At 38.5% G+C, this 72,089-nt stretch overlaps 2 protein-coding genes, 1 non-coding gene and 2 pseudogenes across 3 annotated transcripts; 2 read left to right on the forward strand and 3 right to left on the reverse strand.

The window, feature by feature from the left end:
• Window positions 1–16,117: 16,117 nt before the first annotated feature.
• Window positions 16,118–17,056, reverse strand: LOC121751967. Its single transcript, XM_042146843.1, has one exon. It carries the CDS (start codon window positions 17,054–17,056, stop codon window positions 16,118–16,120), a length of 939 nt encoding a protein of 312 aa, XP_042002777.1.
• A 6,640-nt stretch (window positions 17,057–23,696) lies between these two features.
• LOC121797341 (glutathione S-transferase F11-like) lies at window positions 23,697–25,754 on the reverse strand. Its single transcript, XM_042196101.1, has 3 exons — window positions 25,556–25,754; window positions 24,428–24,476; window positions 23,697–24,337 (listed from the first exon to the last, which is right to left on the reverse strand). Exons 1-3 carry the CDS (start codon window positions 25,700–25,702, stop codon window positions 23,889–23,891), a joined length of 645 nt encoding a protein of 214 aa, XP_042052035.1. The 5' UTR covers window positions 25,703–25,754; the 3' UTR covers window positions 23,697–23,888.
• A 4,380-nt stretch (window positions 25,755–30,134) lies between these two features.
• On the forward strand, window positions 30,135–30,228 carry LOC121758123 (annotated as a pseudogene).
• A 216-nt stretch (window positions 30,229–30,444) lies between these two features.
• LOC121758116 lies at window positions 30,445–30,550 on the forward strand. The gene has a single exon (XR_006041338.1). It is a non-coding gene; the product is annotated as a small nucleolar RNA Z103 (small nucleolar RNA).
• Window positions 30,551–31,252: 702 nt separating this feature from the next.
• On the reverse strand, window positions 31,253–34,443 carry LOC121745433 (annotated as a pseudogene).
• Window positions 34,444–72,089: the final 37,646 nt, after the last annotated feature.

Below are 72,089 nucleotides of genomic sequence, written 5' to 3' on the forward strand. Positions count from 1 at the left end.
TTAGCTTAATACTAATTAAATTGAACCCACAATTTAATACAAGCTTATATTGGAATATTACAAGCAGCCACTACAGAAGTAATATTGCACTGCCATTCCAAATCCGAAATTACAAGTATTCCGGGTTTCCTTTTATTTGTTCAATTCATTTCCCGCGCTTAAGATAGAAACATCCATTAATTAATCAATGTCTGCTATGGACTTAATTAATTAACATATTTTAATTTCCAAGAGTGGACTGAGCAAGAAACTCTTATTTATTATTCATATAATAATCAAACTCCAACTAGCTAGGTTCCGAATAATAAAACCTTATTTCGAGCTCCTCTTATGGATGTTATCAAAAGAGACTCTCCTCGCGCACGATTCAATATAATAGCAATCCTAGCACTGCCAGATAATGATCACCACTACCCAATATACCTGGATCCTTGGGTGACGAAAAATCCGCATCTTCGGTAACTCAAAGTAATAGATACTCAATATCGTATGCTCAATGCTAACGTACATTGATTAAGAAATTAATTATCAAGACCTCGTCTTTCAGTAGATAGCATAAAGACTTGTCTTGCTGTTAGATCCATTCAGTGCTATACCACACCAACGCCATCATATTTCAATAAGGCTTAGAAATAATCCGACTGACATTGCAACCTTTCACGATAGGTAGTCTAGGCCTATCTAGGTTGTGAAATTCTTATTTTTCTTTGTTCAGGACTGACCGCGTACCTTAAATTGAGCGCAGCCCACAACCGGTCTACTAAAACAAAGACTTAGACTTTGTTATGTTCACTTATACATTTAAATATGTAATAAACATCCATTAAATGTAAAACATAACAACATTACGACATAAATAATCTGTTGCATTTATTGGAAAATAATAATTAGAGTTTTACAGTATTCAATCACTCGAAAGGTGATTTTTAGTATACAAACCTTAACAATCATCCACTTATACTCAAAACAGCTTTCGAGTATACAAAATAGTAGTGCACACGTCTAAATTTCTCCCACTTATACTGAAAGCGAGTTGAGGTCTTGAATGAGTCGAACTCCCATCCCTTCAACGTGGATCTCGAACGGTTTCACCGCCAATGCCTTTGTAAAAGGATCTGCCAGGTTGTTCTCTGACGCAATCTTGACCACTTGTATGTCTCCTCTCTGCACTATATCCCTGATGATATGATACTTCCGCTCTATGTGTTTGCTCGCTTTGTGAGCTCTTGGTTCCTTCGAATTCACCACAGCACCAGAATTGTCACAATAAACGGTGATGCTCTTGGGCAGATTCGTAACCACACCTAAATCCATAAGAAAGTTCTTGAACCATACTGCCTCTTTTGCATCCTCCGAAACGGCTACATACTCGGCTTCCATGGTCGAGTCCGCGATGCATTTCTGCTTCACACTCTTCCAAATTACGGCTCCACCTCCTAAGGTGAACACATATCCTGAAGTCGATTTTCTCGAGTCCTGATCAGCTTGAAAGTCTGAGTCAGTATATCCCAAAGGACAGAGCTCGACTGCATTGTAAACTAGAGCATAGTCTTTAGTCCGTTTAAGGTACTTGAGTATGTTCTTTACGACAGTCCAATGTCCTTGGCTCGGATTCGACTGATATCTTGCCACCATGCCAACAACAAAGCAAATATCAAGCCTCGTACAAAGCATAGCATACATGAGACTTCCAACTGCCGAAAAATATGGAATCCTTCTCATTGCTTGTATCTCAGGCGGCGTTTTCGGGCACATCTCTTGAGATAGATGGATGCCATGTCTAAAAGGTAAGAAACCTTTCTTGGCGTCCTGCATGCTAAAATGACTAAGTAATGTGTTGATGTAAGGTTCTTGAGATAAGCACAACATCTTCTTTTCTCGATTTCGAAGAACCTTGATCCCGAGGATGTGTCCAGCGTCTCCTATATCCTTCATCTCGAACTGGTTTGACAACCAAGTTCGCACTGATGACAACATCTTTTTATTGTTTCCAATTAGAAGAATGTCATCTACATACAAAACTAAGAACACTACATTCCCCTTCTCAACTTTCTTATATACGCAGCTTTCATTTAGGCACCTTTCGAATCCAAACGTGCGAACAGTTTGATCGAAACTCTGGTTCCACGATCTAGATGCTTGCTTAAGGCCATAAATGGCCTTCTTAAGCTTCCAAACCATGTGTTCTTTTCCCTTTATGGCATATCCTTCGGGTTGTTCCATTTAGATGGTCTCCACAAGACCGCCGTTTAGAAAAACAGTCTTAACGTCCATCTGCCACACATCCCAACCCATATAAGCTGCTATAGACAACAGTATCCAGATCGATTTGAGCATGACCACTGGGGAGAAAGTTTCGTCGTAATCGACACCTTCTTTTTGGGTATACCCCTTAGCCACTAGTCTTGCCTTGAAGACTTTAACTCGTCCATCGGGTCCACGTTTACGTTTATATATCCACTTGCTCCCAATGGCAGTACAGTCTTCGGGTAGGACGGACAAATCGTAGACGTCTTTATCTATCATAGATTGTAGTTCCGAACCCATTGCTTTCACCCATTCGCAATGATCGACATCTGCCAGCGCCTCCGTAAAGTTCCAGGGATCTAACACATTGCTGTCCGAGGAGTGATCCATGGATTCCCCCAAACCAATGTATCTGTCGGGCTCATGCGAGACCCTCCCACTGCGGCGCGACTCTACAACGCTTGGTGTAGAAGTTGAAGTTTCGGGTATTGTTTGTACACTTGGTACTTGTTCTTGGTTAATGGAACTTGTAATAGAAGTTAGCTCTTCAAGAGCCACTTCACTGCTGGGTTTATGATTCATTACATAGTCTTCCTCTAAGAATGTGGCGTGAGTGCTCACAATAACTTTCTTATCTCGAAGACTAAAGAATTCATAACCTTTCGTCCCTTTGCGGTACCCTATAAACATACATACCTCCGTCCTAGATCCTAGCTTAGTTGGATCATTTTCCAATACATGAGCCGGGCAACCCCAAATCTTGAGATGTGCTAGATTGGGCTTGCGCCCCGTCCACAACTCATAAGGAGTAGTACGTACGGATTTTGACGGTAAATTGTCTAATATATGGCTTGCCGATAGCAAGGCATATCCCCAAAACGAAGTAGATAGCCATGCATAACTCAGCACTAAGTTATTCGCCTCTACAATCAGATCGATATCATCGATCGGACCATGTTTAATAAGGTCATGTTCCTTCTTTCAGCCACGCCGTTCTGCTGGGGCGTGCCCGGCGCTGTCAGTTGGGATTGAATTCTTGATTCCGATAAGTAGTCCAAAAACTCAGCATTGAGTTATTCGCCTCTACGATCAGATCGCATACATTTGATACTCTTACCATGATACTTCTCCACTTGAGCCTTAAAGTCCTTGAACTTGTTAAAAGACTCTGACTTGTGGCTCATCAAATAGACGTATCCAATTTTCGAGAAGTCATCAATGAAAGTGATGAAGTATCGAAAACCAACTTGGAAGGCCTCGAGAGGGGCGCGAATTCAGACCAAGTTATATTGAAGATAACCGAACCGATTGGATCAGTTAGCAAATGTCGTTGCCACTTGATCGATTCGGACTCGCTCTCACTCGTTTCCTACCAATGTAATTTGTAAACTCCCAATTTTGCACTACTTTAACAGTAAAGTGGCAAGTTCGGGGTCGATCTCACAGAGAAGTTGGTGTGTCGAGTGTGAGAGTAGTGAACAGGGTGGTTGGCTGCTGCCACGCTTTAACTTGGGAGTTTTTAACTACTATTTTTACTCTAGACATAATTAAATTTTGCTAACTTGATCAAAGGAACTTTAACTACTGGGTCAAGTGAATTGCAGATGACAGTGGAAAAGTAAATGTGCGGATTAAAATAAAACAACTTCGATTAAAATTAAACTAAGTACAGCGTAAATTTGAAACTAAGCTAATACTTCAGGAAATAAGAAAGCAAGTAAAATCGAGAAGAATCTCGGCGGGAAATTTAGAAATACGCCGATAGATAACAAGTATTATGCAGCGCTTCTTTGATTGCCCTTTCTAACTACGCATTACTTTATCTAAGCTAAGCTATTCTAGAGAACTGGACTAAGCTAGAGAACTAAACTAAGCTAAACTAGACGGAAAGTAAAGGATCGGTTCTCTTTTTCATGTGGTGGCACATCCTCTGTTTATAAGCTCGACTCGGCCTCCAGCTGGATAACGATCTTGACAGGAAATATTCACTCATGTTGAGAATGAGCGACTCATGGATTGCTACGTGCTCTTCTTCTAGAATCGACGATGTTTTTCAGTAACAAATCCGTGGCTTAGCTCCGTCCTTACGTCTCATGTATCATCACGTGTCCCCTTCTAGAACGTTGTCCTTGATAACAGATTGTTGTGCACCATCCAGCTCATAGCCTCGCATGTCCTTTTCTGATACCCAGTGGTCCCCTCCTTAACTGCTTGACTACTCCCCTTGATCAACTTCCCCGATTTTTGGCCTTTTATTGCCTTTTGTACTTGCTTGATCAGTTCGGCCTTGCTGCCTTGGTCAAGTGGCATTTCTGCACAATTAACACTTGTTTTGCGCGATAAACCGATCAAGTAGTACACATTTTACCCTTAAACCGATGCATGAAATAAGCCTTATCAAACTGCTCACACTTAAAATATACTTGTCCTCATGTATATAAAAAAAAAGAAAAGAAAAAGATAAGGCAAATTTCAGGCATGGTTTACTCATTTCACAAGTAAAAGCACAAGTAAAAGAAGACGAAAAGAAAAACAAGACTCAAAACCAAAAACACATATTTACATGTATGCATTAGACCGAATAAATTTCCAACAATCATACCCGAGGTTGAGGTCAATCCATTTTCCAATAGCTTATGTTTCTTCTTTTTCGCGTTTGCTTGATCAATGTGTCAGTTTGTCAAGATTGCTCAATCTAAACCACTGTTGGATTCACTCAGTCGCTCATTTCTCATCAGAGATGTTAGGACTGTTCACTCGGTATTGCCACAATTTTAATACCTTGAATCGGACCACACAAGATAGTTCCTTAAGGTCTTTATTTTTGGTTGTAACGGGGCTTAAGGGTAGTAACGTATTAGGGTAGGGTCCTAGGGGTTCTAAGTTTAGAATAAAAAATTTTAAATTGTAAAAAGAAAAATCACATGAGTCAAAAGATCAAAGTTATGACTAGACTTGCTGGATCAAGTTGGGATATTTATTTTTCTACTAGATACTTACTTTGGTCTAAAAAAATGTCCTTTAGCCTTTTAAATTTTTGGCTTATTTCCTAACTTTCGATTTCCCGGGTCAGGTTACAACTTTTTCCCGCCCTTTTCTTTTTTCTCAAATTTTTCTCAACTTTTTTTTGACTTGGTCAACCTGATCCTCTAACTTGATCAACCCGGCTACCCTTTATTTCGACTATTCTATTGCTATCCCCTTTTGTTTCCCTTGAAAAACTTCATCTCTTTGACCCTCTTTCCTCATGTGATATGAAACTTGAGTTCGTTTTAAGGATTCAAAGAACGGGTAAGAGTGTATGGGCTCAAAGTGGTTAACTAAGGGGTGCCAGATTAACGAGGTGGGTTCGTGGAACGAAGGAAAAGAAACGGCTCAAATGGCTAAGTCCTAGTGCCTTTAGTCCTTACTACTTGTGCAATTTTCATCTCAATATTAAAAGTCACCATCTCGTAAAATTTTCTTTTGTAAAAATAGTAGAAAGTGTTCTACTTTTCACTTATAACTCACATATAGAGACGCTTCACAGTTGGTTTAGAAATTGAGCGTTTCCATCATACTTGCGTCGTTCAAATTGATTAAGTTTTTGCAATCAAGTTTTTGCATGTGAGCATACTGAATCCTTTTTTCTAACTCTTCCAAGAAGTAATCAAGTCTTCAATTTATCCAATTTCATGCATATTGCCTATTTCATTAATAACTAGAATTTGTTATTTTTTGAAAAAATTTAGCATGTATAATTCTACTGTAACTAACCCGTCCCCCCTCCCCACTGCATATGAACTCGTCCTCGAGGGACTGGATGCAGTAGAAAAAGGGTTAGGCACAGGCAACTACACAATAATACAAGGGAAACTTCTCACACTTAGACCAGACACTGGGCTAAGTGTGAGACAGTGCCAACAATCAAAACATGCTGACAAATATAGAAAAACAATAACAAAAGACACATAAGGCAGACAAACAAAGAAAAAATGGCATGCATACTTCTCACACTTAGACCCAACACAGGTCTAAGTGTGATGCGGAATAGAATGACAGTTATACATACCAAAAACAAATTAAAACTAAAATTGTTTTGAAATTAACGTGAACTGAGATGGGGGGTTGTACTTAGGGTTTCCTGTGAGTCTGACTTGGGGATGCTGAAGTTTCTCGGTCGCTACCGTCGGTGCCGGCACTAGAGGATGATGAAGGAGTGGGAAATTGCTCGATCAACGTCTTTGCTAATAGTGGTGATGAGTGCTGGTGGAGAAAGTGTTCTAGGTGAGGGTTCGGAACTTGGAGCGGTGTGGAGGGAGTAAAAGGAATGCACTGTAGTCGCTTTTAGTTAAAAGTGAAATCCGGCTCTGAGATCTGCCTATTGTACTGATATCACGACTGTTGGCATCTCTGACGGTTGAGATCTCTGCGACTATTCATGTACGGGCGCTCCTTTTCAGAGTGCCAGCTGGCTTAGCTTCCCTGATACGCTTTCTCCTTCTCCTTGGGACGTTCCTTCATTGCGACAGTTGGCGCAGCCTGACACTTCTCCAATGACTGCATATTTCCTATCACCACATGTCCCTGATCAATTGAATCACTGTGGCCATTGGTTAGCCTTCGTTGCACCGATCAAGTGGTAAGTTAAATCCAGATGCAAACTCAATAATTCCACTTGATCAGTTTCTTGCCTCCACTTCCGACTTTTAATTTTCTAAGACATAAAAAAAACTAACTCTTCGAAACACTATTTACACTAACTACAAGGATTTGACCGAGTTCCCCTAGGACGTCACTTGATCAGTTTAATAGTTTTAGAATATGCTGCTTGATCAAGCGGACTACGCAGGAGTTCCCGATCACTCCTTCTACCTGGTCACTGGCTGAGATTGGGCAGGGTTGGTGGAACTTCTTCCACCATGCCTGCTTTGGCCTTGTCTCTGTAGGAGTCAACCCGATGACCCTTTCCTACGAAGGAGAGCGGATTGGGGGGATCTCCTTTGTGCATGTTTGCTTCAAGTGTGTATGTCGCCATGGTGGTATTAGAGTTCGCCGATTCCGATATTAGTTTGATTTGACACTGGGACGGTAACCCTTCATGTTCACTGATGGGCTCTTCCTTCCTCGAGAAGGGGTCGGTCCCTCCTTTTTCCACCGTGGCTGGATGCATGTACCGATTTGGGTTCATATCCATCAGGTCTGCTGTTTTCCACGTGACTCCTTCTTAGGGCTGGCAAGTCGTGCGGATTGGGTCGTTATCGGGTCAACCTGATAATGACCCAACCCAATAAGGCCTAACCTGAACCCGACCTGTTAAGGAAACTGTAAATCCGAACACGAACCCGACCTGCTACCTTCAAATCCGAACACGACCCGCACCCGACACGAACCCGTTATCGACACGATATAATATGGGTTGACACGAGACGATAACAACCCAAACCTGATATTACACGATTAAAACCTAATATTACACGATTAAACCTTAATTTTTAACCTAATTTACACAATTAAAATTCGTTTTATACTATTTAAACCTAATTTATAAGAAATTAAAACATTAAAGTAATATATATTTTTTAAATAATAATAAAAATAATAATATTATTTCTTAATGGGTTACCCGTATCCGACCCGCATCCGACCCGAACCCAACCCGAAATTATCGGGTTCTTAATGGGTCAACCCGATAAGGAAACAGATCCAATAAGACTTGACTCCAACCCAATAATTTCGTGCGGATTCGTGTCGGATTATCGTGTCGTGTCAAAAATTGCCAGCCCTACTCCTTCTCCACTCGGTCTCAGTTTTTTCATCAATTGTCCTCCGTGTTCTTGCAGATCTGGCTTGTGATATGTCAGGTTGGACAAATCCTTGGGAGTAACTGGCGACCCAGGTAAAGGTAATAGTTGCCTCATAGGCGAGGGACTCGCTTCCAGCTTTTTTCTCAGTGGAAAGGCTTGGTCAGGTGGTTTCTTGATTCTTCCTGGTTGAGTGATCTCTTCTGTCTTGGCGGGTCGTGTTGGCTTGCACAAATCCATAATTGTTTTTTCAATGGCTTCATCATCCATTTTCTCAGTCATCGTTGCTTCGAACCAGTCAGCTGCTTCCCCCTTAAGCTTTTCATTATCGGTAGAATAAAATGATGGTTTAATGAAGAGTTCAGCTTCCAGACTCTTTTGTTCAAAAGGCCTGACGGTATCTACCGATTGTATGCTTCCGCTGTCCCGTGGCTCCCTTGCAGCTTCATTAATGTCAAATGTAAGTCGTTCTCCATTAAACTCTAAATTCATCGTACCATGGCGGACATCAATGATTGTGCTGGCGGTAGATAGGAAAGGTCTTCCCAAGAGAATTCCAACGGACTCCTCCGCTCCTGGCTCCGTCATCTTTATGACAAAGAAGTCAGCGAGGTACACAAATTTGTTCACTTTGACGATTTCATTCTCTAGAATTCTCTCGGGGTAAATGCAAGACCCATTCGCTAGCTGTATCACCATATCGGTTTCGACTAGCTTTGCTTCCCCCAGCTTTTCATACATAGAATATGGCATAACATTGATGGAAGCCCCTAGGTCACACATTGCTTGCTCCATTAGAACGTCTCTGATGGAGATTGGAAGCGTAAACACCCCTGGGTCAGCTTTCTTGGGTGGAAGATCACTAGGTTGGATCACTCCAGTCACATTTTCTGTTTCGTCCATCTTCCTCTTCCCAGCAACCTGTTTACGGGTGCTGGACTCTTTTCCTTGTGTGAATTGATCAAGGGTGCTGGACTCAAGGCTTCCGTTATGATTAGGTCTAGGTGCTGGAAAACTCGCAGATGAGCTTTGACAAACTGTTTCCGATTTTAGAGAGACTGTATTGACATTTTCTCGCCCTATAGGTTGTTGCACTGTGGCCGGGAGCTTTCCTTCATTCCCTCTCAGCTGACCCAGTGACATGGCGACCTGAGATAACTGCTTTGTAAGCATCTAGAGTGCAGCCCTCTGTTCTTTCTGAGTCTCTTGTATTTCTCGCATCGTATCTTGGGGCTGATGCGGGATCATCACATCTCCTGGACCTTCAAATTGTTGTTTGTTATATCTCTGATTAAATCGACCTCCTCCATGGCCTTGCTGATATTAGCCGAAAGGTCCATACTGCTCTGGCTGGTTCTGGGGAAGATGATTCTGTTGGTTCCCTCTTTGGTACTGTGGGACATAGTTCACAATTTGATTATTTGACTGTCTTCCCTGGTTGCTAAACTGAGGGCCTTGGTGTTGGTACCCCCATTCTCCTTCCTGTTGTCGACTTGACCAGTTAGACTGTCATTCACTTGATCAGTTCCCTTGCGGTCCATTCGACCATCCTGCCTGACCTCCCTGCATTCTGTTCCCTCCAGTGTATGATCTATCCTGGACCCAAACAGGCCAGTTGGGCTGCCCTTCGGAGGGTTGTACTTGCTGGGTTGATAACTGAAGCGGTTGGCTTTGATTCTGATAAGTCCACCTGAAATTTGGGTGGTTCCTCCATGGAGCATCTCTCTGCTTCCCTTGGATCCAGTTGCCATTTGTGTTCCAGTGGCCAATGGCATTCACTTGGGCCTGCGGTTCTACCTCAGGGGGGAATTCGCAGTAATAATAATGTTGTTCTTCTGGTGGGGACGGTTGCGGCACATACTGTGTCTCCTTCGGTGCAGGTGGTGGTGGCGGTCTGGCTTTCTCCACTGCTTCCAGCAGCTTCTTCTCCATTTGCTCGAATCGAGCCTCCAATTTTTCATCATTGCGCGCCTCTGCTGCGTGCACAACTCCTCTCCTATACTGCCCTCGAGATGTCTCATACAACCGCTTGACTTCGATCAGCCTCTCCAGTATATTCTTTGCTTGGCTAAATGCGGGTTTTGAGAAATCCCCTTGAGCTGCGAGGTTGAGGTCGTTCTTGCTGTCTACTGTGAGTCCGCCATAAAAGATCGAGTAGATCTCTCGCTCCCCCAGCTTGTGGTTAGGGCATGCTTGAAGCAGCCCTTGGAATCTGTCCCAGTACTGGCCGAGGGGCTCATCGTACTCCTTTCTGGCTTCTGTAATCTCCCTTTTCAGGGCACTCGTCTTCGATGCTGGAAAGAAACGATCGAGAAATATCATGCGGAACTCGGCCCATGTCCTGATGGATCCTTCTGGCAGCCTTGACAGCCAGACACCCGCTTCGCCCTTCAAAACGAAGGGAATAACTTTGAGCCTTTATTCTTCGGATGTGGATCCAGCTGGCACGGGCTGAATATCACAGTATTGGCAGAACTTCTCCAGAAAAGCGTATGGACACTCCTTCAAAAGACCGTAGAAGTGGGACAAAACGACCAGCAATCCTGACTTAATCGTGATGGTCCGCATCCCAGGAGTAGCGGCGATGGTATGTGTGGGCTCCCTGTCATCATGAGCGTTTAGAGAACCGATTCCCGAGTCGTTGTCGGCGAGGGCCATCTCTGCTTCTGTTCATTCTGGAGGTGGTGGTTGTGTGTTCTGTTCAGCGGCTGCTGCTGCTTCTAATGCTGCTCTGTAACGAGTGGTGACATCATCAGCTTCCTAGACTCTCCAATGAGCGTTAGCGCCTCTGTATATAAGAGGGTGATTCCAGTGGCCGCTGCGGTGGTACCTTCTCATCAACAACAGGAAAAACAAATGAGAAAAGAAAGAAATAAAATTATATACACCTACACACTACGCACAAACATAAAATAACACCATGCTTCCCCGGCAACGGCGCCATTTTGGAAGGCCTCGAGAGGGGCGCGAATTCGGACCAAGTTGTATTGAAGATAACCGAACCGATTGGATCAGTTAGCAAATGTCGTTGCCACTTGATCGATTCGAACTCGCTCTCGCTCGTTTCCTACCAATGTAATTTGTAAACTCCCAATTTTGCACTACTTTAACAGTAAAGCGGCAAGTTCAAGGTCGATCCCACAGAGAAGTTGGTGTGTCGATTGTGTGAGTAGTGAACAGGGGGGTTGGCTGCTACCACGCTTTAACTTGGGAGTTTTTAACTATTGTTTTTACTCTAGACAGAATTAAATTTTGCTAACTTGATCAAAGGAACTTTAACTACTTGGTCAAGTGAATTGCAGATGACAGCGGAAAAGTAAATGTGCGGATTAAAATAAAACAACTTGAATTAAAATTAAACTAAGTACAGTGTAAATTTGAAACTAAGCTAATACTTCAGAAAATAAGAAAGCAAGAAAAACCGAGAAGAATCTCGGCGGGAAATTTAGGAATACGCCGACAGATAACAAGTATTATGCAGCGCTTCTTTGATTGCCCTTTCTAACTACGCATTACTTTATCTAAGCTAAGCTATTCTAGAGAACTGGACTAAGCTAGAGAACTAAACTAAGCTAAACTAGACGGAAAGTAAAGGATCGGCTCTCTTTATCTGCGTTGGTCGGCATCACTGGAGGTCGCAGAGTTTGTTTTGCTTCCATTCTATGTAAGTTTGGCCCTCGAGTTTGTTTTCTTTAAGAATTGCAGAAAGAGGATTGAATGACATATTAACGATTTGATTTGCACTGAAAAACAGAGTATTTACCATTTGTCATAAACTTATGTAAGAAGTTTGATTAGATTAACCATAAAACTTTTCAAAATCTTACAACTGTAAAATTAAAATTTTGTATCCTCTAGAGGAGGTCAATACGATTTAAAATCTTACAATTTTAATGGTCACAATCATCGACGAATAGTCCAGAGACCACAGAGTGGCATGGCCGCCTAATGTTGCCTAAGCAAGACCACCGAATTTAGCATTAAAGAGTCTCATTCCTACAACACACTCCCATAACAATGCTCATGTGCTGCTAACAAGATAAGCTATCTCATAAATCATGTGTGAACTTCTGAATCTCGTAGTTTCTTAGGATTATTGTCCCACAGAGCAGGTGGCGATAATATTAGAAACCACATTCTAGTTCATACTATTTATATTTGAGAAGTCCTCCCTTACGAACTCGCTATTTCTTAGGATTATTGTCCCCACAGAGTAGGTGGCGATAATATTAGAAAAAAACTTCATAAATTGCAGAACAATCGATGGAGACCATATACAAACGTTGAGTTCGTAATTACAGCTTAGATATTTTGTGTTATGGTTTTTATTTAATTATCCTTAGCCTTGAGGTAGATTAATGCTTGATTAAATTCTGTTGCTATTTAATATGCTGGATAATTAAATCTTTTGTTCATAATTGGGGTCTTCCTTTAGGAAAATAATGTTCTAGTATTTAATTCTTATTCATGTCTACTATAAGATATATCTAAAATAATTAAGTTATTTAATTCTTAATAAGACATGAAAAATTTGATTCAAATTATTTTCATGTTCAAGATTAGGAAGATTAGACTTATTATTTAATGTATACTTACATATCTATCCTAATTAGGTTTCTAGATATATAAATATTAGGAAACTATTAAATTATTCTCATCTATATCATCAAGGAATAATATTATTTATTTCCATAGATATAGATAATAATAAAAATATTCCTAAAATCTAGGTAAATCTTCCAAAAAGATTTAATTTTCATTAAATAATAATATTTCAATGATATCTTTTAATTAAAAAATTAAATAATCATTAAAATAATCTTTCATCTTTATCTCATCGCACGAGGTTCGCACGAACGATGAACGACGAAAATCTGACGAGTTCGTCGTCGGATCACGACGCATACAGCGTCTCGGCCAGCAGCGCACAAGTGCGCGCATACTCTCGGCCTCCTGGCTTGACCACCGCCTCGTCGGTGTCTCGGCAGCTCTCGGCCAGCGAGACGCGCATAGGCGCCTCAGCTCTCGGCCAGCCGCTGAATCCGTCTCAGTGTCCAGGCTCATCGGGTGCCGCGTCTCTCAGCCAGCAGCGTGCACGAAGGTGGCACTGCAATCAGCCAGGCGTGAAGACTCATCTCAGCCAGGCTCGATCCTTCGCTCCCTCTGACTCAGCCAGCGTCGCGCCCGGGGTGCGTTGCTCTCGGCCTAGTCCGGAGCTGATGATCGGATCCTTCCACCTAGGATTGGGGTTCGGCGTCTCAGTGTCCTGGTGTGTTCTCGGTTGAACCACCACACCGCGCCATCCTCCACGCATCGATCTTGGTGTGCAAGCCGCCTAGGGTTAGGTCTCGGTCGGCGACGCGCACGAGCCCACGCTCGTCTGCTCGTTGCCCCGTGACCCTCGGTCCCTCGGCTCTCACTGATTCGACCACCCTACCTCGATCGCGCGTGGTGCGATCCGTCTCGGCGCGAGCGCCGACGGATCGCACGTGTCGTACAATCGAAAAATTCAAGTTGTTTGATTCGATTGTTCTTGAGTTCAACATGCATAATAATAAACAAAAACTAACAAGAACATGCTTCGAAATCAAATAACACATGCATACATGAATTTTGCGAAATTTAAATCCAAATAATCAGAGACAAAGACTAGCTCTGATACCAATTGAAGGGGTTGGCAGCAGAAGAGTGCATAACAATCGATCACATGAATTTGATCTATTTAGCAAATTATTTAGATAAATTCTATTCGCGTAATTATCACACATATCATGCTCACAACTTGAATCATAATCATGCTTTAGAACAAACAATCCCTAAAACATGCATACTACGGAGTTAGTCAATTTACCTCGTTGATTCACTAAAGAATCGAAGATAGCTTGCGTCTTCTCCACGTGAAGATCTTCAGAACTCGACCTCGGATCTTCTGACTGGTGTGCCAGACTGTAGACTGATATTTGTGTGGGCAAATCTCACCAGAGTACTAGGACTTAAATAACGAAGACAGAAACCTACTCATGAAAAGAGGGAATTTCGATCCTCTCTCAATAATGAGGTGGACGAAAATTATGCTATTGAAAAGTGTATTTTTTGTCTCCTTTATTCTCCTATTTATATTAAGTCACATATTGGGCCCAGTCATGGATCTAAGGAAGAATTTGCACATGGTCTCACCCAATTAGCTTTATACTAATTAAATTGAACCCACAATTTAATACAAGCTTATATTGAAATATTATAAGCAGCCACTACAGAAGTAATATTGCACTACCTTTCCAAATCCGAAATTACAAGTATTCCAGGTTTCCTTTTATTTGTTCAGTTCATTTTCCGCGCTTAAGATAGAAACATCCATTAATTAATCAATGTCTGCTAAGGACTTAATTAATTAACAAATTTTAATTTCCAAGAGTGGACTGAGCAAGAAACTCTTATTTATTATTCATAGAGTAATCAAACTCCAACTAACTAGGTTCCGAATAATAAAACCTTGTTTCGAGCTCCTCTTATGGATGTTATCAAAAGAGACTCTCCTCGCGCACGATTCAATATAATAGCAATCCTAGCACTGCCAAATAATGATCACCACTACCCAATATACCTGGATCGTTGGGTGACGAAAAATCCGCATCTTCGGTAACTCAAAGTAATAGATACTCAATATCGTATGCTCAATGCTAACGTACATTGATTAAGAAATTAATTATCAAGACCTCGTCTTTCAGTAGATAGCATAAAGACTTGTCTTGCTGTTAGATCCATTCAGTGCTATACCACACCAACGTCATCATATTTCACTAAGGCTTAGAAATAATCAGACTAACATTGCAACCTTTCACGATAGGTAGTCTAGGCCTATCTAGGTTGTGAAATTCTTATTTTTCTTTGTTCAGGACTTACCGCGTACCTTAAATTGAGCGCAGCCCACAACCGGTCTACTAAAACAAAGACTTAGACTTTGTTATGTTCACTTATACATTTAAATATGCAATAAGCATCTATTAAATGTAAAACATAACAACATTACGACAAAAATAATCTGTTGCATTTATTGAAAAATAATAATTAGAGTATTACAGTATTCAATCAGTCGAAAGGTGATTTCTAGTATACAAACCCTACCAGAAGCATCAGACTGTTTTCGAACTTCTCGAAGTTGTCCCTGAAGTTGTTCTCAATGAAGAAAGTGTAGTTCTCCTTCTTGAACTTTGTTTCCAAAAGACCCATGACGTCGATCTTATGTGTTCTCACGAAATCGACGATTGCAGCTTGGGTGGGGAGTTGCTGCAATCCCCTTACATTCCACGTTGCAATAATCATTGGTCACCCTCGGGATTGTCTTCTAGACCATCCTCCCAGTGGGTAGGGATATCATCCGTCTTCTTTGGCCAGGACCTGGATCTGGACTTTGATTTCCTTGTTCGACTGTGTTCCCTGCCTCTGTCGGCATGGCTCAGTCAGGTTTCGGGACGGGCTCGTCGGGTATCGGTATAGGTCGAATGGCCTTGGCGGTCGTCTTTTGCCTTTGCTAAGCAATCGGTCTCGGCCTCTGACACCAATGTGTCCTCAAGAGCAACGTCTATCGGTGGCTGGGTATTCGAGACTCCTTTAGGTTGTTTCTTTTGTTTCTTCTTGGTCCCAGCCCCCACTTTGCCGTTAGAAGCGTTCTGATCAAGTTTCTCCGTCGGGGCCTCCACTTCCACTACTTCAAATTATGCTTCATTTCCGTTGCCAGTGTCGTCCTGAGGGTCAACACCAACACATTTGCCTCCGTCATCTTTAGGTTCTACCCCTTCATCGTTGTTTTCAGTCTGGGCCATCTCCCATTGGATCCTCGGGTCACGGCTACGGCTTCTGTGTCGTCTATCCACATTGACAAAGGGGGTCGGCTACTCCAACTGTGCATTCCCCGGTATGGCTGCCAAGATAGGCGGTAGAACGGCTGCGAGAATATCATTTGCAAGGTTCTGATGGGCAGCCGTCGGAGCCTCCGCAGTCTTGATCGGGCCGGAGCTGGTCTCCTTGGCTAAAGGTGCAAACTTGTTCGGGGAAACCGGGATCTTAGAGAGGGCGGGCTTTCCTCTCTAATCGTCCAGCGTCTTGTCTCTAGGCCTCTGTGACTTCATATTCATCGGGTAAATTGTACCCGTTGGCTTCCATTGTTGTTGAGGACGCGATCTGGATCGTTCCTGTGGCCCAGACCTGCCGGACGGTCCCGCACCTAGAGCCCCGATGGCTGGCGTACCAGTTTCTGGTTGTTGGTTCAGGTGGATCCTTTTGGGCGGTTGCTGAACTCGGTTTCTCGGGACACTCGTTTCCCAGCCTCGGCTCTTTGATCGGTGGGAGGACCCGGTACCGTGCGCCTGTTTCCATTCCTCATCTCTGCCCCGGCACTCATCCGCGAAATGTCCATACATTTTGCAAGCATTGCAGAATTTAGGAAAGAACTCATACTCCACTTTTTGCTCAACAAAGTCCCCATTAGGCAACTGGATTGTGAGTGACTCCTTGGGCCTCCTCGCTGTGTCGATTATGACTTTTATGCGTGGACCATCCAGAGACTCACGTCTAAGTGTGCTGAAGTCCGTTGAGAGTGGTGTGCCGAAGCATGATGCAATTTTACTCACCGCTGTGAGATTCCAGAGTTCCAGCGGTAGATCAACTAGTCTCAGCCAAATTGGAACCATGACCTCAGGCTCCATATCAGGGTCAAACTTTTTTGGCATTGGCTGGAGCACCAGCGGGATACCGAAGATATCGAACGGCCCCTGTTGTCGGATCTTCTCCATTGCTTCCTCACTTCCGAATTGAAAGCAGAGCCACCCCTTCCGGTGGAAGGTGACTCGGGATTTATGCTTCCATCTCCTCATGAGGTCGAAAATAGCCTCCTTTCCGGGGTACCGCCCTGTGAACCTGCCAAGTAAACATGCATCCCATCCCCGAGGGACGGGGGTAATATCAGGCTCATCAAGTATAAGAAGATCGGTTTTAAGAAGACTTGTTGAGATAGAATGGAGATCCATGGAGTGAATTAGATGTTGGGCTCATACATTAGATAAATATCTAATTAAATCAATTAACCCATGATTTAATATATTATCCAATGGAATATTATTTTGTTCCACTAAAGAATAATAATGCACTCCTATCTAAATCAACAAATTACGAAGAACTTGGGTTCCATTTTATTTTATAATATTTTTCGCGTTTAAGATTATCTTAATCCATCAATTTAATTCTTTGCCTGCTATGTGCCTTGATATAAATTAATTCTCCAAAGAGTTTTTCTAGTTTGAAAATTTATTTATTATTCATGGAATAAAAAACTGCGCAGATTTCTGAATAATAAATTCATTTCTCAAACACCTCTTGGGGATGAAATCATACCACACTGGGCACGTGAATTTTATGAAATAATATTCCAATATTTTCATGTTATTCAACTACTACCACCCAAGATATCATGTTTGAGTTGCGAAAAACTCTCCCATATTGATAAGTCAAAGTGGCGTCTGATTAAATAAACAATATTATTATTTTCATAGACTAGGAAATACTAAAATTTCTGAAATATATTCTTTCAGTAGATAGAAATAAAGAATGTATTTCGTATTAGATCCTTTCTGCGCTTTACCACACTAGTGTTACTAATCTCTTCTTAGGTAAGAGAGAATTATCTCAAACACTACAACCATAACAATAGGTAGCCAAGGCCTATCTAGGTTGTGAACTCATTTTTTTCTTACTAGATCTGATCAAGTCCCCTACTGGAGAACCCATGAAAAATCATCAGATTCCCCTACTTTAACCTTCTTAGTACGAAGCCTTAGACTTGTTTATTATATTTCAATAATAAACCATTATATTATATTATTTATTCTCATAATTAGGTAAACAAGTGGATGTGGCGTTTCTTGTATACATGCACAAGCTGACTGTACAAAGGCATGTACGCTCGAAGCATCTTTTAGTATACAAACCCAAGCACCATGTAGTGAATTATGAGGCTGAAAAAGGCGGTCATTCTAGTAACAGTCGCTGGACGAGTAACCTGTATCAAGCGGTACACGAGGAGAAGAATTCTCGTGAAAGCGACTGTGAAAACCATGGATAGGATGGCGATTTAGATCCCTCTTGAAAGGTGGTTTAGAACCCTGTTGGTGCCAATGTCGTTGTGGCTGATCGAATTCACCTTCCTCAAATTCATGGTGATCATAAGCATGATCAGATTCAGGTTTGTGTGAGGGTTCCAAACATGTGACCCTACGATCAGTAGCATCTATGCGTGACTCCAATTTGGATAAACCAGCTAAGAGACGATCTAATTTGGTGTGAACTGGATCTGAAGTTGCGTTGTGGAAGAGATCGGATGAATAGTTGCCATCGGGACGTCATGAATGCGAGGTGAAGGCCCTATGAGTTCCTTGCGACTGACTCCCGACTGACGGCGAGATGGACCGATCGATGGTTCTGATGGATGTGAATCGGAGGGTATACCCCACTGAGATCCCGGTTGTCCCTGGTTAGCCATGAGTTCGGAATGAAAGCAACAGATGATACGACGTTGGTTGTATCTGAGACTAGGATCGACGGCGATGGAGCTCGGCGATCAAATTCAAGTTGCGTGCGGAGGGTTTTCTCCGTCAGGCAGTTAGTGTTAGGGTTTTGTATACTAGAAATCACCTTTCGAGTGATTGGATACTGTAAAACTCTAATGGTTATTTTCCAATAAATGCAACAGATTATTTTTGTCATAATATTGTTATGTTTTACATTTAATGGTTGTTTATTGCATATTTAAATGTATGAGCAAACGTAACAAAGTCTAAGTCTTTGTTTTAGTAGACCGGTTGTGGGCATCATCCAATTTAAGGTAACACGGTCAGTTCTAAACAAAGAAAAATAAGAATTTCACAACCTAGATAGGCCTAGACTACCTATCTCGAAAGGTTGCAATGTCAGTCCGATTATTTCTAAACCTTATTGAAATAAGATGACGTTGGTGTGGTATAGCACTGAATGGATCTAACAGCAAGACAAGTCTTTATGCTATCTACTGAAAGACGAGGTCTTGATAATTAATTTCTTAATCAATGTACGTTAGCATTGAGCATACGATATTGAGTATCTATTACTTTGAGTTACCGAAGATGCGGATTTTTCGTCACCCAACGATCCAGGTATATTGGGTAGTGGTGATCATTATCTGGCAGTGCTAGGATTGCTATTATATTGAATCGTGCGCGAGGAGAGTCTCTTTTGATAACATCCATAAGAGGAGCTCGAAACAAGGTTTTATTATTCGGAACCTAGCTAGTTGGAGTTTGATTATTATATGAATAATAAATAAGAGTTTCTTGCTCAGCCCACTCTTGGAAATTAAAATATGTTAATTAATTAAGTCCATAGCAGACATTGATTAATTAATGGATGTTTCTATCTTAAGCGCGGGAAATGAATTGAACAAATAAAAGGAAACCCGGAATACTTGTAATTTCGGATTTGGAAGGCAGTGCAATATTACTTCTGTAGTGGCTACTCGTAATATTCCAATATAAGCTTATATTAAATTGTGGGTTCAATTTAATTAGTAAAAAGCTAATTGGGTGAGGCATGTTCCAAATTCTTCCTTAGATCCCTGACTGGGCCCAATGTGTGACTTAATATAAATATGAGAATAAAGGAGACAGAAAAACACAACAATTATTGTCAAAATTTTCGTCCCCCCCTCTAAAGAGAGATCTCGAAAATTGTGCTTCCTCCGTGAGCAGTTTCTGTCTTCCATTATTCGAGTCCTAGTACGTTGGTGAGATTTTCCCACACAAATATCAGCATATAGTCCAGGACACCAGTCAGAAGATCCGAGGTCTTGTATTGAAGATCTTCACGTTGAGACGGAGCAAGCCATCATTCGGTAGTAAGCATGTTTTAGGAATTTTATGTGCTAAAGCATGTTTTAATTCAAGTTATGAGCATGATACATGTGACAATTACGCGAATATATTTTGTCTAAATAATCTGCTAAATAGATCAAATTCATGTGATCCGTTGTGAACGCACGCTTCCGCTGCCAGCCCCCTTCAGTTGGTATCAGAGCCAGCCTTTGGCTCTGATTATATGGATTTAAATTTCGTGAAATTCATGTATGCATGTGTTATTTGATTACGAAGCATGTTCTTGGTGTTTTTGTTTAATTTTATGCATGATGAACTCAAGAACTATCGAATCAAAGAACTTGAATTGCTCGAACGCACCACGTGCGATCGAGGTAGGGATGTCGAGACAGTGGGAGCCGGGAGCCGTGATTACGGGGTGACGCGCAGACGAGTGGGGACTCGTGCGCGCCGCCGGCCGAGACCACACGCACCAGACGGAACCCGGGTCAAGTTCGACGCGGCGGTGACTGGCGCGGAGTGGTGGCTCGTCCGAGAGCCACCGAGACACCGCGAGACACCAGGCCGAACCCTAGGCGGAAGGTCCGAGTTGGCCGAGAGCGGCCGCGCCACCGCGCGCGCCGCTGGCCGAGAGCTCGCGCCAGCCGTCGAGACACCTGGCCGAGACAGATGCGCGGTATCGCGCACCGTGTGCCGAGGCAGTGGGAGCGTCGTGCCTAGGACAGGCCGCGACGGGGGACGAGCCACTAGCCGAGAGGAGCCGCGCCACCGCGCAAGCTCCTGGCCGAGGACCGCGTCACCCGACGTGCCGAGATGGCCGAGGAGCGTCGGCACCCGACGGTCGATACGACCGAGACGGGCGCTCGCAGCTGTCGAGACACGACGACACCCGAAGGCTCGACGGGCCGAGACGCTGGCACTCCACCTGCGCGCCGGTGTCCGAGACGCTGCGTGTGTCGTGATTCGATGACGAACTCGTCGGATTTTCGTCGTTCATCGTTCGTGCGAACCTCGTACGATGAGATAACGATGAAAGAATATTTTGATGATTATTTAATTATTTTATTAAATGATATCATTAAAATATTATTATATAATGGTAATAAAATCTTTTTTGGAAGATTTACCTAGATTTTAGGAATATTTTTATTATTATCTATATCTTTGGAAATAAATAATATTATTTTATTCCTAGATGATATAGATGAGAATAATTTAATAGTTTCCTATTATTTATCTAGATTTAAGGAATGTTTTTATTATTTTCTATATCTATGGAAATAAATAATAATATTTTGATTCCTAGATGATATGGATAAGAATAATTTAATAGTTTCCTAATATTTATATATCTAAGATCCTAAGAAGGATAGATATGTATGAATACATTAAATAATGAAATATCTCTTCCTAATCTTGAACATGGAATTAATTTGAATTTAATTTTTCATGTCTTGTTAAGAATTAAATAATTCATTTATTTTAGTCAAATCTTATAGTAGACATGAATAAGAATTATATTCTATAATAATTATTCCCTAAAGGAAGATACCAATTAATAAAAGATTTAATTATCCGGTAGATTAAATACCAACAGAATTTAATTAAGCCTTAAACTGTCTCAAGGCTAAGGATAATTAAAGTAAAACCATAACCCAAAATATCTAAGCTATAATTACGAACTCAACGTTTGTATATGGTCTCCATCAATTGGTCTGCAATTTATGAAGCCTTTTTCTAATATTATCGCCACATGCTCTGCGGGGACAATAATCCTAAGAAAATAGCAAGTTCATGAGGCGGACTTCTCAAATATAAATAGTATGAACTAGAATGTAGTTTCCAATATTATCGCCACCTGCTCTGTGGGGACAATAATCCTAAGAAACTACGAGATTCAGAAGTTCACACAGAATTTATGAGATAGCTTGATCTTGTTAGCAGCACATAAGCATTGTTATGGGAGTGTGTTGTAGAAACAAGATTCTGTAATGCTAAAGAGATGGTCTTGCTTAGGCAACATTAGGCGGCCATGCCACTCTGTGGTCTCTGGACTATTCGTCGGTGTTGTGACCAGTAAAATTGTAAGATTTTAATGCGTATTGACTTCCTCTGGATGGTACAAAATTTAAATTTTACAGTTGTAAGATTTTGAAAAGTTTTATGGTTAATCTAATCAAACTTCTTACATAAGTTTATGACAATAGTAAAATACTCTGTTTTGCAGTGCAAATCAAATCGTCAATATGTCGTTTAATCCTCTTTCCGCAATTCTCAAAGAAAATAAACTCGAGGGCCAAAATTACATAGAATGGAAACAAAATTTGGACATCGTTCTCACAGCAATGAGTACATCTTTGTGCTCACCACCCCGCGACCTCCAGTGCCGCCGGCTAACGTTACGGCAGGAGTCAGAGATGCACACATACGGTGGCATAAGGCGAATGAGATGGCTAAGTGCTACATGTTGGCTTCTATGTCTTCGGTACTCAAGCATCAGCATTCAGCCATGGAAACAGCCGCCGAGATTATGCAGAATCTCAAAAATCTTTTTGGTACTCAGAATCGAACGGCTAAGTTTCAAGCCTTTCGGAGTATCATGTCGAAGACAATGAAGGAATGCTCGTCTGTGAGGGACCACGTCCTCGAGATGATGGGCCACCTCAACCAAATTGAGGTCTTGGGAGGGACGATCGATCCCGAGTCCCAGGTGACTATTATCCTTCAAAGTCTTCCCCCTAGCTTCCAACAGTTCAAGCTCAACTTCGAGATGAACAAAAGGAATTACACCTTGGCAGAGCTGTTGACTGAACTTCAGTAGGCAGAGGACCTTATGGTCCAGGCTAAGGCGACCATGATGATTTCGGCGCCTCGTTCCTCTGGCTTAAAGCCTAGCAAAGGAAAAAGGCAGGCACCGAACTCAGGACCGGCCAAGATAGCTAAGGGAAAGAAGAAGAGGGCTAACAAGAAGCCTACGGGGAAGTGTTTCAAGTGTGGAGAGAAGGGGCATTGGAAGCCAGACTGTCCTAAACGGGGCAAGGCTACAGGTATGCACCAGGCTCTAGTTGTCGAGTCTTGTTTGACTTCGACATCTATTTGCACTTGGTTTATTGACACAGGAGCCACTGATCATATTTGTTTTGATCCTGACTTAATGCAGGTGACAAGACGGCTACATGATCGTGAGATCGAAGTCCAGCTGAGCGACGCTACCAAAGTGGCGGCCGTTGCAGTGGGAGACATTTATTTGCGTTTTAGTAGTGATAGATTTTTTATTTTGAAGAATGTTTTGTTGATACCTTCTTTTAGAAGAAATTTAATTTCAGTTTCTAAATTGGTTTATGATGGATATTCGATTTCTTTTAATGACAACTGTGTTATTAAGAAAGATGGTTCTTATATCTATCGTGGTATCATGGAAAACAATATGTACACAATCACTTCTACACAGTTTAATAATCGCAAATCAGAACTCAATACAACATCGACAATTTCAAAGAAACGAAAGGAACCTTCAAGTTCAATGAACGAAACGTACTTGTGGCACCTTAGACTTGGTCATGCCAATGAAAGGAGGATCCATTCTCTTGTTCAACAAGATCTTATCAAAGGTCTAGAGGAGGAACCTTTTCATAAGTGTGAGTCATGCTTAGAAGGCAAGATGACCAAGAGGCCTTTTAAGGCTAAGGGCAATAGGGCCAAGGAAGTACTTGAGCTCGTTCATTCCGATGTATGTGGACCAATGTCAACTGAGGCAAGAGGTGGTTTTCGATACTTCATCACATTTATTGATGACTTCTCGAAAATTGGATATGTCTACTTGATGCGTCACAAGTCAGAGTCTTTTGACAAGTTTAAAGACTTTAAGACTCTTGTGGAGAAGTATCATGGGAAGATTACTTTGAAATGAAATACTACCAAACAACGAGCCGACGACGCGGAATAGGAATGGAGGACCCAATTATTTTGGGAGGTCCATGACCTTTAGCCATGATGGACGGCTGGAAATATCTAGCCACCAATTGTGGAGATTTTTCCTCCGTTTGATCAAATCCTCCATACCTCCTTCCTCCATAAGGAACCTCGTGTTTGGAAGGTGGGTCAGATCTGCTATGGTGAACCTCTCCCCACCCAAATATTTGCTCTTGGACAGCCTCTCCTCGTACACGTCGAGCACTTTCTCCAATTTACCCTTGCAATCTCGGACTAATTCCATGTCGCCCACTTGACCCTGTTGGGGTAAAACCACAAGCTGGAGGACCATTGTGTAAATCATTGGATTGTAGTTGTTGACTTTTACTTCCATCCATTGGTCCACCAAGGCTCTATCTTCTAATGTTTCACCCAATAGATTTGTGCCACCTTGGCTTGCGCTTTTTGCTGAGTAGTACCTGATTATTGCCCTAGATTCTGTTCTCCAGGTGAAATTATTGTGTCATTTAGTAATTTGCTAGTTTATATGTGGGACAATTTGTAAGAAAGAAGAATATAGTGAATTACCAAAAAGCTTGAAATCTCCATCCTCTATGGAAGGGACTTGTCCAAAGGGCTGCAAAAAATGCGATTAACTATTGTTATATAACCGCCGTCCTATTACAAATAGTTTTTCTTTTGAATTTTAACGTTTAGTAATATCATTTCAATTTTTTTCTATTACTTTATTTTTTTCTTTATTAATTCACAAGACAATATTACATAAAAGTTTGTGCTGAAAAGTAAATGTTTCATTTAGGGATGTTAGTATAGCTCGCAACTCGTGGACTCGCCCGAATAGCCCGTTAAATTTAAAAGATTAGGGCTGGAAATTTGTAGTACGATAAAATTATAACCTGATTAACTCGCAACCCGAATAGGGCTAACTAGGAAACCCAATGGGCTAGCCCGGAAACCCGATAAAATTTCTATTATTCTATTTATTTGACTCCTAATTGACACTTAATTGATTATTTTTATAATATAAATAACTAAAAAAATAACCTTCATTTCTGTATTAATATACATATTTTATGCTATGTTTTTTTTCAATGTAGATAAATAAATAAAAACTTTGAATTCACTAAAACAATATTATAAATTTCTAAACATGCTTTAAAAATTCTAAAAATATGTTTATGTTTTAGTTTATTTATAAAAACCGTAAAATTAATATTTGATCATGTTTGAGTCTAAGCATATATCTCAAATATATCATAAATAAATGTTTCACATCCTATAAGAAACTAATTTTCATCTTTATGTATTGGAGTGATCGTATGTTTATTTTATCGGCAGTAACCCGATTACTCCAGTGGTCTAGCCTGAAACTCGAACCTTTAGAGTTAGGGTTGAACTTTTATAGCCCGATTAGTCTGCATCTGATTGACCCACAATCCGAGTAGGGTTGGTCTGAAACCCACTGGGCTGATCCGATTGACATCCCTAATTTCATATTTAATGGGGCGGAGGGGATACATTATAAAGCTACTAAAAACGTGTAAATAGTTAGATTGAGATGAAATTCTGTTATTGTGATTCCATAATAACAGTAGTGGCATCTTGTTTTGCTCCATAAACTTAGTTTTTGGTGTGGTGAATCATTTCAACACTTTAATTTAATACTTATACATAAAATCATTCATAAACAATTACCTGTCTTAGTAGATTTTGTGGTTGTTTCTGCTCTCCAGATTGAAGATCAATTTTTATGAGATCAAATTGAAATCCTAACTCGAAAAGGCAAGCCATAACCCTCTGTGGGCAAGCTGCATAGGTGGCACCATAAACTTTAACCACCATTTTGCCCAATGAATTAACTTAGAAAATATTTCTGTGTTGATTTATTGAAATGCTTGTGATTTCTAGCTACCAAAACATATGTCAAAATTTATTTATATATTGAAAGAGCAGGGAACGGTGGTTGGTTGCACGGTGCTGGAGTTCTACTCACCATTCTAAATTTATTTTTTTAGTTTAAAGTTGGTTGGAAATTGAGAAATTTTTTGGCTTTAATTTTATTTTCTGAAAACAGGTTTTTTTTAGAAGAATGTTTAGTTGACAGCCATGAACAGATGATGATAATACACAAATTCAATAAGAGATCTTGTAGTATTAAAATCAAGGTTTTTAGAAATGAAGTGAAATAGCATTAATTTTGATGCTCATATTTTTAGTAAAACATTTGTTATTTTTAGTTATCATCTAGGTGTTTGTATTCATCTCGTTAATCCCACAATAATTATTTTCTTCCTAAACCATCTTCGTGGTAATTAAATGGAGGTGTAGTCGAAGTTTATATGCAATACTCCATATGATACTTCATTTGTCTACTGAAGATGACTCACTTTTCTTTTTGGTTTGTCGCAATCAAGATGACTCATTACTTAAAATGGAAACACGTTTATCTCTACTTTATCGTGTCTTTTACTTTATTCTCTCCATTTAATACACAAAATAAAATTGCATAAAATCTCTTGCTGTCCAAGGAAGGGGTCATCTTCCGTGAAACGGATGGGGTAATTATTATGACGTTTCTATCCTACTACCATAATAAGTCTCTTGATTAATTTAATTATTTAGGAATAAGCACGAGATTTGCAATTCAAATAATTGTATCGAATCAAACTAAAATATTAAATTAGGTTGGGAGTTTTTGAATCGGATTATATTTTTTATTCTCCATAATCGAATTGACTGGGTCGGTTTTCTTTAGATAAAAAAAACATTAAATTGCTAATTATATTTAATGCTAGTATATATTTATTAATTTATTTTTAGTATTATATTTTAATACTAATAGTTCATTCTTTTTGTTGAATTTTCAAATGCCACGGATATATCGATTTAGTTACAAAAATCTTGGATTAATGAATCTCGACTTTTGAATATTTGGTATCAATTCATATTGTTATTTAAAAAAAACTTAGATTTTCAATTAGACAAAAGTCCAATTTAAAATCTGGAAACAAAATATTATTCCCTACAAGTTAATATGTTCAACTCACACTGGTCTATTAAACTAAAAGTTAGGCAGAAACTTCTAATAGTAGTAATTGATAATAACGTGGATCAGTGAAGCGAGAATAAAATATGAGAGAATATAAAATACGTAATTGAAGAAGGTAATTGAAGAAAAAGTAAAGTATAAAAGAAAATCAAGTAAAAGAGATTAAATTAATTTTTGTAACAAATCAACATTTAGAGTTAAAAGAGGTTTACATGATGACCTCTGACGATAGTGTTGATTTTTGGTGGTGTTTTTCTGATAGCACCGCTTTCCGATTAGCACTTATCAGAGGGGCGGCAATACATTTTTCGACGACTCCGAAAATTTATTAAGACTAAAATAGTTGTGAGAGAAATAGTTTAAAGGACATTCTTAATCCAAAATCAATTATATTATGGTAAATTAAATTATCATCTAATTATTACTTTCAAATATAAAATGTGTCAGTCTAGAAATCGCGATTTGCAAATTGCTCTCGCTGTCATCTACCTACCAATCACCTTTGTCATCTGGTGGTTGTCACCACGCGAGGTTGCAATATTTCAATTTTAAATTATAAATGTTACTTTCTAAAAATATATAATTTGATTATGTATTGACCAACTATATGGAGGACATAAGATTTCGCAAAATAAATACTACTACTACTGTTATTTTTAACATAATCACAAGACTGACGATCTTATGAAACAGCTCTCCTTCGAATTCTCCATTGGTTACTAAAATGTTCATTAATAAAAAAATAATCTGATTGAAAATATAAATCTGATTAATAATATTTATTAATATCCATAAAGAGTGGGGCGAGGAATGTTAGTTTAACTGAAATTTCTTGGGTTTAGTTAGGTCCAAAAATTTCGGGTACCCGATCCCGAATTTCCAAAAATCTAATATCCGGTACCAGATCCGAAAATGATTTCGGGTACCCAGATACCCGACTCGAGTATCCAGTCCCGAAAATTCGGGTATCCAATCCCGATTGTGGATTTTTTAAATATTTTTAAATTATTTTTTAAAGAAAATTAACTACAAAATTTTGGAAATACAAACTTATAGTTCAAATTTGATATAAACTTGAAGTAATTCGACTTTAAGATTTTTTTTAAAAAAAGAAAAAAAAACAACTACAAATTATTAGAAATAAAAAATTCATATCATTAATTCATAATAAGCATCACAATTCATACCTTAACCCTAAATGTAACTTAAGAGTGAAGGATTTCGGGAGTATATTTGATTTTTTAAATAATAAAATAGATACATAATTTATTAAATTTAAAAGAAATTTAAAAAATCGGGGAATTTGGGTATACCCGATCGGATATCGGGTTACCCGATACCCAATCATCTAAAAATCCTATACCCGAACCCGGTCTCGAAACCCGAAAAATCGGGTATTGGGTATCCAATTACCTGATATTTCGAGTTCAGATATCGGGTATCCAATTCCCGATATCCATTTTGACAGCAGTAGGTTAAGTAGACTAGTTTTTGCATTAAATTGCCGCGTTTCGCACTGTATTAAATATTCGAATATTATACTATTATTTAATATCCAAACTAACCGAGTTATTGCATTGCAAATGTTTTTAAAAGAGATCTGATTTATCGTGACTTTGCAATAGAACGAAAGTTTAATGTCAAATATCAAAAGTCTATGATCTATTTCTATCGTAGTGTGGTTTAAAAATTTAATGCGGTGTTAATCTAATGATAGTATAATTAGGTGGTGTTCAGTTGCCATGACTAATATCATGAGATTATCCATTGAGGATTAAGTTGTTGGATTATTTTAGTTGGAGGGGGGAGGCTATGACTAATTATCATGAGATTATCTATCTAGGATTAAGTTGAAGGGTTCAATCTTATGAACCAAACATGATACATATTTAATCATGAGATTTAATTTTGCCAACCGAACACCCAGATATCCGATGACATTAGTATTTGATCTATTAATTTTTTAACGTGATTGAGACTTGAGATCTAATGATGCAAAGTAAATAGAATTAGTGAATTATTATAATCCAACTATTTGATTTGTAAGAGAAATACTATGGCATTAGCCTTAATTGAGATTTAATATTGCAAATTAGATAGATCAATTATTAATTTAATTAAATAGCTTTTTAATGTACTTGAGATTAAAATATTGCCTAATTCAACTAATAAATACAAATAATGAGTATCAGTAAGAATTACTAACTTATATTGTCACTTTGATTTAACGGTAAACAACACTATTTAATATAGAAATTTAAGATAATGAGTTAAAATTTGCATTCAACAATCTCATAACATTTTAATGAATATGCTATGGTGATAGAATGTGCAAATTGTCACAATTTAGGTTTCGAAAATATAAAATATTAATGCAGTAACATGAATATGAATACTCTATTTATTTTATTATTGCACATTATTTTTATAGTATTGAAATTAATGATATTAATATTGTACAATACGTTTATGTATATTTCAATTGATGCAATCTATATATTTTATGAAATGTCAAGTGAATTAACAGTAGTTATGCTCTATTTTATGGAGTGAAAGCAATTATAATAGTGTTTATAATAAAGACCTAGTGTAAATTTTTACTTTTATTGAAACTACAAAAATGTAATTAATGCAGAATTTCAAATTCAAAAGAGGGGGATTCTTTAAACAAAATAAAAAATTGGGCTGAAAGTTAATAAAGTGAAAGAGGGGGATTCTTTAAACAAAATAAAAAATTGGGCTGAAAGTTAATAAAGTGTTTTTAAAATTTCCACTATCTATTATTAATATTTTAATATATAAATAATACTCTAATTTACTAATATATGGTTGACTATAATAAATCACTAATTTGTTGTTATTAATTAATCAGCAGTGAGCAATAGGGCATAGCCTAGCCCCCAATTCTAAAATTTTCCGCCTCCTCACCTCTCACCATTTCTGTTTATTAATCTCTCAATTTCTATTTAGTGGAGTTCAATTTTTTTAATCTTTTTTTGTATTTTTATGTGCGTCGAAATACTGATTACCAGCGCCAGAGATTCAATCGGTGTTGCGTATGAGCCGACGCCATATTTATCTGCTTCTGCTTCTGCTTCTGCTTCTCGATCGGAGCTCGCTCGTTTCGACCTTCAATCTATAAGAACTGGTGAAATTTCATTCAAATTCAGAATTGCCTTTCAAAATTCCAGTTTTATTTTCTTCTCTTAAATGTTTTCTTTGGAGATGGAAGTGATGAATATTTCCCCAGATGATTCGACGTTGAACTCCTTTATTTTCTTCCATTGCGGAGAAAATCCAAGCCAAAAATCTGATCCATCTCTTCTATCAATTTAACTCTTCGATCATACTTTCCAAATTAATCAACATTTTCCTATTTATTGAAATATCAATACTTGTGATGATGTTATATCAAAATGATTAGATTTTATTATATTCTCTATAGAATTTCATTTCAGAAATCATGTATACTTCGTTGTTGAGTCTATTGTCAATAATGAAGTATTTAAATAGTGCATTCTGTAAACTCTTTCGGATGGATGTGATGAATTTTTCCCCACATGATTCGACGCTGAAATAACTAAGCGCTCATTTTTTTTTCTCTCATTGCAGAGAAAATCCAAGCCAAAGTTCTGATCCATCTCTTTACCTTTACATTCAACGCATTGTATTGCAATTAAATTCACATTTATGCGGTATTGAACTGATGTAACATAATCCCTCCTCCACGAAATAATACCCCGTTTTGTATCTATAGAATATGCATTGAAGTAGAAAGAGATGCACAAACACAAAACATCATACTTTTTGCACCTTAACCTAGAAATTAAATTGCAAAAGTTGAAAAAAACAACGAATCATATTTAATTGTGATTCTTATTGTGGGATGCACTGACATAACAAAATGTACTCTTATTATGGGACTGAGGGAGAAGTATCAAACTCAAACTCTAATATCATGAACTAATGTTAGATTGCATAAATTCAAATTAGTTGGAATTGGTAATGCTTCAAAGGGATCACGAACTGAACCATATGTGAGAGAATGGTGGGAAGAGAGGTCAATTTGTGTCATTTTAGTTTTGTATCTGGGTGAAAGAATAGACGCACACACTGTCTTGGAGTTATATAAGCTTGCAAACACACCCTTACAATATTGGTTAATAAGTAGGGAATTTTATTTAGTTGCCTTCAAAGGTATATATTTGGTGGATCTGTCTGAAATGATTTCATCAGCGATGTTAGCTATATTGATTTAACCATAATAATGTTGCTAAACCTTCATAAGTTTTCTATATAATTTCTTAGCCGCATTCGAAAATTCTCTACCGAGTAAAAAGCAATGGAAACAAAACATATGTAATTAGAGAGTTGAAAGATTATCCAACGTTTTCGCACAATGTGTAATGCACTCTGATAAAATTCGTTTGTACCTGTATCTCCACTCCACAGCCAACCTCCACCTTGAACTCGACCTTGTTTTCTTTGCCCCACTCATTCTTCGCCAAGAAAGAACCAATCTCATCTCGTAAAGCCTGGGATGAAGTCTCTTCCTCCCCATTAAAGTCTTGAATTTTGCCGATGTTATGCAGTAGTTGCATATCTTCATCCATTAAGGTCCAACAACTTCTCAAGACATCCTGACATTTCTTCATTGTCCATTCCATTACCGCAACCTCAGGTGACCCGAATATGCAATGTGCTTAACTGATCGCCGCTTGCTAACAGGAGTTGCCCACAAACGGAGGGAGGGCAAAAGAAGGCTTGCCATCTTGAGAAATGTAGAGTGAATCTTTGGGCCACGAGCAAAGGGAATACATTTCACTTTCCAAGGAGATAAAAGCCTTGTCATTTGGGTTGTCCTGCAGAATGAATCCATAATGTTCGAGAAGCTCCAAGTTTGTATATGTACCATAACTCAGAAGAACCTGCAGATAGGAAAATTAATGAACTTACCTCAGACAACAAACCAATGGCTTATGCATATATGTTAAAACAGTTTTTTTTTAATAGAGTTTCTCCATGAGGGCATATTTTATGAATGTTTATGAGTAGATAGCGCGATTACTTTCTGAGTCGTTAGAGTTGAATACACATGTCATTTGCTCAATCCTCAATCATCTAAGAAGGCTTTATAATTTTTATTGAACATAGTTACCAGTTATTGGTCACATGCAAGAGAATCGCCTAGGAACCAGAAAAACTCATGCCGATTCCTTTAGAGAGTGAAAAGGCAATCCACCACATAGGATAAAAGTTGAATGACAAGAAGTTGGTCTAGAAGCAAAAAAGAAAAGAAAATAACCCAGATTTTCATAAGGAAACAAAATGCATGAACAAGTGAATAGAATACATGACCAATACCTGATCTCCTCTTTCATAGTTTCTCTTAGCATAGAAGCAATAGCTAGCAAGACCTTCATGATAACCAGCATCGGTTAACTTATCTGGGTTAGCAACTACAAGGTCTTCTGTTGAGCTATCATCTTTTTCTCCTTTATCGACAGAGGTTAGAAAAGAGTCAATATCAGTTGCCTCTGACTCGTCCAACTGATGTGGGTTTTCTTCAGGAGGTGCATAGTTAAAGAAGTCTCCAACAGGACATAAACCACCGGCAGTATCCCAGGATATATGCATAGTGCGCGAAGATATCTTCAAAAAGGACCATGAGCAAATTATTGTATTTAATGTTGACAATTTTTGCAAACAAATTATTCATTTATCTTGCCATTTTTCTACTACTTTTTTGTTTTGAGATATGGAACAATGAAAGTAAAATAATTTCAAAATCATAAGTTAGAACTTAGAAGTATACTCAACTAGAAAACAAAGCTATCGATTAAAGAAGTTATATTTTTTAAAATGACTTCATTGGGTTTGTTGGGGGTTAAGGCATAGGAAGAATGCACCAAAATCTTATAAAAGATTGAAAGATAGGTGCTTACGGTTGAAGAAGCCCATAGGAGCATTGAAAGTAGTGAGCTGAGGCTTGATGTTAAGTTCCGATAGTACCGGAGTAGCTTCTTTCCACTCAATTTTAGCTTTATGAACAGCCTTTTCTGCAGTCCAAATGGCATCATCAATCTACAAGTGGTTTTACACTACTCTTAAAACCCACAGCTCTAACAAATGGTGTTTACATAATTTATCCTCAAAAGAGATAACACTAGATACTCTAAAAAAATGTATCAACCGAAACTAACCTGTAAAGCTTCGATCTCAAACTGAGTAAAACTTGCGAGCAAGTCATAACTCCGAGGCAACTGCTTTAGGTAAGGATACCACCATGAACTTCTGCCCTTGTTCATTTCGTTTAGTAACGCAACGCACAATACCAGCAATAAGTTCAAATCTAACCAACATCACATATACGTTGTGGATAAGTGCCACATTTATCCCTATTTTTCACTTAATCCCCATTCATCAACAAAGCCTTGATGCAAGTTCAGCATAGGGTTTAGGGTAGCTATCCTCTAAGTGGTCAATTCAGTCCATTACATCATTATTCTCTTCTTTTTCTGCACCAGACCACAACACCATGATAATATCGCCCTCTAGCCATACCTCTCGAATTAATTTGCACTATTGGCTGGTTTCACTTATAATTTGTTGTAAATTTAAAATATGTATGACAGTATATAGAAAAATTACTTGAATTAAAAAGATGAGGTATTATACATCATAAAAATTAAAAACTACAAATCATATAAATAGTTAAAAACTCAAACATCCGGGCTGTCGTTGGATCACGTCATGTTTCCAGAGCCCCTATCTCTCATGTAATTTGGCTCTCTCTTTAGCCCGTTTCTCTTATCCCTAGGAGGTCTTCCTCCACTAGCAGGTTTTTTCGGAAAACTTTATTTATTCTGGTGTGGATGGCGGGCAGGCCTATATTCAAGTTACATAATAGGACTCCTTACAAGCGTTGTTTCTATCTACTATTATCTAAAAATAATCAAGTTACACAAAGCTACTAGCTGTCGACAAGTAAGAATTCGCTTCAAAGTGATTCTATTATGTACACGAAACTAATTTCGCTATGGCTAAAAGCATTAGATTTGTCAAATGTATAAGCACAATCATTCTATGAATCAGAAATGAAACTAGCACCGCTGCGTGAGACGAAACAGCTAAGCTACCTGAGTAGGAGAGAGAATATTGAATTTCCCCAAAGCAGTAGCCAATTTCCGATCACTGCTAATTAGGCAATCGCTCGTCATCAAAGCAGCCTTCGGGACACTCAATACCAATCAATTCCCCTTTCGTTAAAGCACGCTAATCCTCTCCTGCATCAATCATCGGTGTGAGTTCAAACCTCCAGCAGAAGATTCACAGAGAGAATTATGCATAGGTGTTTGAACTCTACCCGCCGGCTTCAGGAAAATGAGAAACGCGCATAGAAAGGCCGAGACAAGCGGATGAAGTGCCCGTGGAATTGGGAGAATCCGAGATTCCTAGCGTGGTTGCCCATTGGAGAAATCTCTCTAGGTCTGCACCTTCTTCTCCTTCCATTTCCTCTGTATCGAAATGGGCAATACATCTCAATATCTCAATTTGTAGATTTATTTTTTGGATTATTTATAATTTAGGAGAAATAGTAACAAAAACCATGAACATTGCCCGAAATTTAAAAGTATTTAATTTTAAAAGTTTTTGTAAATATCATGGCTCGTCGAGCGTCCTATGTGTAACCCAATGCACTGTTTTTAAAATAAGAAAATACTGCCATTTTGAATCTTAATTACATTTACAATTGTATCCCCAATATCTCCAAGTTTGGTTCAACTAGTATTAACACACGAGCTATGCACGGAACATAAGAGTTTCAAATAATGAATATAAAATATAATAAATATATAGAAAATAAGAATTGAAAGCGAGATTTAAAAAAACAGAAATGTACTTATCTTGTCTCACTCAAAATGAAGAATTTACTACTCCCCAGTGAATGAAACATTTAGGCAATTTTAATTTATAATCTAAGTGAAGTAAAAACAATAAAATTAATGACAAAAATAAGATGTGTGGCTAATGATCAAAGAGTATGAATTAATTATAATAAGATATACAAATAAAGAAAATATGTGTGAGTAAAGATGTTTATTGAAAGTGCTATGCAAATCATTAATCCAAATAAAAGGTAAATTAATATATAAATTTAATAGCTTAATTTATAAAAAATTAATTTGAAAAAAATATATGGAATATTAAGCATATCCACATTAAATATATGAATAATTTAAATCATATAAATTTAAAACTTCTTTGAGAAGTCAAGTTAGAAAATTTGTATTATCCAATAATCACATTTTAGTTGACTGTTTCTTTCTTTCTTTTAATTTCAGACCATAGCATAACTTGATATACATTTCCAAAGACTAAATGAATTTTTTATATTGGAAAGAATAAATTTCTTACTTCCCGCCACATATACGTATAAAAAGTAAATTACTACTATCACTTAAAATAACAATAATATTTTATGCATCTTGTTTGTTTTGAATAATGTGAGAATTTACAATACTCTTTATATTAAGAAGTTATACTAAGTTAGATTTAATTTTAAATATATATAATGCCATCTTATTCCTTAGTTTAATCTATAAACTTAGTAGCATTGTTTAATTAGAGGCGAATTAAAATATAAGAACTAAAAACTTTAATTGAGTAAATATAGGATGGAAATTGTAAACATTACATATATCTGTTGTCGTTTAGCTTGGGAATTAATCAGGAGAAAAAGTATTGCAATAAATGATTAAATCTAAATTTTAACCTAAATAAATGGAAGGCAAACTAAACTCTCTTGCACAATTCCAATTTAACTCAAATATAAGGCTAATTTATATATAAATTTAATAACTTAATTATAAAAAAAAATTAATGGTAGTGCACTATTTAAATGTGTTTTAACACTTCTTCAAGAAGTTAGCATTTTATTGGGCTATTATTTGTCCAATTGTTTTTGCCTTAAAAAATTATTTTTGAGTAGAAGACACATCACCTTTCCATTTTTCCTCCAAAAAGGACATTAAGGACTTTTCATCAAACTTGCACTTTAGATTAGTATAGATTTCAATTGTAAAATTCGTAGAGGTATTTTGCGAATTTCGGGCGAAAAGAGTGCGGTTGTGGTTTCGACTTCAATTTAAGTTGAAGTTTGTCCGTCAACTTGGTTTGGGAACTACATTGCCTTCACAAATTTTCCAAACTACAACATTTTGGTCGAATGTCTTCATCTTAACTTCATTGTGGAATAAATTATTTGATTGTTTTAACTCCGAAAATTAATCGTAATCATTTATGTCCTAGATCTAGTGACTAGATAGATATATAAATAGATATATAATCGCTTTAAAGTGGAATTGATGTAGATATATAATAAGGGCGTCCACAATGAGACGCCCGATGGCACGCCCGATGCGTGCCATCGTCCGCCCCATTGTGCGTGCCTGCCATCGTCCGCGCCCTACGCCCACGCCCGATGCATCGTCCGCGGTTGAAGCGCGGACGATGGCATATCGTCCGCGCTATTGTGGGCTCGGCGGACGATGGGCTATCGTCCGCGCCATCGGGCGCCTCATTGCGGGATCGGCGGATGATGCCACGCGTTTTTTATTTTTGTATAAATACCTCTAACCCACCTTCATTTGTAACGTTTCATTTTCACGATTTCACTCTCGAAACTCACATTTTTATTATTTCAATGAAATGGATGCAAGTCCCAACAGTCCGATGTTTGGGGAGGCGCGTTGGCCGGGTACAGAACCCGACGAATATCGGCCATTCAACGCCAACGCAAAGTATGATCCCGAATTCAGCACGTAATCGTACGGTTTGTCTGACATGGAGCCGTCACCAAACCGACTCGTCGCCCCCTCCCGACACGCCGCCGCCGCCCACGACACCCCATCCGCCGCCGCCGACGCCACCCCATCCGCTTCCGCCCCGCGAAAAAGAAACAGAACCGGCAGCGCGCGCAGAAGTTGCCACCTACGGGAGTATGTGAAGAGTACGCCCCCGGCCGTACAAACTACCAGCCGGATGACCCTCGTATTGGCGAGGTGTTGGGTGGCTACATCGGAGGACCCGATATTCGCGAACAACCAGAGGCAGCAGGCGTACTGCGAGTGCATCGCCGACCGCTACAATGCGGCGAAGCCGCCGAGCACGTACAAGCGCCAACGGGAGCAGCTCCGCAAGCACTGGGACCAGGTGGAGACAAATCAACCTGTTCTCGTCGGAGTACGAGAAGTGTGCGAGGGAGCTGGTGAGCGGCGAGAGCTTGAGCGACGTGCGCACTAAAGCGCTGTTGTCGTACCAGTCCCTGTACGGCGACTTCAAGCACGAGGCCATCTGGGCGCTCTTGAGGGACAAGCAAAAGTTTCAAGGCGGGATTCTACAAACCGGGGCGACAAAGAAGATGAAGACCACCGAAGTTGGTGGTTACACGAGCAGAGAAAGCGGAACTTGTCCGGTGGACCTCAAGCGGACGTACATGGAGGACGATAGTACCGGCACACCGATGTCCTCCCTGCATCCCATAGGCGTCAAGGCTGCGAAGGCCAAGGGGAAGGCGGCGGCGACATCATCCTCGACCGCCGCCGTGCCATCTCCGATCCCAGTCCCGATCCCGGCCCCGAGCGCGATGGCCACCGCGTATGAGTCGTTGGCAGCAGCCTCGATGGCGAAGACGTTGTTGCAGACGCATAAGGCCCTCAAGAAGTGTACGGACCCCGCCGAAGTCGAAATTCTCCGGGGGTTGATCGATGAGTTGCACCGGAAGTTGGGAATTGCGTAGATTAACCAACTTGAATCGTGAAACTTTTGTATATTTATTAATGCAATATTCACCGGTTTTTGGTTTCTCGTTGTGCTTTTAAATTAGTTTGCATTATATATTTGAAAACATATAAATTAATTAACAAAATAATATTAAAACATATAGGGCGCGCCTTATGGGACCCCATTGCAAGTGGGAGGGTAGGAGGATAAAATTGATGACGTGGCGTGCCATAGGGCGCGCCTTAGGGCGCCCCATTGTGGATGCCCTAATCGCTTTAAAGTGAAATTGATGTACTCTATGAGCTGTTATTTGAAAACCCAATTAATTGCATGTTGGACTAGTCACAAGAGATAGGAGATTAAAAGTTCAAAAATGCATAAGAGCATCCGCTCTATAAGGCGCCCTATGCTCCGCCACATTAACATTTTATCCTCCTACCCATTCACTTGCAGTGGGATTCCCTATAGGCCGCCCTATAGTTCACCCTAAGCATTTTATTTATTTGAATATTTAAAACACTACAAAAATTGAAAAAAAAACTTCATTTCATTGAAAGTTCAAAGGTTACAGTACTAAATAAAAAAACTACAAATTCTCAATGGCGGTTACGGTTCCAAACTTCTTCAATCATGTCGTTCATGAGCTGAGCATGGTCTTGATGGTTGCGCATTGAGGCCTGTCTAGATAGAACCTCATTGAAGCCCATCGGTAATCCTCGATCGTGGGGCTGGTTCGTCGTGCTAGAGCTAGATCCACCTGATCCTCCCTAGCATTCCAGGAAAGCCGTGCGTCGTCTCATGCATCATCATAAGGGCCTGGCAATCCTCAGCAGTCGGCTTTCGCAAATATGTGTTGCTATACGCCTCCACAACTCCCCTACAAAAATTCGTCAGGAACTCGCGTCTAGTTGTCTCTCCGACGTGAAGGTAATCATCGAACATGTCCGTCGTGATGCCGTGGGCCAACTGCCGGAGCCCAACCGTGCACTTTTGCAAAGGCGTAAGTCTGGGTCTGTGTTGTGGTTTTGGAGCCCCTTGCACAACGGAAGACTTGTACAAAATAAATAAATCAGACGTAGGATCTATTTGACAGATTGTGGGATTAATCAATTCACATGTTAACATAGAATTGCATGCTAGAACGCAAATAATTCATGCTCATATAATGTAAATCCTAAACATGAATACTACGGTTTAGAGTTACCGATTTGATTCTCCAAAGAATCGTCGATTGCTCGCGCCTTCTCTACGATGATCTTCAATACTAGACCACGGATCTTCTGACTGGTGTCCCAAACTGTATTCTGAAATCAGGGTGGGATGGTCTTGTCGAAACACTAGGACTCGAATAAAGAAGACAGAACTTTCTCACGGAGGAGAGCTGAAAAATTCGATCTCCTCTACTAGTTAGAGAGGGACGAAAATTTCATTATGAAATCAATCAATTTTCTGTCTCCTTTATTCTCCTATTTATAACAGTTACATATTGGGCCAAGTCAGGGATCTATGGAAGGTTTTGGATATGGGCTCCCCCAATTAGCTTTTTACTAATTATATTGAACCCGCAATTTAATACAAGCTTATATTGGAATATTACGAGTAGCCACTACAGAAGTAATATTGAACTCCCCATCCAAATCCGAAATTACAAGTAATCCGGGTTTCTATTTTGTTTATTATTTATTTCCCACGCTTAAGATATAAATGTCCATTAATTAATTAAAGTCTGCTATGAACTTAATTAATTAACATCTTATTAATTCCAATAGTGGATTAGCAAGAAACACTTATTTATTATTCATAGAGTAATAAAACTCTAACTGACCACTTTCCGAATAATAAAACCTTGTTCAAGATCCTCTTGAGGACATTATCAAACGAGACTCACCTCGTGCACGATTCAACCTAATAACAATCCTAGCACCGCTAGATAATGATCACCACTACCCAATATACCTGGATCGTTGGGTGACGAAAAACCAGCACATTTGGTAAGTCAAAGTAGTAGATACTCAATATCGTATGCTAACGTACATTGATTAAGAAATTAATTATCAAGACCTCGTCTTTCAGTAGATAGCATAAATACTCGTCTTGCCGTTTAGATCCAATTCAGTGTTATACCACACCAACGTCATCTTATTTCAATAAGGCTTAGAAATTATAGGACTGACATTGCAACCTTTCACGATAGGTAGTCTAGGCCTATCTAGGTCGTGAAATTCTTATTTTTCTTTGTTCAGAACTGACCGTGTTACCTTAAATTGGACGCGGCCCACAACCGGTCTACTAAAACAAAGACTTAGACTTTGTTTACTTCTTATGCATTTAAATGTTTATATAACATCTTATAAACACACAAGTAAACACAATGTAATAATATACTGTTTCTATTCGTGCTAACTGCTCAAATAATACTGAATCGGGTTAAAAGTGGATTGTAGACTTTTTCCATATACAAGCAAGATTCTATTTGCGCGAACTCGCTCGAAACATGCTTTTCAGTATGCTAAACCTAACAGTCTACCGATGCCATCTTCTCGATATTGGAAGTATTCATCACTTGCCTCCAACGTTTGGACAATGTTGAGAAAAAAATCTCGCCTCATTCTAAAACAACGGTGAAAAACCGTCCGGCCCCACCGTGGTTGCTCGGCAAAATAGTCTGTGAACAAACGTTGGTGAGCTACGCCGTGCTCGAGTCGGAAAAACGTCCGATGTCAAATCGGCCTCGGGATCTGCGCCGCCGCCTGGGCCTACTCCGCCGCTTCGCGCTCCATTTCGGCCAAGCATTCCACCGTAGCCTCATGAACGCAATCGAATAAGGCCCGAGTAATTCCCTCCGATGTACTCCAATCGTTACCGAGTCTCATTTTTTTTAGTGAGAAAGTAGGGAGTGAAATATTGGTGTGTGGGGAAAGTGAGAGATGGGAGAGAATTATTGGTGTGGGAAATGGAAGAGAAATAGATAAAAAATTTGAAAAAAAAAGAAAAAGAAGGAAAACCCGTTTCATCATCCGCGTCGCCCGCAGTGGGGCGGATGATATTGCGGACGATGCCTGGTCGAAGGCCTATCGTCCGCGGAAGAAGCATAGGGCGCGGACGATGGATGTGCCATCGTCCGCTCCACCGTGAATGCTCTAACATGTTTTATTCAAGTAATTGGGCTCAAGAATTATTCAAGAGCACCATTAGAAATGATGATTTGACCTGAAGTTGTATTAATTTAATTACATGCAAAGCATAAATTAAAGCCTAATGAAAACCCTCTTTGTTGGATATATATATATATATATATATATATATATATATATATATATATATATATATATATATATATATATATATAGGGATGCATTCATTTCCTTTTTGCATATTTTCTCCTTTTTCCTTCTTGATCTCAGCCCCACGATTTTGTCATCCGACGGTTAGATTAGTGCCACGTGTCATTTAATAATGCAGATTTTCCGTTGAATAATGCACACCGACTAATAATGCACAATTATAGTGTAATAATGCAGATTTTCCAATGAATAATGCACACCGACTAATAATGCACCATTATAGTGTAATAATGCAGATAATCTGGACCGTTGATGAATGAGATCTAACAGCTCATATTAAGAAGAATAAAGGATCTAAGGGATGAATAGGAGAATAACGCTCCCCTATATATATATATATATATATATATATATATATATATATATATATATATGGATGTACTCATATCCTTTTTCTACATTTTCTCAAATCTCCTTCTTCATCTCAGCCATTTATTTCCAAGATCCTAAGGCCTAAATTATTGGCTTTTACAATTAAATTAAATACACTAAATTGTTTGTTATGGTAACTTCCATGATTTTCTCCTTTGAAGATCTTGGCGGTTATCTTCTAAAATCACACCCACCAAACGTGTTTCTCTCCCTACTCCGTCGCTGAACTCTTTCTCTCTCCCTATTCCACGCTGCAATGAAACCGTATTATTGTCTTAAATTATTTAGTGCACCATAGAGGAAGCCGATACACATAATGCACCAAATTGTACTACGTAATGCATGTTATGGGTTATATAATGCACGATGTGTGAACTGAATGTATAAGTGTTCTGAGCCGTTTTGTTTGTTTATGTTATACAATTTCACGAATAGTTTAAGATTGGCACTGTTTGCTTGTTTGGGGCACGTTTCACTCATTCCCCAAGGGTTTAGCAATCCTTGGGGCTAGGGTGTAGTATGGTTCAAGCAACGCAACCGTAACTAAGTACACGAGTATCAGTTCTTCTTCTATGGTTTAGTTATCAGCGTCGCTAGGGTAGTAGTTTAAGCCGATACACATAATGCACCAAATTGTACTAGGTAATGCATGTTATTGACTATATAATGGACGATTTGTAAACTACAATGTATATGTTTTCTGAACCGTTTTGTTTGTTTATGTTATACAATTATATGAATAGTTTAAGATTGACACCGGTTGCTTGTTTGGGGCACGTTTCAATTATTCCCCAAGGGTTTAGCAATCCTTGGGGCTAGGGTGTAGTATGGTTTAAGCAACGCAACCGTAACTAAAGTCCACGAGTATCAGTCCTTCCTCTGGGGGGGTAGTATTAATCGATAAATGTAATGTACAAATAATACTGTAAAATGTAATATATCTAATCAGTGATGTACAATGTATGTACTGTAATGTATAATTTTTCCTGATATGTTTTTGTTATGATTGTATACAGCAATTTAGTTTGCTCAGCACTTCCCCACCAGTGGCCATATCTGAGGCTGTATAGATGGTCGACCTTCCTCCCCCTTGGTTTCCTATGCTCAGGCTCTTCCTGAGCTGTACTTGTCCCGGCCTCTGCTTAGCTCTCCCGGAATTTCTGGGCAATTCCAACTGGAATTACATCATCGACCGCTTCGTCGATGTCCAATCTAAGTTGCTTTACTACTGTCCAACATACAACATCAGAACATGATTGAATGTATAATACTTGATGGTCGATGTATAATACTTGCTAAATAATGTACAGAAGCAATCAGATAATACACAACGGAATATTACATTGCACCAATTAGATTCATATACACCAGCAGTCAAATAATGCATATACTTGAGAAGTAATGTATAAAAATAGATAAATAATGTACAAAGACATTCAAATAATGCACAAAGGAATATGACATTCACCTATTCACCCATGTACACAAGCAGTCACATAATACCCAATACATGATAAATAATGTAAACTATTAGCTAAATAATGTACACATTCAATAAAATAATGCACACAAGAATATTGCATTCAGCCATTCACCCAAATACACAGGCAGTCAAATAATGTCTAAATTTGATAAATAATGTAAACTTCTAGCTACATAATTTACAGATTCAATCAAAAAATGCACACATGAATAATGCATTCACCTATTCACTCATGTACACAAGCAATCACATAATGCTCAATACTTGACAGATAATGTAAATTACTAGCTAAATAATGTACAGATTCAATAAAATAATGCACACAGAAATATTGAATGTATAATACTTGCTAAATAATGCACAGAAACAATCAGATAATGCACAATGGAATATTACATTGCACCAACTAGATTCATATACACAAGCAGTCAAATAATGCATAATACTTGAGAAATAATGTGTACAAAAAGATAAATAATGTACAAAGGCAATCAAATAATGCACAAAGGAATATGACATTCACCTATTCACCCATGTAAACAAGCAGTCACATAATACCCAATACTTGATAAATAATGTAAACTATTAGCTAAATAATGTACAGATTCAATAAAATAATGCACACAAGAATATTGCATTCAGCCATTCACCCAAGTACACAAGCAGTCAAATAATGTTTAATACTTGATAAATAATGTAAACTTCTAGCTACATAATGTACATATTCAATAAAAAAATGCACACAGGAATAATGCATTCACCTATTCACTCATGTACACAAGCAATCACATAATGCTCAATACTTGACAAATAATGTAAATTACTAGCTAAATAATGTACAGATTCAATAAAATAATTCACACAGAAATATTGCATTCACCCATTCACCCGTGTACACAAGTAGTCAAATAATACCTATTAATTGATAAATAATGAATACTAATAGTTAAATAATGTATAGATTCAATCAAATAATGCGCATAGGAATATTGCATTAACCCAATCACCCGTATACACAATCAGTCAAATAATGGATAATACTTGACGAATAATGTGTAAAAAGTGACTAATAATGTACTCAATCAATCAAGTAATGCACAACAGAAAATTACATTCATCAACCCCCCATTTACAAAAAAACCGCCGACGAATGCACCAAGGAATACTAAATGATGTACATCAACACCAGGAATTCAACATGCAAATGAAATAGATCCCTCACCTTCGGCCGGCGTTGGTTGAGATCATGAAGGTCGGCCTCTCTTCATCATAATGCATCTGCGAGACGAAACAAATATCAAAACCCGCTAAGATTTCGTCGACAAAATCTGCAACTAAAGCATTGTAAACCAGAAAATAATTTCACACCCATTTCCTCTGTATCGAAATGGGGAATACATCTCAATATCTCAATTTGTAGATTTATTTTTTGGATTAATTATAATTTAGGAGAAATAGTAACAAAAACCATGAACATTGCCCGAAATTTAAAAGTATTTAATTTTAAAAGTTTTCGTAAATATCATGGCTCGTCGAGCGTCCTATGTGTAACCCGATGCACTGTTTTTAAAATAAGAAAATACTGCCATTTTGAATCTTAATTACATTTACAATTGTATCCCCAATATCTCCAAGTTTGGTTCAACTAGTATTAACACCCGAGCTATGCACGAGACATAAAGAGTTTCAAATAATGAATATAAAATATAATAAATATATAGAAAATAAGAATTGAAAGCGAGATTTAAAAAAACAGAAATGTACTTATCTTGTCTCACTCAAAATGAAGAATTTACTACTCCCCAGTGAATGAAACATTTATGCAATTTTAATTTATAATCCAAGTGAAGTAAAAACAATAAAATTAATGACAAAAATAAGATGTGTGGCTAATGATCAAAGAGTATGAATTAATTAGAATAAGATATACAAATAAAGAAAATATGAGTGAGTAAAGATGTTTATTGAAAGTGCTATGCAAGTCATTAATCCAAATAAAAGGTAAATTAATATATAAATTTAATAACTTAATTTATAAAAAATTAATTTGAAAAAAATATATGGAATATTAAGCATATCCATATTAAATATATGAATAATTTAAATCATATAAATTTAAAACTTCTTTGAGAAGTCAAGTTAGAAAATTTGTATTATCCAATAATCACATTTTAGTTGACTGTTTCTTTCTTTCTTTTAATTTCAGACCATAGCATAACTTGATATACATTTCCAAAGACTAAATGAATTTTTTATATTGGAAAGAATAAATTTCTTACTTCCCGCCACATATACGTATAAAAAGTAAATTACTACTATCACTTAAAATAACGATAATATTTTATGCATCTTGTTTGTTTTGAATAATGTGAGAATTTACAATACTCTTTATATTAAGAAATTATACTAAGTTAGATTTAATTTTAAATATATATAATATCATCTTATTCCTTAGTTTAATCTATAAACTTAGTAGCATTGTTTAATTAGAGGCGAATTAAAATATAAGAACTAAAAACTTTAATTGAGTAAATATAGAATGGAAATTGTAAGCATTACATATATGTGTTGTCTTTTAGCTTGTGAATTAATTAGGAGAAAAAGTATTGTAATAAATGATTAAATCTAAATTTTAACCTAAATAAATGGAAGGCAAACTAAACTCTTTAGCACAATTCCAATTTAACTCAAATATAAGGCTAATTAATATATAAATTTAATAACTTAATTATAAAAAATTTTTAATGGTAGTGCACTATTTAAATGTGTTTTAACACTTCTTCAAGAAGTTAGCATTTTATTGGGCTATTATTTGTCCAATTGTTTTTGCCTTAAAAAATTATTTTTGAGTAGAAGACACATCATCTTTCCATTTTCCCTCCAAAAAGGACATTAAGGACTTTTCATCAAACTTGCACTTTAGATTAGTATAGATTTCAATTGTACAATTCGTAGAGGTATTTTGCGAATTTCGGGCGAAAAGAGTGTGGTTGTGGTATCAACTTCAATTTAAGTGGAAGTTTGTCCGTCAACTTGGTTTGGGAATTACATTTCCTTCACGAATTTTCGAAACTGCAGCATTTTGGTCGAATGTCTTTATCTTAACTTCATTGTGGAATAAATTATTTGATTGTTTTAACTCCGAAAATTAATCGTAATCATTTATGTCCTAGATCTAGTGACTAGATAGATATATAAATAGATATATAATCGCTTTAAAGTGGAATTGATGTAGATATATAATAAGGGCATCCACAATGGGACGCCCGATGGCACGCCCGATGCGTGCCATCGTCCGCGCCCTACACCCACGCCCGATGCATCGTCCGCGGTTGAAGCGCGGACGATGGCATATCGTCCGTGCCATTGTTGGCTCGGCGGACGATGGGCCATCGTCCGCGCCATCGGGCGCCCTATTGCGGGATCGGCGGACGATGCCACGCGTTTTTTATTTTTGTATAAATACCTCTACCCCACCTTCATTTGTAACGTTTCATTTTCACGATTTCACTCTCGAAACTCACATTTTTATTATTTCAACGAAATGGATGCAAGTCCCAACAGTCCGATGTTTGGGGAGGCGCGTTGGCCGGGTACAGAACCCGACGAATATCGGCCATTCGACGCCGATGACACCCCATCCGCCGCCGCCTACGCCACCCCATCCGCTTCCGCCCCCGTGAAAAACAAGTAGAACCGGCAGCGCGCGCAGAAGTTGCCACCTCCGGAGTATGTGAAGTGTACGCCCCCGGCCGTACAAACTACCAGCCGGATGACCCTCGTATTGGCGAGGTGTTGGGTGGATTCATTGGAGGACCCGATATTCGCGAACAACCAGAGGCAGCAGGCGTACTGGGAGTGCATCGCCGAGCGCTACAATGCGGCGAAGCCGCTGAGCGCGTACAGCGCCAACGGGAGCAGCTCCGCAAGCACTGGGACCAGGTAAAGGGACAAATCAACCTGTTCTCGTCGGAGTACGAGAAGTGCGCGAGGGAGCAGGGGAGCGGCGAGAGCTTGAGCGAAGTGCGCGCTAAAGCGCTGTTGTCGGTTCAGTCCCTGCACGGCGACTTCAAGCACAAGGCCATCTGGGCGCTCTTGAGGGACAAGCAGAAGTTCCAAGGCGGGATTCTGCACACCGGGGCGACAAAGAAGATGAAGACCACCGAAGCTGGTGGTTACACGAGCAGCGAAAGCGGAACTTGTCCGGTGGACCTCAACCAGATGTACATGGAGGACGATATAGTACCGGCACACCGATGTCCTCCCTGCGTCCCATAGGCGTCAAGGCTGCGAAGGCCAAGGGGAAGGCGGTGGCGACATCATCCTAGACCGCCGGCGCGCCATCGCCGATCCCAGTCCCGATCCCGGCCCCGAGCGCGATGGCAGTCGCGTATGAGTCGTTGGCAGCAGCCTCGATGGCGAAGACGTTGTTGCAGACGCATAAGGCCCTCAAGAAATGTACGGACCCCGCCGAAGTCGAAATTCTCCAGGGGTTGATCGATGAGTTGCACCGGAAGTTGGGAATTGCGTAGATTAGCCAACTTGAATCGTGTAACTTTTGTATATTTATTAATGCAATATTCACCGGTTTTTGGTTTCTCGTTGTGCTTTTAAATTAGTTTGCATTATATATTTGAAAACATTTAAATTAATTAACAAAATAATATTAAAACATATAGGGCGCGCCTTAGGGGACCCCATTGCAGGTGGGAGGGTAGGAGGATAAAACTGCTGACGTGGCGCGCCATAGGGTGCCCCATTGTGGATGCCCTAATCGCTTTAAAGTGAAATTGATGTACTCTATGAGCTGTTATTTGAAAACCTAATTAATTGCATGTTGGACTAGTCACAAGAGATAGGAGATTAAAAGTTCAAAAATGCATAAGAGCATCCACAATGGGGTGCCCTATAGTCCGCTCTATAGGGCGCCCTATGCTCCGTCACATTAACATTTTATCCTCCTACCCATTCACCTGCAGTGGGATGCCCTATAGGCCGCCCTATAGTCCACCCTAAGTATTTTATTTATTTGAATATTTAAAACACTACAAAAATTGGAAAAAAAAAACTTCATTTCATTGAAAGTTCAAAGGTTACAGTACTAAATAAAAAAACACCAAATTCTCAATGGCGGTTACGGTTCCAAACTTCTTCAATCATGTCGTTCATGAGCTGAGCATGATCTTGTTGGTTGCGCATTGAGGCCTGTCTAGATAGAACCTCATTGAAGCCCATCGGTAATCCTCGAACGTGGGGCGGGTTCGCCGTGCTGGAGCTAGATCCACCTTCATCATCGCCCCAATCGGTGACTCTTCCACCATCATGTTCGACTATCATGTTATGCAAGATGATGCAAGCATACATGACATCGGCGATGACTTCCTTGAACCAGAAACGCGCTGGACCTTTCACTATTGCCCACCGCGCTTGGAGCACACCAAATGCCCGCTCCACATCCTTCCGCGCAGCCTCCTACTTTTGCTCAAATAAAACTCTCCTGTCATCCATTGGGCAGCTGATCGTCTTTACAAAAACAGGCCACCTTTGGTATATGCCATCAGCCAAGTAGTACCCCATATGATATTGGCGTCCGTTGGCAGTGAACTCGATGGCCGGGCCGTTGCAATTGCATTGCTCGGTGAAGAGGTTGGATTAGTTGATGACGTTGATGTCGTTGTTCGACCCTGATACACTGAAGTAAGCATGCCAGATCCAGAGCCGATGGTCAGCAACGGCTTCGAGGATCATCGTCGGGTGGCTGCCCTTGTATCCACTAGTAAATTGTCCTCTCCACGCCGTCGGGAAATTCTGCCCAGTGCATACAATCGATGCTCCCTAGCATTCCAGGAAAGACGTGCGTCGTCTCGTGCATCATCATAAGGGCCTGGCAATCCTCAGCAGTCGGCTTTCGCAAATATGTGTTGCTATACGCCTCCACAACTCCCCTACAAAAAATTCTTCAGGCACTCGCGGCTAGTTGTCTCCCCGACGTGAAGGTAATCATCGAACATGTCCGCCGTGATGCCGTGGGCCAACTGTCGGAGCGCAACCGTGCACTTTTGCAAAGGCGTAAGTCTGGGTCTGTGTTGTTGTTTTGGAGCCCCTTGCACAACGGAAGACTTGTACAAAATAAATAAATCAGACGTAGGATCTATTTGATAGATTGTGGGATTAATCAATTCACATGTTAACATAGAATTGCATGCTAGAACGCAAATAATTCATGCTCATATAATGTAAATCCTAAACATGAATACTACGGTTTAGAGTTACCGATTTGATTCTCCAAAGAATCGTCGATTGCTCGCGCCTTCTCCACGATGATCTTCAATACTAGACCACGGATCTTCTGACTGGTGTCCCGAACTGTATTCCGAAATCAGGACGGGTTGATCTTGTCGAAACACTAGGACTCGAATAAAGAAGACAGAACTTTCGCAAGGAGGAGAGCTGAAAAATTCGATCTCCTCTACTAGTTAGAGAGGGACGAAAATTTTATTATGAAATCAATCAATTTTCTGTCTCCTTTATTCTCCTATTTATAATAGTTACGTATTGGGCCCAGTCAGGGATCTATGGAAGGTTTGGATATGGGCTCCCCCAATTAAATTTTTACTAATTAAATTGAACCCACAATTTAATACAAGCTTATATTGGAATATTACGAGCAGCCACTACAGAAGTAATATTGAACTCCCCATCCAAATCCGAAATTACAAGTAATCCGGGTTTCTATTTTGTTTATTATTTATTTCCCGCGCTTAAGATATAAATGTCTATTAATTAATTAAAGTCTGCTATGAACTTAATTAATTAACATCTTATTAATTCCAAGAGTGGACTTAGCAAGAAACACTTATTTATTATTCATAGAGTAATAAAACTCTAACTGACCACTTTCCGAATAATAAAACCTTGTTCAAGATCCTCTTGAGGACATTATCAAACGAGACTCACCTCGCGCACGATTCAACATAATAACAATCCTAGCACAACTAGATAATGATCACCACTACCCAATATACCTGGATCGTTGGGTGACTAAAAACCCGCACCTTTGGTAATTCAAAGTAGTAGATACTCAATATCGTATGCTAACGTACATTGATTAAGAAATTAATTATCAAGACCTCGTCTTTCAGTAGATAGCATAAATACTCGTCTTGCCGTTTAGATCCAATTCAATGTTATACCACACCAACGTCATCTTATTTCAATAAGGCTTAAAAATAATCGGACTGACATTGCAACCTTTCACGATAGGTAGTCTAGGCCTATCTAGGTTGTGAAATTCTTATTTTTCTTTGTTCAGAACTGACCGTGTTGCCTTAAATTGGACGCGGCCCACAACCGGTCTACTAAAACAAAGACTTAGACTTTGTTTACTTCTTATGCATTTAAATGTTTATATAACATCTTATAAACACACAAGTAAACACAATGTAATAATATAATGATTCTAGTTGTGTAAACTGCTCAAAATACTGAAACGGGTTAAAAGTGGATTGTAGAGTTTTTCCGTATACAAGCAAGATTCTATTTGCGCGAACTCACTCGAAACATGCTTTTCAGTATACTAAACCTAACAATCTCCCACTTATACTTAAAACATGCCTTCGAGTATACCCACTGCCAAAAAACTCTCCCACTTATACACAAAGCAGGTATATCGAACTACAATTCATTTCACATCACATTTGAAACATGTTGCCACAAAGGCATTTTCTGTTAAAAATCTGCTTGGTTGTTCTCTGATCATATCTTTTCTATCATTATGTCTTTGTTGCATACTTGATATTTAATTAATTTCATCTCTCTATGTGATTGCTTAGCTTATGATCTCGTGCGTCCCTTGAGTTAGCCTTTGCTAGAGTAAAAATACTCATAGTCATACTCAAACTTACGATCAAAGCTAATAGGAGTATACTCCTAAGGTAAACACATATAATGAGGATGACTTACTCGATCACTGATTAGTCATAAGACTTAGTCAGTGTAACCCCAAGGACATTACATGAATGACTGGTAAACTAGAATATAGCGATTAGTCTTTTTCAAGTACTTTGGTATATCCATTACCTCACTAAAAGTCCTTTGCCATGGTTAATATTATGTATACTTGCTATGCAAAAGCACAACTAATATCAAACTTAGTACATATCATAGCATATATGAGACATCTATCTCCAAAACTAGTCTCATAATTCTTGTTCTCACTAAGCGTCAAACGACACTTGACTAGAGACAAGAAAATTCCATCTTAAAAGGTAAAAACCTTTGCATTGAAATTTTAATGCTAAAATGTTCCAAGCAATGTATAGATATAGGATTCCTAAGAGAATCTCAACATTCTTTCTAGCAATCTGAAAGACTTAGATGCTTAGAATGTAATTAGTTTCTCTTAAATCCTTTATCTTAAACTGGGTAGACAACCAGTTTCCTACGCTAGATGCCAATCTTAGTTGTGTGCAACTTTTATAGATTTCATCATCGTAGAGTACCACTAATACCATATTTAATGCACTTTCAGCTTCCTTGTGCTTACAACTGACTTAAGGGCACATGTCAAATTCCAAACATTTGACAATCTTGACAAAACACATATATTCTGATTTAGATGCATGCCTAAGCCTACAAAGGTCTTCACAAGCTTCTAATCATGTGTTACATACCCATTAGGATGTTCCAAGTAGATGATTTCGTTAAAACTTCTATTAATAGAAAGCTATCTTGACAATCATGATACATGCATTCTAATTATGTGAGTATGATCGAATTAAACCTGGCACAACGACAGCGAGAAGATTGTTCTCTTTGGGTATAACCTATTGTCATTGTCTAGCCATTTGAGATCCATTATGCACTATTTATTAGCACTAAAAATACCTGCAAGTTTACAGGGTAGATCTAGTATAGCTAAAGGACACTACCGGGATATCGAACACATGGAATAAGATTGCAACTGGCTATCATGTACTAAGCGTCATATACGATTTAAAGACACATATGTTTTTTTTTTGGTTTGATTTTATTAAACTAGACTGAAAAATAAATAAACAAATAAAAAGAAAGCATATAAACAATGATACAAAGCAGACATAGGAATGTAGAATATTAGGATCCAAAACACAATCGACTTTCTTGAATTACGGTCTCTAGAGTTATTAAGTCGGTCACTTAACTGGATTAAACTCTCTCCCGAGGTGAGAAATCCGTAGATTAGGTGTTGAAATCAAAGTCCCCTTTAAATCTCTAACATCTAACTCCTAAAAGATCGTTAAGACCAATGACCTCAACTCTCCCGAGTTCTATTGAATTAAAGTGTGAATTATCCATTTTCCAAGTCAACTATTTTGTCTCCCGAGTACTCTAATCAACTCTAACATGTATTCAAGAGGTAGCTAATCAATTGAATATAGAAAGCGCAAGGATAAATCAAATAACTACAAGAGCTAACAAGGAAAATCAATCGAATATCTTCACCAAAAATTCTACAATTGATGTTTAACTCATAGACAAGTAAAAACTACAAAGAAAGTACGAGACATGAAAGACATTGATAAAACCCAAGGTTGAATCTTCAATCTTCAGTCTTCTCGACATGGTTTTTACAATCTTAGGTGTTGAAGTTGATTTGATTAGTGCAAAAGTTTCTAATGGTATGACTCCTTGGTAATGTGGAAATCCGATATCTCTCTTGAGAGTTATCACATTGTTAGGCTTATAGTTTATCTCCTGATCTTCATACAAGAATTCTATCTTTGAAGATTACAGAACTTATAATCTTACATTATTTGGGATAACCTTAAAACATACCTTAGTACTCAACTCCAATTACTTGGATACCTTTCCAACATGCATTGGAACAACATTACACCTTGAGATGTGCTAGACTAGAGTCGGTTTAGTCCACAACTCGTGTTTTGTAGAAGGTACTGATGTTGGTAGTTTCTTTAAGGTGTATCTCGTTATATCTAACGCTTATCCCACCAATGATAAGATTTTCATGAGTACAACTCATCATTTAATCAAACTTGTCTTAGAAAGACTTCGATTCCTTCTAACATAACTATCCCATTCTTTAGAAGAATGCTTGGATTCGTCAATGGAGATTTGACTCCCACTACTGATCATAACCCATTGCTCGTCTCTTTATGGTGTAAACCATTGAGACTTGCTAGTCTTTCTATGTTGCACTTCTACAAGCGTTCTGAATCAAATGATTCTAATTTACAGTGCATCAAGCAGACATACTCGACTTTCAAGCTATTTAACAAACAAGTTGTTAAAATCTTGATAGTCTAGATCAGTTTGAACAATAGCTAAGTGTTTTCTTGGCCTTAAGACTAAGAGCCATAAATACTTTATCATTCATTGTTTAAGAAGTTGATGTGTTGTTTCATACTCAAACTTGTTGCATTTTTATTGTTTCAATACTATGATGCCTTAAACATCAACCATAAAACAATAATTGAGCAAAAATAGCTCCCACTGCAACAAAAGCCTAACTGGATCAAGATCTCTTACTTAGAAGTTGCATTGTCATGTAAGTCATTGTCCTTCTTTAAAAGAGGTCAATCCAACTTACAAAGCATCTTCACTCGCTTTTAAACAAACTTTGATGACAATTCAGACTCTTTCATTTCCTTATCTAGTCTTTTGTCCAAGTGAATTAGGACTTAGGAAAACTGCAGCCTTGATGAATTCGTCATCAATCATGTTACTTTCCTCTAACAGTAATATAACGACTAATGTTCTGAAGGTTTTCTACTTGTCAGTTAAACCTTCTTCTAGTCATTTCTTATTACTTTAGGCGATGACTTGAGCCAGAAAACTATTCGAGTGATCAAAAGATTGCTTAAAACATTCTGTCCCTCTAGGATATTCGAATCGAATCATCTTGACAGATTCTATTGATATCTATCTTTCATCGTCACTAACCAAGACTTTTCGTGCTACTTAAAAGAAAATAGCTTGACCTTATTCCTCAAAGAACTTGTCAAATACATGCAAAATGCATTCTCGAACAATCTTCGTGGAATTATGTCGAGAAATGGAGGACATGAATCAGTGAGTATAAACTCCAAGTTTTAGTGATGAGAATCTTATCCATTTACGTTTCTAGTCTACATAATTTTGGCATTCGAGTTTATTTCTTTAAGGACCGAGACAAAATATTAAATGACGTAATGAAGATTTGGCAATTAAACTTATTATCACATACTTATGCTCAATACATAATCGCAAATAACCACAAAACAATTATGTTTCTTGCAACTGTAAAATTAAAATTTTGTACCCTCCAGGGGAAGTCAATACGCATTAAAATTTTACAATTTTTACTGGTCACAACACCGACGAATAGTCCAGAGACCACAAAATGGCATGGCCGCCTAATGTTGCCTAAGCAAGACCACCGAATTTAGCATTACAGAGTCTCATTTCTACAACACACTCCCATAACAATGCTCATGTGTTGCTAACAAGATCAAGCTATCTTATAAATCATGTGTGAACTTCTGAATCTCGCAGTTTCTTAGGATTATTGTCCCCACAGAGCAGGTGGCGATAATATTGGAAACCACATTCTAGTTCATACTATTTATTTTTTGAGATGTCCGCCCTCATGAACTCGCTATTTCTTAGGATTATTGTCCCCACAGAGCGGGTGGCGATAATATTAGAAAAAAACTTCATAAATTGCAGACCAATTGATGGAGACCATATACAACGCACTTGTTGTAATTATCGCTTAGATATTTTATATGGTTTTTGCATAATTATCACATAAGCAAATAAGGCAGATAATCCACTTATAAAGATAAATACCAAATAAACAGATAAATCCATTTAATGCATGACATTTAAACACGCTGGATAATTAACGACAATTATTTAAAATTAAGTAATTAAGTTTTATCTTGGATAATGATTATCCAAATTCATTTAGGATTTATCAAGATAGTGTTAACTATCTAAATCCATTTAGGATTCTATATTTTATTTCGATAAAATCAAATCCTTCAATTCAAGATAACGTTGATATATGATTATCATTATTTAAATCGTTCTAGGATATTACTAGATAGAAACGATTCCATCATAATCCATACGATAAATAAAATCCAATCAACCAAGATTTATACAAATCTTAATTTTATTTAGAATAGACATCTAGAATATATCAAACATTACTTAGGATTTCTTCGATTAATAAATTTATCTAAATCCAATTAAATAACGATTTTCTTATATATTATCTTTATCCTAATGTATCTAGGATATAAATCCAAAAGATAAGGATAACTTGGATTAATGCTTATTTTAATCCATCTAAGATTAGACTTAATAGAATTAAATCTATTCAAATCCATAGGATAAAATAAGTTAATATAAATCTTTATCATAATTCATCTAGAATTTATCTTGGAGTAAATCCATATAAATCCATAGAATAAGATAACATTATATTATAATTATTCAGATCTATCCAAGATTTATCTAGGAACAAATCCATATAAATCTATAAGATAAGGATAAAATATTATATTATCACTATCCAAATCCATCTATAATTTATCTATTAATAAATTCATATAAACTCATAGGATAAGAATAAAATAATATTATCATTATCTAAATCCAACTAGGATTTGTGTAGGAATAAATCCATATAAATCCATAGCATATAGATAAAAATTAGATTATTATTTTCCAAATATAACTAGGATTCATCTAGGAATAAAATCCATATAAATCCATAAAATAAGGAAAGAATCTAATTAATCTTGATACCAAATCAAATCTTATATAATATATAAAATCCTTGAGATATATTCAAATGTTATTTTCATATTTATCTTGAATTATTTCCAAAATTGAATCAAAGGATTTGGAAACCCTAATCAAATTTGGAAATCGAAGTCACGAGATGAGCCGATGCGACGTCGCGCGGGTCCCGCCCGCGTGAGCGTCGCGCATAGGGAAATTACCCTAATTCAGCACCGCTGCACTCCCACTGAGCCCGCAGCTGTCTATGAGTGTCATGACCGCACTTCCTAAGGATAGAAAGTACAGTGAGTCGCGAATAATGGGGGAATAAAGAAGCGGAGAAGAAAGGGGAAAACAATCAAGGGGTACGATATGTAGATCAAAAGATGAACTTTATTACCAAATTATAGTCTGAAATAACGAAGCAACAAAGTTCGTAGGAAAAATAGTCCAACAGAATAGAGATAACATCAGAGTTCTAAAACATGACGTAGCGTAAGCATTTGAGAGTTAGCTACTACTATGTATGAAGACACAATAGCAACCGAAACGTTTATTGAATATGGTCTCGGTCCAATGCTCAACATCCTCCGTCTCCCGTCCACGCTTAACCTGCACATAGGGAAAACATATGCAGGGGCTGAGTACTTGATGCACTTAGTGAACTCATGCCCAAAATACATTTCATCAATAAAGTTATGTCAAGCCATCATTGAGTGAAACTCGGGTTTTACTTTAATAAATGCCGAGAATCACTAAAATCATTTCCATAAATAAAAAGGTGTCTGCGCAGACAAATATCATCATCATCCTCCATCATTTACCATATCTGAACCATCATGTGAAACGAGAATGTGGCCACAAACTCGATCACTGGACCGGCCGACCACAAAGGACGGCTCACGATCCCCATCAGTGCACTAGTCTGAGTAGGGACTCACTCCCTAGTCAGACCCGAATTCGTTAACCATCAAAGTCTAGTAGGACATTATCCTAGTAGACAATCAGATAGGCAATTCAAAACATAAAATACGGCATGACATAACATTTAAACCACCCTTATCTCACCATATACATATCATTGCAAATAAAGGAGTTTAAGTAATAAAGCCCACCTCAATAGCTTAGAAAGTACGGTGAATTATGAAATGATGTAAAAATATATATACGAAAATTCATGCTTTGGGGATTGAAAAGAGATTATACCTCAAGAAGGATTGAACTTGGTGGGGAAGGAGCAAGAATGGTAGCAAATCCTACTTCATTCTCTTTCGGCTCTCACTTTAACTCTCGGCCCTCTCTCTCAATTTTTTTTCTTTCTTGAGATGTTGAAGTAGAAGAGTAGTGGAAGATAAATAAGTTTAACTCTTGGGTGACTCTTGATTTCTTTGTAGAGTTAATTGAGGAAGATGGAAGGTGAAGAGAGTTGGAGGTGGAGAGTCTCTATGGAAGCATTCGGCTGAGAAAGGGAAAGAAAGAAGGAAGAAGAAAAGAATTCTTGGGCTTGCTCCCATTTGTTTGGAAAAGAATTGGGCTCCCACACTTTATTTATTTGTTGAAATTTATAGGCCCAAAATGATTTATTTTGTTGTAAATAAATCAAGCCAAAACTTTACTTATTTACCATAGAGTTCTTCTATTTTCCATGGCTCAAAGCCCTTTTTATATAAACATTTGGACTCCAATTTTATTAATTATTATATGACATATATTAATTTAGTACTTAAAAAGTATGGGTGTTACATTCTACCCACCTTAACAGAAATTTCGTCCCGAAATTTGCTCATCTCTAACAAACAACTTCGGGTACTTCTTTTTCCTTTTATCCTCGAGTTCTCATGTAGCCTCCTCATAACCAGCATTGTTGTTGCTCGGGCAATCTTTGGAAAAGTGTCCAACTCCACAACATTTGTAGCACATACTAGTCCCAATTCTGCATTCATCCAAATGATTATTTCTTTTAAAGTTATCATCTAAGGATAGATGTTTCGTGCGTTATTTTTGTTTGAGCATCTCGCCCTGGTATGAAGAAACGTAGTAATTTGCAATCTCGTCAATCTTTCGAACTAGAACAAGTCGTTCTTCCCAGGGTTGCCATTGTCTCGTCGTCTCATCATCCCTTGGAATTTGCTCTTTTCCAAGCCTCATTAGTTCCATCGATAAATATATTGCCTTAATAGAAAGTATAGTCCGTGCGTATATGACTTAGCCTACATCTAAGGCCTCTACATCTCATAATATTATCAATCATACTCCATTCATCATCACGTCCAACATCAATTGCATAAACATTTCTCATTTCAAAACATTTTACCTTCTCTTTCGTTGAGCGCGGCGAGACGGAATGTTGAGCCTTCAATGAATACTCTTTTAGTCTAGCGAAACGAGTCTAGACTAGATTGAATAAGAGACTCTCGGTCCAGAGCGGAAGGAAAAACCTGGCTCTGATACCATTCTGTCACGACCGCACTTCCTAAGGATAGAAAGTACGGTGAGTCGCGACTAATGGGGGAATAAAGAAGCGGGGAAGAAAGGGGAAAACAATCAAGGGGTACGATATGTAGATCAAAAGATGAACTTTATTACCAAATTACAGTCTGAAATAACGAAGCAACAAAGTTCGTAGGAAAAATAGTTCAACAGAATAGAGATAACATCAGAGTTCTAAAACTTGACGTAGCAGAAGCATTTGAGAGTTAGCTACTACTATGTATGAAGACACAATAGCAACCGGAACGTTTATTGAATATGGTCTCGGTCCAATGCTCAACATCCTTCGTCTCCCGTCCACGCTCAACCTGCACATAGGGAAAACATATGCAGGGGCTGAGTAGTTGATGCACTTAGTGAACTCATGCCCAAAATACATTCCATCAATAAAGTTATGTCAAGCCATCATTGAGTGAAACTCGGGTTTTACTTTAAAAAATGTTGAGAATCACTAAAATCATTTCCATAAATAAAAAGGTGTCTGCGCAGACAAATATCATCATCATCCTCCATCATGTACCATATCTGAACCATCATGTGAAACGAGAATGTGGCCACAAACTCGATCACTGGACCGGCCGACCACAAAGGACGGCTCACGATCCCCATCAGTGCACTAGTCTGAGTAGGGACTCACTCCCTAGTCAGACCCGAATTCGTTAACCATCAAAGTCTAGTAGGACATTATCCTAGTAGACAATCAGATAGGCAATTCAAAACATAAAATACGGCATGACATAACATTTAAACCACCCTTATCTCACCATATACATATCATTGCAAATAAAGGAGTTTAAGTAATAAAGCCCACCTCAATAGCTTAGAAAGTACGGTGAATTATGAAATGATGTAAAAATATATATACGAAAATTCATGCTTTGGGGATTGAAAAGAGATTATACCTCAAGAAGGATTGAACTTGGTGGGGAAGGAGCAAGAATGGTAGCAAATCCTACTTCCTTCTCTTTCGGCTCTCACTTTAACTCTCGGCCCTCTCTCTCAATTTTTTTTCTTTCTTGAGATGTTGAAGTAGAAGAGTAGTGGAAGATAAATAAGTTTAACTCTTGGGTGACTCTTGATTTCTTTGTAGAGTTAATTGAGGAAGATGGAAGGTGAAGAGAGTTGGAGGTGGAGAGTCTCTATGGAAGCATTCGGCTGAGAAAGGGAAAGAAAGAAGGAATAAGAAAAGAATTCTTGGGCTTGCTCCCATTTGTTTGGAAAAGAATTGGGCTCCCACACTTTATTTATTTGTTGAAATTTATAGGCCCAAAATGATTTATTTTGTTGTAAATAAATCAAGCCCAAACTTTACTTATTTACCATAGAGTTCTTCTATTTTCCATGGCTCAAAGCCCTTTTTATATAAACATTTGGACTCCAATTTTATTAATTATTATATGACATATATTAATTTAGTACTTAAAAAGTATGGGTGTTACATTCTACCCACCTTAACAGAAATTTCGTCCCGAAATTTGCTCATCTCTAACAAACAACTTCGGGTACTTCTTTTTCCTTTTATCCTCGAGTTCTCATGTAGCCTCCTCATAACCAGCATTGTTGTTGCTCGGGCAATCTTTGGAAAAGTGTCCAACTCCACAACATTTGTAGCACATACTAGTCCCAATTCTGCATTCATCCAAATGATTATTTCTTTTAAAGTTATCATCTAAGGATAGATGTTTCGTGCGTTATTTTTGTTTGAGCATCTCGCCCTGGTATGAAGAAACGTAGTAATTTGCAATCTCGTCAATCTTCCGAACTAGAACAAGTCGTTCTTCCCAGGGTTGCCATTGTCTCGTCGTCTCATCATCCCTTGGAATTTGCTCTTTTCCAAGCCTCATTAGTTCCATCGATAAATATATTGCCTTAATAGAAAGTATAGTCCGTGCGTATATGACTTAGCCTACATCTAAGGCCTCTACATCTCATAATATTATCAATCATACTCCATTCATCATCACGTCCAACATCAATTGCATAAACATTTCTCATTTCAAAACATTTTACCTTCTCTTTCGTTGAGCGCGGCGAGACGGAATGTTGAGCCTTCAATGAATACTCTTTTAGTCTAGCGAAACGAGTCTAGACTAGATTGAATAAGAGACTCTCGGTCCAGAGCGGAAGGAAAAACCTGGCTCTGATACCATTCTGTCACGACCGCACTTCCTAAGGATAGAAAGTACGGTGAGTCGCGACTAATGGGGGAATAAAGAAGCGGGGAAGAAAGGGGAAAACAATCAAGGGGTACGATATGTAGATCAAAAGATGAACTTTATTACCAAATTACAGTCTGAAATAACGAAGCAACAAAGTTCGTAGGAAAAATAGTTCAACAGAATAGAGATAACATCAGAGTTCTAAAACTTGACGTAGCAGAAGCATTTGAGAGTTAGCTACTACTATGTATGAAGACACAATAGCAACCGGAACGTTTATTGAATATGGTCTCGGTCCAATGCTCAACATCCTTCGTCTCCCGTCCACGCTCAACCTGCACATAGGGAAAACATATGCAGGGGCTGAGTACTTGATGCACTTAGTGAACTCATGCCCAAAATACATTTCATCAATAAAGTTATGTCAAGCCATCATTGAGTGAAACTCGGGTTTTACTTTAAAAAATGCCGAGAATCACTAAAATCATTTCCATAAATAAAAAGGTGTCTGCGCAGACAAATATCATCATCATCCTCCATCATGTACCATATCTGAACCATCATGTGAAACGAGAATGTGGCCACAAACTCGATCACTGGACCGGCCGACCACAAAGGACGGCTCACGATCCCCATCAGTGCACTAGTCTGAGTAGGGACTCACTCCCTAGTCAGACCCGAATTCGTTAACCATCAAAGTCTAGTAGGACATTATCCTAGTAGACAATCAGATAGGCAATTCAAAACATAAAATACGGCATGACATAGCATTTAAACCACCCTTATCTCACCATATACATTTCATTGCAAATAAAGGAGTTTAAGTAATAAAGCCCACCTCAATAGCTTAGAAAGTACGGTGAATTATGAAATGATGTAAAAATATATATACGAAAATTCATACTTTGGGGATTGAAAAGAGATTATACCTCAAGAAGGATTGAACTTGGTGGGGAAGGAGCAAGAATGGTAGCAAATCCTACTTCCTTCTCTTTCGGCTCTCACTCTAACTCTCGGCCCTCTCTCTCAATTTTTTTTCTTTCTTGAGATGTTGAAGTAGAAGAGTAGTGGAAGATAAATAAGTTTAACTCTTGGGTGACTCTTGATTTCTTTGTAGAGTTAATTGAGGAAGATGGAAGGTGAAGAGAGTTGGAGGTGGAGAGTCTCCATGGAAGCATTCGGCCGAGAAGGGGAAAGAAAGAAGGAAGAAGAAAAGAATTCTTGGGCTTGCTCCCATTTGTTTGGAAAAGAATTGGGCTCCCACACTTTATTTATTTGTTGAAATTTATAGGCCCAAAATGATTTATTTTGTTGTAAATAAATCAAGCCCAAACTTTACTTATTTACCATAGAGTTCTTCTATTTTCCATGGCTCAAAGCCCTTTTTATATAAACATTTGGACTCCAATTTTATTAATTATTTCATGACATATATTAATTTAGTACTTAAAAAGTACGGGTGTTACATTCTACCCACCTTAACAGAAATTTCGTCCCGAAATTTGCTCATCTCTAACAAACAACTTCGGGTACTTCTTTTTCCTTTTATCCTCGAGTTCTCATGTAGCCTCCTCATAACCAGCATTGTTGTTGCTCGGGCACTCTTTGGAAAAGTGTCCAACTCCACAACATTTGTAGCACATACTAGTCCCAATTCTGCATTCATCCAAATGATTATTTCTTTTAAAGTTATCATCTAAGGATAGATGTTTCGTGCGTTATTTTTGTTTGAGCATCTCGCCCTGGTATGAAGAAACGTAGTAATTTGCAATCTCGTCAATCTTTCGAACTAGAACAAGTCGTTCTTCCCAGGGTTGCCATTGTCTCGTCGTCTCATCATCCCTTGGAATTTGCTCTTTTCCAAGCCTCATTAGTTCCATCGATAAATATATTGCCTTAATAGAAAGTATAGTCCGTGCGTATATGACTTAGCCTACATCTAAGGCCTCTACATCTCATAATATTATCAATCATACTCCATTCATCATCACGTCCAACATCAATTGCATAAACATTTCTCATTTCAAAACATTTTACCTTCTCTATCGTTGAGCGCGGCGAGACGGAATGTTGAGCCTTCAATGAATACTCTTTTAGTCTAGCGAAACGAGTCTAGACTAGATTGAATAAGAGACTCTCGGTCCAGAGCGGAAGGAAAAACCTGGCTCTGATACCATTCTGTCACGACCGCACTTCCTAAGGATAGAAAGCACGGTGAGTCGCGACTAATGGGGGAATAAAGAAGCGGGGAAGAAAGGGGAAAACAATCAAGGGGTACGATATGTAGATCAAAAGATGAACTTTATTACCAAATTACAGTCTGAAATAACGAAGCAACAAAGTTCGTAGGAAAAATAGTTCAACAGAATAGATATAACATCAGAGTTCTAAAACTTGACGTAGCAGAAGCATTTGAGAGTTAGCTACTACTATGTATGAAGACACAATAGCAACCAGAACGTTTATTGAATATGGTCTCGGTCCAATGCTCAACATCCTTCGTCTCCCGTCCACGCTCAACCTGCACATAGGGAAAACATATGCAGGGCTGAGTACTTGATGCACTTAGTGAACTCATGCCCAAAATACATTTCATCAATAAAGTTATGTCAAGCCATCATTGAGTGAAACTCGGGTTTTACTTTAAAAAATGTTGAGAATCACTAAAATCATTTCCATAAATAAAAAGGTGTCTGCGCAGACAAATATCATCATCATCCTCCATCATGTACCATATCTGAACCATCATGTGAAACGAGAATGTGGCCACAAACTCGATCACTGGACCGGCCGACCACAAAGGACGGCTCACGATCCCCATCAGTGCACTAGTCTGAGTAGGGACTCACTCCCTAGTCAGACCCGAATTCGTTAACCATCAAAGTCTAGTAGGACATTATCCTAGTAGACAATCAGATAGGCAATTCAAAACATAAAATACGGCATGACATAACATTTAAACCACCCTTATCTCACCATATACATATCATTGCAAATAAAGGAGTTTAAGTAATAAAGCCCACCTCAATAGCTTAGAAAGTACGGTGAATTATGAAATGATGTAAAAATATATATACGAAAATTCATGCTTTGGGGATTGAAAAGAGATTATACCTCAAGAAGGATTGAACTTGGTGGGGAAGGAGCAAGAATGGTAGCAAATCCTACTTCATTCTCTTTCGGCTCTCACTTTAACTCTCGGCCCTCTCTCTTAATTTTTTTTCTTTCTTGAGATGTTGAAGTAGAAGAGTAGTGGAAGATAAATAAGTTTAACTCTTGGGTGACTCTTGATTTCTTTGTAGAGTTAATTGAGGAAGATGGAAGGTGAAGAGAGTTGGAGGTGGAGAGTCTCTATGGAAGCATTCGGCTGAGAAAGGGAAAGAAAGAAGGAAGAAGAAAAGAATTCTTGGGCTTGCTCCCATTTGTTTGGAAAAGAATTGGGCTCCCACACTTTATTTATTTGTTGAAATTTATAGGCCCAAAATGATTTATTTTGTTGTAAATAAATCAAGCCCAAACTTTACTTATTTACCATAGAGTTCTTCTATTTTCCATGGCTCAAAGCCCTTTTTATATAAACATTTGGACTCCAATTTTATTAATTATTATATGAAATATATTAATTTAGTACTTAAAAAGTATGGGTGTTACATTCTACCCACCTTAACAGAAATTTCGTCCCGAAATTTGCTCATCTCTAACAAACAACTTCGGGTACTTCTTTTTCCTTTTATCCTCGAGTTCTCATGTAGCCTCCTCATAACCAGCATTGTTGTTGCTCGGGCAATCTTTGGAAAAGTGTCCAACTCCACAACATTTGTAGCACATACTAGTCCCAATTCTGCATTCATCCAAATGATTATTTCTTTTAAAGTTATCATCTAAGGATAGATGTTTCGTGCGTTATTTTTGTTTGAGCATCTCGCCCTGGTATGAAGAAACGTAGTAATTTGCAATCTCGTCAATCTTTCGAACTAGAACAAGTCGTTCTTCCCAGGGTTGCCATTGTCTCGTCGTCTCATCATCCCTTGGAATTTGCTCTTTTCCAAGCCTCATTAGTTCCATCGATAAATATATTGCCTTAATAGAAAGTATAGTCCGTGCGTATATGACTTAGCCTACATCTAAGGCCTCTACATCTCATAATATTATCAATCATACTCCATTCATCATCCCGTCCAACATCAATTGCATAAACATTTCTCATTTCAAAACATTTTACCTTCTCTTTCGTTGAGCGCGGCGAGACGGAATGTTGAGCCTTCAATGAATACTCTTTTAGTCTAGCGAAACGAGTCTAGACTAGATTGAATAAGAGACTCTCGGTCCAGAGCGGAAGGAAAAACCTGGCTCTGATACCATTCTGTCACGACCGCACTTCCTAAGGATAGAAAGTACGGTGAGTCGCGACTAATGGGGGAATAAAGAAGCGGGGAAGAAAGGGGAAAACAATCAAGGGGTACGATATGTAGATCAAAAGATGAACTTTATTACCAAATTACAGTCTGAAATAACGAAGCAACAAAGTTCGTAGGAAAAATAGTTCAACAGAATAGAGATAACATCAGAGTTCTAAAACTTGACGTAGCAGAAGCATTTGAGAGTTAGCTACTACTATGTATGAAGACACAATAGCAACCGGAACGTTTATTGAATATGGTCTCGGTCCAATGCTCAACATCCTTCGTCTCCCGTCCACGCTCAACCTGCACATAGGGAAAACATATGCAGGGCTGAGTACTTGATGCACTTAGTGAACTCATGCCCAAAATACATTTCATCAATAAAGTTATGTCAAGCCATCATTGAGTGAAACTCGGGTTTTACTTTAAAAAATGTTGAGAATCACTAAAATCATTTCCATAAATAAAAAGGTGTCTGCGCAGACAAATATCATCATCATCCTCCATCATGTACCATATCTGAACCATCATGTGAAACGAGAATGTGGCCACAAACTCGATCACTGGACCGGCCGACCACAAAGGACGGCTCACGATCCCCATCAGTGCACTAGTCTGAGTAGGGACTCACTCCCTAGTCAGACCCGAATTCGTTAACCATCAAAGTCTAGTAGGACATTATCCTAGTAGACAATCAGATAGGCAATTCAAAACATAAAACACGGCATGACATAACATTTAAACCACCCTTATCTCACCATATACATATCATTGCAAATAAAGGAGTTTAAGTAATAAAGCCCACCTCAATAGCTTAGAAAGTTCGGTGAATTATGAAATGATGTAAAAATATATATAAGAAAATTCATGCTTTGGGGATTGAAAAGAGATTATACCTCAAGAAGGATTGAACTTGGTGGGGAAGGAGCAAGAATGGTAGCAAATCCTACTTCCTTCTCTTTCGGCTCTCACTCTAACTCTCGGCCCTCTCTCTCAATTTTTTTTCTTTCTTGAGATGTTGAAGTAGAAGAGTAGTGGAAGATAAATAAGTTTAACTCTTGGGTGACTCTTGATTTCTTTGTAGAGTTAATTGAGGAAGATGGAAGGTGAAGAGAGTTGGAGGTGGAGAGTCTCCATGGAAGCATTCGGCCGAGAAGGGGAAAGAAAGAAGGAAGAAGAAAAGAATTCTTGGGCTTGCTCCCATTTGTTTGGAAAAGAATTGGGCTCCCACACTTTATTTATTTGTTGAAATTTATAGGCCCAAAATGATTTATTTTGTTGTAAATAAATCAAGCCCAAACTTTACTTATTTACCATAGAGTTCTTCTATTTTCCATGGCTCAAAGCCCTTTTTATATAAACATTTGGACTCCAATTTTATTAATTATTTCATGACATATATTAATTTAGTACTTAAAAAGTACGGGTGTTACATTCTACCCACCTTAACAGAAATTTCGTCCCGAAATTTGCTCATCTCTAACAAACAACTTCGGGTACTTCTTTTTCCTTTTATCCTCGAGTTCTCATGTAGCCTCCTCATAACCAGCATTGTTGTTGCTCGGGCACTCTTTGGAAAAGTGTCCAACTCCACAACATTTGTAGCACATACTAGTCCCAATTCTGCATTCATCCAAATGATTATTTCTTTTAAAGTTATCATCTAAGGATAGATGTTTCGTGCGTTATTTTTGTTTGAGCATCTCGCCCTGGTATGAAGAAACGTAGTAATTTGCAATCTCGTCAATCTTTCGAACTAGAACAAGTCGTTCTTCCCAGGGTTGCCATTGTCTCGTCGTCTCATCATCCCTTGGAATTTGCTCTTTTCCAAGCCTCATTAGTTCCATCGATAAATATATTGCCTTAATAGAAAGTATAGTCCGTGCGTATATGACTTAGCCTACATCTAAGGCCTCTACATCTCATAATATTATCAATCATACTCCATTCATCATCACGTCCAACATCAATTGCATAAACATTTCTCATTTCAAAACATTTTACCTTCTCTATCGTTGAGCGCGGCGAGACGGAATGTTGAGCCTTCAATGAATACTCTTTTAGTCTAGCGAAACGAGTCTAGACTAGATTGAATAAGAGACTCTCGGTCCAGAGCGGAAGGAAAAACCTGGCTCTGATACCATTCTGTCACGACCGCACTTCCTAAGGATAGAAAGTACGGTGAGTCGCGACTAATGGGGGAATAAAGAAGCGGGGAAGAAAGGGGAAAACAATCAAGGGGTACGATATGTAGATCAAAAGATGAACTTTATTACCAAATTACAGTCTGAAATAACGAAGCAACAAAGTTCGTAGGAAAAATAGTTCAACAGAATAGATATAACGTCAGAGTTCTAAAACTTGACGTAGCAGAAGCATTTGAGAGTTAGCTACTACTATGTATGAAGACACAATAGCAACCAGAACGTTTATTGAATATGGTCTCGGTCCAATGCTCAACATCCTTCGTCTCCCGTCCACGCTCAACCTGCACATAGGGAAAACATATGCAGGGGCTGAGTACTTGATGCACTTAGTGAACTCATGCCCAAAATACATTTCATCAATAAAGTTATGTCAAGCCATCATTGAGTGAAACTCGGGTTTTACTTTAAAAAATGTTGAGAATCACTAAAATCATTTCCATAAATAAAAAGGTGTCTGCGCAGACAAATATCATCATCATCCTCCATCATGTACCATATCTGAACCATCATGTGAAACGAGAATGTGGCCACAAACTCGATCACTGGACCGGCCGACCACAAAGGACGGCTCACGATCCCCATCAGTGCACTAGTCTGAGTAGGGACTCACTCCCTAGTCAGACCCGAATTCGTTAACCATCAAAGTCTAGTAGGACATTATCCTAGTAGACAATCAGATAGGCAATTCAAAACATAAAATACGGCATGACATAACATTTAAACCACCCTTATCTCACCATATACATATCATTGCAAATAAAGGAGTTTAAGTAATAAAGCCCACCTCAATAGCTTAGAAAGTACGGTGAATTATGAAATGATGTAAAAATATATATACGAAAATTCATGCTTTGGGGATTGAAAAGAGATTATACCTCAAGAAGGATTGAACTTGGTGGGGAAGGAGCAAGAATGGTAGCAAATCCTACTTCATTCTCTTTCGGCTCTCACTTTAACTCTCGGCCCTCTCTCTCAATTTTTTTTCTTTCTTGAGATGTTGAAGTAGAAGAGTAGTGGAAGATAAATAAGTTTAACTCTTGGGTGACTCTTGATTTCTTTGTAGAGTTAATTGAGGAAGATGGAAGGTGAAGAGAGTTGGAGGTGGAGAGTCTCTATGGAAGCATTCGGCTGAGAAAGGGAAAGAAAGAAGGAAGAAGAAAAGAATTCTTGGGCTTGCTCCCATTTGTTTGGAAAAGAATTGGGCTCCCACACTTTATTTATTTGTTGAAATTTATAGGCCCAAAATGATTTATTTTGTTGTAAATAAATCAAGCCAAAACTTTACTTATTTACCATAGAGTTCTTCTATTTTCCATGGCTCAAAGCCCTTTTTATATAAACATTTGGACTCCAATTTTATTAATTATTATATGACATATATTAATTTAGTACTTAAAAAGTATGGGTGTTACATTCTACCCACCTTAACAGAAATTTCGTCCCGAAATTTGCTCATCTCTAACAAACAACTTCGGGTACTTCTTTTTCCTTTTATCCTCGAGTTCTCATGTAGCCTCCTCATAACCAGCATTGTTGTTGCTCGGGCAATCTTTGGAAAAGTGTCCAACTCCACAACATTTGTAGCACATACTAGTCCCAATTCTGCATTCATCCAAATGATTATTTCTTTTAAAGTTATCATCTAAGGATAGATGTTTCGTGCGTTATTTTTGTTTGAGCATCTCGCCCTGGTATGAAGAAACGTAGTAATTTGCAATCTCGTCAATCTTTCGAACTAGAACAAGTCGTTCTTCCCAGGGTTGCCATTGTCTCGTCGTCTCATCATCCCTTGGAATTTGCTCTTTTCCAAGCCTCATTAGTTCCATCGATAAATATATTGCCTTAATAGAAAGTATAGTCCGTGCGTATATGACTTAGCCTACATCTAAGGCCTCTACATCTCATAATATTATCAATCATACTCCATTCATCATCACGTCCAACATCAATTGCATAAACATTTCTCATTTCAAAACATTTTACCTTCTCTATCGTTGAGCGCGGCGAGACGGAATGTTGAGCCTTCAATGAATACTCTTTTAGTCTAGCGAAACGAGTCTAGACTAGATTGAATAAGAGACTCTCGGTCCAGAGCGGAAGGAAAAACCTGGCTCTGATACCATTCTGTCACGACCGCACTTCCTAAGGATAGAAAGTACGGTGAGTCGCGACTAATGGGGGAATAAAGAAGCGGGGAAGAAAGGGGAAAACAATCAAGGGGTACGATATGTAGATCAAAAGATGAACTTTATTACCAAATTACAGTCTGAAATAACGAAGCAACAAAGTTCGTAGGAAAAATAGTTCAACAGAATAGAGATAACATCAGAGTTCTAAAACTTGACGTAGCAGAAGCATTTGAGAGTTAGCTACTACTATGTATGAAGACACAATAGCAACCGGAACGTTTATTGAATATGGTCTCGGTCCAATGCTCAACATCCTTCGTCTCCCGTCCACGCTCAACCTGCACATAGGGAAAACATATGCAGGGGCTGAGTACTTGATGCACTTAGGGAACTCATGCCCAAAATACATTTCATCAATAAAGTTATGTCAAGCCATCATTGAGTGAAACTCGGGTTTTACTTTAAAAAATGCCGAGAATCACTAAAATCATTTCCATAAATAAAAAGGTGTCTGCGCAGACAAATATCATCATCATCCTCCATCATGTACCATATCTGAACCATCATGTGAAACGAGAATGTGGCCACAAACTCGATCACTGGACCGGCCGACCACAAAGGACGGCTCACGATCCCCATCAGTGCACTAGTCTGAGTAGGGACTCACTCCCTAGTCAGACCCGAATTCGTTAACCATCAAAGTCTAGTAGGACATTATCCTAGTAGACAATCAGATAGGCAATTCAAAACATAAAATACGGCATGACATAGCATTTAAACCACCCTTATCTCACCATATACATATCATTGCAAATAAAGGAGTTTAAGTAATAAAGCCCACCTCAATAGCTTAGAAAGTACGGTGAATTATGAAATGATGTAAAAATATATATACGAAAATTCATACTTTGGGGATTGAAAAGAGATTATACCTCAAGAAGGATTGAACTTGGTGGGGAAGGAGCAAGAATGGTAGCAAATCCTACTTCCTTCTCTTTCGGCTCTCACTCTAACTCTCGGCCCTCTCTCTCAATTTTTTTTCTTTCTTGAGATGTTGAAGTAGAAGAGTAGTGGAAGATAAATAAGTTTAACTCTTGGGTGACTCTTGATTTCTTTGTAGAGTTAATTGAGGAAGATGGAAGGTGAAGAGAGTTGGAGGTGGAGAGTCTCCATGGAAGCATTCGGCCGAGAAGGGGAAAGAAAGAAGGAAGAAGAAAAGAATTCTTGGGCTTGCTCCCATTTGTTTGGAAAAGAATTGGGCTCCCACACTTTATTTATTTGTTGAAATTTATAGGCCCAAAATGATTTATTTTGTTGTAAATAAATCAAGCCCAAACTTTACTTATTTACCATAGAGTTCTTCTATTTTCCATGGCTCAAAGCCCTTTTTATATAAACATTTGGACTCCAATTTTATTAATTATTTCATGACATATATTAATTTAGTACTTAAAAAGTACGGGTGTTACATTCTACCCACCTTAACAGAAATTTCGTCCCGAAATTTGCTCATCTCTAACAAACAACTTCGGGTACTTCTTTTTCCTTTTATCCTCGAGTTCTCATGTAGCCTCCTCATAACCAGCATTGTTGTTGCTCGGGCACTCTTTGGAAAAGTGTCCAACTCCACAACATTTGTAGCACATACTAGTCCCAATTCTGCATTCATCCAAATGATTATTTCTTTTAAAGTTATCATCTAAGGATAGTTGTTTCGTGCGTTATTTTTGTTCGAGCATCTCGCCTTGGTATGAAGAAACGTAGTAATTTGCAATCTCGTCAATCTTTCGAACTAGAACAAGTCGTTCTTCCCAGGGTTGCCATTGTCTCGTCGTCTCATCATCCCTTGGAATTTGCTCTTTTCCAAGCCTCATTAGTTCCATCGATAAATATATTGCCTTAATAGAAAGTATAGTCCGTGCGTATATGACTTAGCCTACATCTAAGGCCTCTACATCTCATAATATTATCAATCATACTCCATTCATCATCACGTCCAACATCAATTGCATAAACATTTCTCATTTCAAAACATTTACCTTCTCCTTCGTTGAGCGCGGCAAGACGGAATGTTGAGCCTTCAATGAATACTCTTTTAGTCTAGCGAAACGAGTCTAGACTAGATTGAATAAGAGACTCTCGGTCCAGAGCGGAAGGAAAAACCTGGCTCTGATACCATTCTGTCACGACCGCACTTCCTAAGGATAGAAAGTACGGTGAGTCGCGACTAATGGGGGAATAAAGAAGCGGGGAAGAAAGGGGAAAACAATCAAGGGGTACGATATGTAGATCAAAAGATGAACTTTATTACCAAATTACAGTCTGAAATAACGAAGCAACAAAGTTCGTAGGAAAAATAGTTCAACAGAATAGAGATAACATCAGAGTTCTAAAACTTGACGTAGCAGAAGCATTTGAGAGTTAGCTACTACTATGTATGAAGACACAATAGCAACCAGAACGTTTATTGAATATGGTCTCGGTCCAATGCTCAACATCCTTCGTCTCCCGTCCACGCTCAACCTGCACATAGGGAAAACATATGCAGGGGCTGAGTACTTGATGCACTTAGTGAACTCATGCCCAAAATACATTTCATCAATAAAGTTATGTCAAGCCATCATTGAGTGAAACTCGGGTTTTACTTTAAAAAATGCTGAGAATCACTAAAATCATTTCCATAAATAAAAAGGTGTCTGCGCAGACAAATATCATCATCATCCTCCATCATGTACCATATCTGAACCATCATGTGAAACGAGAATGTGGCCACAAACTCGATCACTGGACCAGCCGACCACAAAGGACGGCTCACGATCCCCATCAGTGCACTAGTCTGAGTAGGGACTCACTCCCTAGTCAGACCCGAATTCGTTAACCATCAAAGTCTAGTAGGACATTATCCTAGTAGACAATCAGATAGGCAATTCAAAACATAAAATACGGCATGACATAACATTTAAACCACCCTTATCTCACCATATATATATCATTGCAAATAAAGGAGTTTAAGTAATAAAGCCCACCTCAATACCTT

Source organism: Salvia splendens, chromosome 1 (genome assembly GCF_004379255.2).
Source record: "Salvia splendens isolate huo1 chromosome 1, SspV2, whole genome shotgun sequence".
NCBI lineage: Eukaryota > Viridiplantae > Streptophyta > Magnoliopsida > Lamiales > Lamiaceae > Salvia > Salvia splendens.

Bases quoted from the DNA above. Each gene is read 5' to 3' on its own strand.
- LOC121751967 (XM_042146843.1), bottom strand. From the start codon at position 17,056: ATGGATCTCCATTCTATCTCAACAAGTCTTCTTAAAACCGATCTTCTT.
- LOC121797341 (XM_042196101.1), bottom strand. From the start codon at position 25,702: ATGGTGGTTAAAGTTTATGGTGCCACCTATGCAGCTTGCCCACAGAGG. The intron at 24,477-25,555 runs GTAATTGTTTAT...CATTTTTTGCAG, and splicing joins CACAAAATCTACTAAGACAG to CCCTTTGGACAAGTCCCTTC. The intron at 24,338-24,427 runs GTAATTCACTAT...CCTGGAGAACAG, and splicing joins TGGAGATTTCAAGCTTTTTG to AATCTAGGGCAATAATCAGG.